This window comes from Chaetodon auriga, chromosome 13 (genome assembly GCF_051107435.1).
Source record: "Chaetodon auriga isolate fChaAug3 chromosome 13, fChaAug3.hap1, whole genome shotgun sequence".
Taxonomy (NCBI): Eukaryota; Metazoa; Chordata; class Actinopteri; order Chaetodontiformes; family Chaetodontidae; genus Chaetodon; species Chaetodon auriga.
In genome coordinates this window covers 20,038,576-20,103,592 of record NC_135086.1, presented here as the reverse complement: position 1 = coordinate 20,103,592, position 65,017 = coordinate 20,038,576, and the positions used below count along the sequence as shown (strand labels likewise).

Below are 65,017 nucleotides of genomic sequence, written 5' to 3'. Positions count from 1 at the left end.
TGCTGTTACAGGTTTACCACTTGTTTTAAAACAGAGCTACCAAAAAATGGAGGGATAGTTTGCAACACCAAAAAAATAATAAAGAGTATAGCTTAATTTTAACTGTGCAAAGGTTCCTGACTCTTATACTCTTACTCATCACTGCACTCCAAATAGCATGAGGCGACTTTGTGATGATAACGGGGAAAAAAAGGACTATACCCTCTATTGTACTAGAAAGACAATGATTATCTCCCACGATTACAAACACAACATTTCAGTCAGATAGACCATATCACTACTTTTCTTCCTCTCTCTTCTCTTGGAAAAACCAGAGTTTACAGAGCCAGTTGATAACCAGCTTTATGACACTGGTTATGCAGGAATATCAATGTTAGGTTCAGTGAGGCCAGGGAACGCAAAGAGAGCCACGCTTTGAGGTACAGGCCCCTGGAGTTGATGATGACGCTTGATTTTGTTCTTCTTCTCCTTTTTCTTTGTTGTTGTTGTTCTTCACTTTCAGTCTATTTTTGTTCATCTTCGTCATTTCTGTTCCATGACAATTCCTTCAACAGATACTTTTCTGTTGGTTGGATGAAGTTAAAAGAGAGACTACAACAAACAGAGAGTTCCTGTTGTTTGTGGTCATTTCACATGAACTGACCCTCCTCCTCCTCCTCCTCCTCTTCCTCCTCCTCCTCCGTTCATTATCATTTCCCTGCAAGGTCAAAGGTCAGGCAGTGGAGAGGGGACTGGGGTGATCGGTCTGAATGGAGAGCCTGGGGACAGTCTCCGTTAGTTAGGGATTAAGTTGCTGCCATGCGGGGAAAGGCGGAGGCATCGCAGAGTCACACAGACTCATCAACGAACATATTTCAGAGTGGAAGGAAAAACTCTCATGGAATAATGATAAGCTCCTGAACACACTGACATGCACCTGCACATGTTAGGTATTAGTATCATTGTTAGGGACATTTCACTGACATGCATCAAATATTAGCATCATACATTTACCAATGAAGGCTGCTTTATCTTGATATTATTGAGATCCACAGAAGTGACTGATTCATATATCTTAGTCAGCAGGATGGATTCACTTAACATCTCAAATGATCTCCAAAACTTATGACATCACTATGAGGGAACATTTGATCTGGAGTTTTGAGGATATTTACCATTTCAAAGAACGCTTCTATAGTAATCTATATTTACAAAGTTGCTAGGTTCTGATTGCATTCTAAAAATGTGTTGAGGATGTTGACTAGGACACAGACGTCATAAATAATGAATAAATAATGTCATTGATAATAGTCTTAGAACACCCTGACTGTAATATTGTGAAACTGCTTGACAATGCAATCAAGTACACCTTTTTCTTCTCATCAACAGGACTGCAGACTTGAGACTTGGACATGACTCCGAATTCACATTTCAGACTTGACTGTTCTGACACTTGACTTACTTGAGACTTAACAGGAGAAACATTCAAGCATCACATTTTATGCAGGTGACAAATTAAATCAGCAAGACTAAGAGTTTACAGCCACACTAGCAGCTCTGTGAGGCTGTACTCGCACACAGTGGTGCTGGCAAAAAAAATTGTTGAAATGCTGGCATTTTAATGGTCAGCATTTTGAAAGACTTCCCTCTTCATTTTCCAAATACTTATAAAGTCTTGAGATTTGACTTGGATCCTGAAAGGGCAGAACAGCTCTGTCATGTAGTACAGCAGTATTGGCTGTTGCCTGGTACAAACTGGTTGGCATGCACCACTTCAGCTTGGCCTGACTCTAACCAAGTGGCAGCTGACCAAACTGTGGGGTAAAGTGACAACCCACAGAGCAGTGAGAGTGACTGTTGTTCACATTAGCATGTTGTACCGAAACAGTGCAGAGTACACATAATTGCCTGCGCAGATAAGTGAAGAATGATTGTCTTTAATATTCAGGTCCTGTCGGGCTGAGGCCTCCTGAGCGCTACTCCACGCCGCAGAGTAACACTGTTGAGTAAGTTGCCCTCCATCCTGACCCCTCAGAGCAGCAGCAGCTTGCTTTGCAGTTGGTCCAGGGATCAGAAATGGAGAGCACAAATCATTATTTCTACTTCACAAATATGAACTTCTAATGTTCCGCCAAATGCCTCACAACCGCTCAGATGAAAGCTGCTGTTTGTGGTGGCATCTTTTCAAACAATTGTCTTTGGTTAGCTACCGTGACGTCTCATCTCCTCCATCCCAGTCCTTAAAATTCCAAATTCCTGTGCCCGGAGTCGGGGCGTTTTAAAGAATGTGGCAATGCCATTTAATGAAGCCAAGCCATGGCTCCACTAATTAGTCAAGTCCAGTAATGGCCGGAATTCCCCATTAGACAAAGCAGCCAAATACCTGATGGCTACCAATCATGTTCTCTCCCACAGTTTATTTTGCTGACTGTCATGTCCCCAATTAAGAGGTACAGTTGAGGGGAGATCACTGCATAGCACATTGATTTTAGGTGAAATACAGGGCATGCTATCATTAACAGCAGCTTTTTCTTATCTTCACATGCATTCAGTGAGTGAATATGCAGCCAGTGACAATGACCGTAATACGTGCATAGTGAGGATCAGAACGATAAACAACTAATCTGTACTTGTAACCAGGATTTTCCCCTAAAGTAAAAGGTGAATTAAACTAAAGTTCTTTCATGTAGTCTGCTCCCTCTCACTGCAAAATAACTACATCAAAATCTGTGAAGAGCAGATAATGATGGATATTGTGGACCTCCCAATAAAACTTTATGTGTAATTGCTTTAAAATATAAAGGCATTCAAATACCTAATTCTTGTCAGTGGTTTTGAATGATTTTTATCGGTCCTGCTTCTCTCATTCTGAAGTTGTTTGCCACTTGTATTACGGCAACACTAACATCTGACACAGTGGGAATAGGAGGATGATTTGATGATAATTGGAGTTTACAGAATCATATGCTCTGGTTTTGCTTCTGAAATGTACATTTTATTTTTTAAAATCTATTTCTTTTTCTTTTTTCTGCGTTATGGATGATTAGAACTGTACTGTTTTCAGCCAGACAAGTGGCGATGGCAATGTCAATCTCTGTCAGAGATATCCCGACAACTATCAGTTGGATTGCCAGAAAATGGTCCCCAGACAACATATCTTAATGATTTTGGTGATGCACTGACCTTTCCTTTAACACTATTATGAGGTTGACATTTGTGGTTTTCAGTGAAATGTCTTAACAGCTATTGGATAGACTGCCATGAGTTTTGGTTTGGCCCACCATGTTCCTCTCAGGCTCAGCTGAAATAACTACTTTTCATCCAGCACCATCATTAGCTCAACTTTTAATTGGTCCAATACTTTAGTTTATAATCAAATACTTGCAAAACTAATGACATTCACATGAGTGCTAATTAGTTAATGTTAGCACGCTAACATGCTATGATGAACATGGTTAACAATATACCAGTCTCAGAGCCGATCAACTTTCATCTGATAACAATTTAGCCTCTGGGGCCAAGGGCCAATGTTCCAGTGGAGCCACATATATTCGAATAACAGATATCCAAGCTGAGACTTCCTCTCCTGAGTGCCAGTCATTGTCCAATTGTACAGTCCAATTAGCAACTGGAGACACGAAGGCAACATTTTGGCAAAAAATATCTGCATATGAATGCAAATAAATTTTAAAAAGCTAAAAAAATAATATGCTAAGTGATCATCAGATGATAGCCAATGGGCTCCAAGGTTGCATTTCAGCCAACACATTTGTACTATTCAGAGTACAAATGGAGACCAGAATGCACCTAATACCAAAATCTTGTCCCTTGCCCACAGATTCTGCTGATAACTGTTTAAAGAGATTAATAATCTGCAAAATATCAGCATGTTAATATGATGTTGCTGTGCTAGCATTAGCATTTCGCTGAAAGCACTGCTGTGCCTGAAGACTGTAGACAAATCCCAATAAATGTATTGTTGAAAAAAAAAAGCTGTTTATCTTCAACTCACTCAAGGTTTGAACAGGTATAGTCATCCAACTATTACTGCAGTTTTCTTGGATTGCTTATGAACATTTAACTTAATTGAGGTTTTTATTTATTTTTTTACTTTGATTATATTCTGTTTTTTTATTTTATATCTTGTACTGTATTGTTATGTATTTATGCTGCAGCCCATGCCCATGCACAACATTAATAAAATGCTTCCTTATGGATCAGATGGTGTTATTCATCACATGCTGGAGCAGCAAAATGTCCATGATGAGTGAGTCCACATTCCACAGAGTGACACCAATTAGAAACACTGACGCAGCAGAGTGACGCTCAGAGCAGAAATGTCTTTTGATCATCGCAACAAAAGGCCAAATGACTTGTATAAAAGAACGGATGTCTTAGTGTGTGTGTGTCTGTGTGTGTGTGTGCGCAGCCATGTATTACTCATGTGGGGACATAAATCTGGTTACACAGTCACATTGTGGGGACTCGCCTTCCTTATGGGGACAAAATGCAGGTCCCCACAATATGAATCATTAAAGTTTAGGGTGAAGAGTAGGCAAGTAATGGTTATGGTTATGGTAAGTAAAATGAATGTAAGTCTATGTAATATTACCAAACCTATAACCTAACGTGTGTGTGTGTGTGTGTGTGTGTGTGTGTGTGTGTGTGTGTGTGTGTGTGTGCAAACTTTACTTTGTGTTGCACTTTGTTTTGCATTTAGCCAACATATTTCAACTTCAACTTCTATCTATTTTCAACTTCAAGAAGAGTAGATAGATAGATAGATAGATAGATAGATAGATAGATAGATAGATAGATAGATAGATAGATAGATAGATAGCCAGCCCATGTGTCTTTAAATCATGAGCCACTTCTCTAGCAGCTGAATCTCAAATAGAAATCAAGTTGAATTACATAGAGCTACTAATGTGGCAGCTAAAGCATGATTATGACATAGTAAATCATACTTGTGAATGTCTGAGAAATACACTTATTTGCTTTGTTTGTAAGAGTTAGATGAGAGCACTGATACCACTTTCATGGCTGTAGGAAGTGGATACCACGCTGAATGATGGCTCTCATTGCACTTGAATGAAAATTGCTTAAAAGTGCTTAAGCCAAAATCATTTTCTAGCTTCTGGGCTTGCTTCTTCTTTTGGTGGCACACTGCAGGTGTGCATTAGTGTTTCTCCAGCTGGCCCCATCCATGCATTCACACACAGCTGGACTTTACACTGGGATGACATCCCTCATATAAGCCTTGTGTAGACTCTGGAAAGATTTTACAAATACAATATGAACCAGTCCTGGGATAGAAAATCATTGTATAGTAGTTATTTACCTTGTTTGTTTGTGTTGTCAGTTGTTTTACAGATGTCTTTTTGATAGTGGTGGTCTGCGATCTCCTGGGCCATTTAAAGGCTCAGTTCACCCAGATCCCTACTAAAATTAGGCTACAATTTTCTGTGTAGCCTTCATTTATCCATAGTCTGTTTGTCTGTTGTGACAAAGTTTTGTTGGGTTCTAAGTGAATGTAATTTCATTTGCGGCGCTCATGGCATTTAAATCAGTCATCTTTACTGACAGTGAATAGCCTATTAATAGACCCCAAAAATGCATTTCCAGTGAACGTGCATGCATGCGTGCCGACCGTGCCGTGCCGTGCGCGTTTGTGTGGGTGTTTTTCACCCCTCTGGCCGGTTTGGGATTTGCTGGTCGGTGACATGCCTCCCTCCGCCTGGCTCCTTATAGCCCCGAGGCTGCAGGAATCCCGGACGAGTGGTACGGACATCGCCGACGGAGACCGCAAACACGGCGCGGAGCGTTCCCCTTTAAACACGGTCTTATGACTACAGACCGCCTCAGTGAGAGACGACCGGAGGACCGGACCAGAGACTGACAGCCGGGGACCGCAGAGGACAGAGTCAGTGACAAGAGACCGGTGACAGTGACTGGCAGCCGGGGACAGACAGGACACAGCTCCCCTGCAGAGGCTGAATGGTTTGGTGCCAGTGTGGGAGAACAGCTGGAGTTAAACGGATACTACCTCACCTGTCCGCAGGTAGGACCCGCCGCTGCACGTGCACGAGCTGATACATGAATGGAAAATATTCACAGTGAGCTTTTAAATCATCATCACATTCCATCTGAGGAGAGATCCAACAGTCCATCACCTCAACATATGGCAGTCTGCAGGCTACTTACATTTATATTTTCTATCATGTGCATTAAGAAGTATTCAGATCCGTTACTTAAGTAAAAGTATAAATACAGCCATGTAAAAGAGCTTAAAGTAATTTTCATCAGCATTATACACTTGAACTATTACAGGTAAAGGCGCCAATTATGCAGAAGAATGGATCATTATTATCATGAGTATGTTCTGTTACTATTGTTATTAGTATTTCATGCAGTAACACGTAAGTAACAGCAAGGTGGAGCTAGTTTTATCTTGTTTAGTTACTATAGCTGCTGGAAAATGTAGTGAAGTTGTCACCTTTATGCCATATTGATATATGTCTTTCAGATTTTGCCACTCCACATTGCTTCATATAAAATTATAAAAAGATCTATGAAACACCTTCAGCAACATGTCAACAAAACTTTGACAATTCCTTTCATTTGAGTTTGCTCATCCTGTGCAGTTTAAATAACATAGTTATTACCAAGTACCAAGTACATAAAGCCATAGTGTCTTGTCTTTGTATTTGCATAATGGCAGTTATGAACGATGCTCCGTATACCCATTGTGGGCAAATTGGTTGAAATCAATATTTCAAGTAAAAAGATTATTTTCCAGATTTCTATTTGTGTCACAATAGAGCAAATGTAAACCCACATCTGATATAATGAAACTGATGTTAATGTAAGGAGTTGTCTTCCATTCTTATGCATTAGCTCACACCAGATGAAATCAAGCAATCCAGGAATAAATCATGAACTTCCATGATTAATTTTTCACAGATCTTTGTAAAATGATATCACACCATGCTCCTATTATCACAATACTGGCATGGATTCCACTGAACATCAATAAAAAGTTGCTTGTTGGTTGACCTCTCTGACCTCAGTTTTTTTCTGTCTTTTGGTCTTCCAGGATTTCATTTTTTGGGCCACCTGTTGCACCCTGCGGACTCTTCCCCTCCTGCAGCACTGAGGACATGTGTCGCCTGCCAGTGGCTTCACTTGTCATTTGCTTCTGGTTGGTGGAGAGAAGCCACTGTAACGGCAGTCTTCAGGACAGCATGGGAGAGCTGCACACCAGCTTCGCTGTCAGCCTCTACCAGACGCTCACCAAGACAGAGAACAACTCCAACTTGATCGTGTCACCGGTGAGCGTCTCCTTGTCTCTGGGGCTGCTGCAGCTCGGTGCCAGGGGCAACACGCTGGCTCAGCTGGAGGGAACACTCGGATACAACGTGAACGGTAAGAGTCATCCCAGATATGGATATGGAGATGAAAAAGGCGAAGCTTGTATGCAGGTAGCTTTAGCTGCTCCTCATGCTGTGAGTGAGGTTGGAGAGGTTATTGGTGGCCGTCAGTGCTGTTGGTACCAGGTGGTGTGGAGCTGCTGCTATTGGCCCTGCAGAGCACAGTGGTGTCTGGAGCCATAATACCTGCCTCCACACCAACTCTAATCTCATTAACCACTCCCGCAGCTCGGCCTCAGGGTCGAGAGGTCAGTGTGTTTAATTACAAACAAAATGAGAGTTGGAGCTGCCTCTGGAGCTTTACCTCCATGGTGTGATCTCATATTTTAGTCAGGGATGGAAATTCATGATGTTGGGCTCTAATTTAGCAGGAAGAAATGATCCCATCAACAAAGTAAAAACATTAATTCTAAACTAGCCTGAGCTCAAAGATCACAATCATGTAGGGCTGCAACTATTATTTTCATAAATGATCAACTGTATTGTCTATAAATGATCAGTCGTCCAAAACTCAAAGATTTTCAATTTTCAATGATATAAAACTGTGAAAAGCAGAAAATACTCAGATTTCAAAAGCTGGAACAAGCAAATGTTTAGCATTTTTTCCCAATAAGCGACTTAAACGATTAATTGATTATCAAAATAGTTAGCGGATTTATTTTCTGATGATCAACTAATCAATTAATCAACTTATCAGTGCAGCTCTAAAGTCATATATTTGCAAGTTAGTAAAACAGACTAAGGGTCAATGTGTAGTTGGTAAGTTCAGCACTGCTATAGGAAAGACTCCATCGTTTGGTAGAAATCAGACAGTTTAGTGATTGCTTGTAGGAAGTACTCAGTTGTGTCTGAGTCCTTTTCTTAGGCTTATCATAAGATTGTGTACGTACACAAAGAGACACTCAAATGCAGAAGCAGAGATAAGCAGTTTACACAAAGACTGAAAGAGGCTGTGTGTCTGACTTTTATCTAAAAATGTTATCAGATGAGACGATCCCTGTGGTCGCCAGACTCAGAGAGAGTGTGTCAAGCAAAGCTGAAATGAAATCAAATGAGCAGTTGTTCATGCTCAGTCCTGCAGGGATATGGTGTAAATACAGTTAAGTTGCTGGAGAAACAAGCATGAGGCTGATGAATTGAATCCATTTTAGTAATGATCCTTCAGAGCAGAGCAGATGATAGATAGGCTGCTTCTAAAAAAAGCTCAACCAGGTGAACAGTTTGCAGTTTTTAAGTGGTTTGCAGCTCTGTGGCACCAAAACTGTTCTTTTGCATCCATTTTTATACAGCTTAGAAAATTCACACTGAAACCTTCCCTTCTCATAAACTTCCCACACCTCGTAATGCACCACCCTATCCAATCTGTCCTGTGTCTTCCTATCCTGCAGATGCCCAAGTACAAGACTTCCTGCTGCATTCACGGAGTGACATGAGCAACACCAGCCAGGGGATGTGGCTGCAACAGACCTGCACGTTATTTATACAGAGTGGCGTCCAGCTCCTGACCGAGTTCACACAACATGCAGCAGTCTGGGCCAACACCAGCGTGGTCCGAACCAACTTCAGCCAACTCAACCACACTCCCAGCCAGCTGGAGCGAGCAGGAAACAACCATGGTAAGCAAGCGAGAGTTAGAGCTCCAAAGATCAGTATTTTTATACTGAAAATGAATGAAATTAGCGACACACTCTCACTGCAGCACCTCTCTCTGCAGACTTTCTCGCTCTTCGTACTATGTTTGTCCGTTTTAGTTTGAAGGTCATGCTGTCACATGCTGTGTCCATGTACACAGATGTAATAGATTACCTTTTGTGACTATTCCATGCACTGCCCTCATACTGAACAGAGTATGAAAGAGTTTACTTGTAGTGAACCAATAGAGAATTATCATCAGCTTGGCAGCTCCATGAAGCTCTCTATCCTCATTTAGCTCCTTGTTTTGGTTTTATGGCACATTATGGCATTTTATGGCACACACAAAAGGAAACTTCATCTGAATGATAATGTGGCTCTGTTTCTACTGGATTTGTAAAAAAGCAATGGTTTTCTGTTAATCATAACAAATTTATAGACTGATAGTGTCAGGAGTAGTTTTTAGCTTGTTGTGGAGTTTGTCTGCCCCCTAGTGACCAAAAACAAAACAATTAATGCAACCTTTCTACCTCTAATTCTTAGAGCAGTGGATTCTAAAGGTTTTGGCTTGTTACTCTGTACATGAAGCATTATGTTCTTGCAATCCATTGATCAAGATGTCTCCATATTGTGACATGTTCAGTCAAATGGTGTTTTGCACTTCCAGGGGTAATATACACAGAAAAAAAGTAAGATTATTTCTGTTATCCTATGAACCGTGTTGTGATCCTGTATGAGGAGGCCCAACCCCAAGTTGGACACCAGTGCCTAAGATATTTGGGGACTGGGTTATGCTTAAAATGTCTGCTCACAAGTGCTCTGTGAATTTTACTGTCACTATTCCTCCATCCCTTAAACCCCATATTGGTTGTATTTCCAAAAGCCTTTCTTGTATTCATTGCATCAGGCCACATTAGTGACTAGTCTGGAGACTGCTGATTTCTAAGAGATGAGTTGAAGACCACATGCCCTTTACATTACCCTTCCCTCTTTACCCCCCAGATGAGACATGGCACCTCCAGGCAGGAAGCAGCAGTGGGGACCTGTCGGGGTCAGGCGAGGTCCAAGCAGAGGCCCTGTGGTGGGGCCACCGGCTGCAGATGGCCCTGGTTAACACAGTGGCCTTCAGGGGTGTCTGGCAGAAACAGTTTCTGTTCACCAACACCCAGAACCTGCCCTTCATCCTCTCTGATGGGAGTGCCATCAAGGTGCCCATGATGTACCAGGTTACAGAGGTCAGCTTTGGTAAGAGACACCATCCATCCATCCATGCATCCATCCATGCATCCATCCATGCATCCATCCATTCATCCATCCATTGAAAGAGAAATCTGAACTTGTTGTTCTTGGCAGGTCAGTTCAGGACAGCATCGGATCAGCGTTACACTGTGTTGGAGCTGCCATACCTGGGCCGCTCCCTGAGCCTGCAGGTGGTCCTGCCCAGCGAGAGGAAGACGCCGCTGTCCTCCCTTGAGTCCCAACTCACTGCTCGTCAGCTGGCCTCCTGGGACACCGGCCTGCGGCGAACCAAGATGGACATTTTCCTACCCAGGTAAATGAATGTACAGATGTTTTTATACTCAGACACTGAGCATCTATTTCAGTTTTTTTTTTCAGCATGGATGAAGATGATGTAAAATCAAATTTCCATCTGGTGTTCACAGGTTCAGAATGCAGAACAAGTTCAATCTGAGGTCGGTGCTTCCCGCCATGGGCATCAGTGACGCCTTTAATCCGACAGTGGCTGATTTCACCGGAATATCAGGTTGGTACATCAGTTCATTAGAAAATTAAACGAAAGTCTGGATTTTTATTGCAGTTCTTGTAATCTGATTCATCCAGTTTTCACAGAAAATACTCACACTGGTCCAACAACACAATGACAGCTGACAATTTGTGTCTTCCTGCAGCGGAGGAGAATCTTTATGTGTCAGATGCCTTCCATGAAGTGAGAATAGAAGTCACAGAAGATGGGACTAAAGCAGCTGCTGCTACAGGTAAGAAATGCCCTGCATGATGATGAAAGGAGCTTCACAGATGTTATTTTAAGACTCTACTTACCTGCAACTATGTCTTCTAACAGAATAAAGTTATGCGATGAGGTTGCTGAAAAATATGATTTCTTAATCTTGCAGCTATGGTGCTACTCAAACGATCCCGTGCTCCGGTTTTCAAGGCGGACCGGCCGTTCTTATTTCTGCTACGGCAGATCAACACAGGTAATTGTTTTACACTGGAGATACATCAATCCAGTCTGCAGGGGGTGCTGTTTACATGAAATGACATTGAAATTATTTGTGGATCCCAAGTCTGATATAGCTTTGCTTTGTGCCAATGGAGGGACATCATGAAGTATTGAAAGGCACACTGCTGGCCTTTTTATGAGATTTGGTGAAAGTAACAAAAATGATAGAATATCTGCAGCCTTATCTTTATGCTTGATAAAGATTTATGCAGATTTGATGTCCATTGTGATTGACTGTTGGAAGTTGTCTGGAAGGTAGAAAAAAATACAACAAAATCCCAAAATCAGCACTCAAAAATGGTCAGCGACTATATTAAGTATGCATGTTTTGCAGTTAAAGGCCCTATGTGTAGAATTTATACATTCCAGTGACCCCTAGTGGACACTATGAATTTCCACTCAAGAATTAAAAAGATGTTGGGAATGTTCTTCAGCATCTTTCGGGAATTTAAATTCACTTAAAATAAGATTAAAAAAAAAAAAAAAGCACTTGTACAATCTCTGAAATTGAATAATTGTAACTTTGTGGACTTCATTGTTTCCATTTCAGGATCAATCTTGTTCATGGGCCGAGTGATGAACCCAGCAGACCAAGCACACTAACACTCACACACACCAACACCTCTCACATACACACCCACACATGCTCCTACCCCGACCCCTATTCACTACTGGTATTTATTTGTGGACCAACAGGAGGGTCCACGGACACTTCAGGAAGAGGGACAATATTTTTGTACGTGTCTGTAAATAAAATTTTAATACATGTTTTTACACTCAGGGTGTTTTGCTCCTTTCTTCCATTATTCTGAATAAAAAAAGTCTCTTTTCTGTCTGACACACAGTTACTAAAATGACCAGCAATCATGGACAAAAACACGTAGAGTCACATCTTTACAGAACACTTTATTTACATGGCCCTTCACAGTGTAAAATAGAAACTTTATTCATGGAAATACTTACAAAAAGGCCGTTTTCCACTGAACATTCTCTTTAAATAGTACTCTAGGGTTATTTACATCTTTACAGTGTATTCAAAATACTCTTTTGGTAGCGGCCTCTTCACAAACAAAGACAAGTATGGCAGATTTTGGTCCCTGTCCAAGGAGGGAGGGAACAGAAGAGGGCTGCCCTCTGAATCAGAAATCAACTCTTGACTTCTAGACCTTAAGTCGGATTATTTGTGTATATTTGAGAAAATAGATATAGATAATAGAAAACAGGCCTGACAAAAAAAAAAAAAAAAAAAGAATACAGAAAATAAAATAAAAAAGAAGCTTGTTGGAAAATAAACTTCTACTACAAAGGTAGCTTTTCTTTTAAATTATATTAAATAAACATTCTCAAATTTACACAAGTGCATTCACGGTTAAGTGACAAGAAGTTGGTTTGAGATTCATGGCGAGGAGGAGTTTGGGGAGGCGGGATAAGTTATTTGGCAGCGACCAGCACGTTGGGACAAGCTGGCATCCGAGCCCTCAGTTCATCAGCAATCCAGGGGACAACGGTTTGTGTTGCATATCAGCTGTTTCAGGCTAAAATAAAGATAAAAATGGGTAAAAGTAGCTCCAATGTTATTGCTGAGTATGATGCATTAGTGTTAGTTCCTGAGCTTTTTGTCCCTGTATTTCAACATTTGTAACCAATGACGCTGCATCATTCAAAAGGATTTTACTTTGTGTCGGTGTCTCTGGAAAAACTGAATTGCTAAAGACACAGGCTTTTTAAGTGTGCCATCTCAAGGCATAATGAAATCTGTGGATCAGTTCCCCCTCGAGGGAAAACAAATATTATTCATTCTTAAGTTACTATATCATTAATATTAATTGTCAGTCTGGTAGGTGAACCTCAAGTCGACAAATTCAAGGTTTGACGTGACCCACATGTTGACAGATTCAATGCTTGAGCCAAGTCATACCCATTTAAGAGCACAACAGTGGAGTGCTTCAGTTAGTGGAGTGTAGAAAGTAAATTTCAACAGTCAAACACGACAGACTCTCATCCTCCCACACGACAAAACGCCAAGAAAAAGTCGAACACCTCACAAGAAGGGAAAAGTGAACGAATGAAAAGGCAATGAGGGAAGAAAAAGTGTTTCATGAGCATCTCCACTGGATCCTGTTTGACCCTGAGTTGGCTGAAAACGCGCACACACACACGCACACACACACACGCACACACAACCTGAACCCTCCCTACACTGTCGGTCCGTCACATCATGACAAATTAAACATAACTGAACACAACATCCAGGCGCAGGCTGCCATGTGTTCCTCTCAAGAAAAGTCCTGCACTACCTTGTTTACTCCATCCTCTTTGCTCGTTTGTCATTTAAAAAGAAGAGCATCCAATCAGGGGAGGAGAATAATCAAGGGGAATGCTCAAATGTTCTCCTTGTGGAGGAAAATACTTCACCTTTAGCAATAAAATGCCTCCTCACTTGCCCTTTCAGACAACTGAAAAACGCTCTCTGTGTGCAAACCAAGACGACCATCAACAATGTTGAGATAATGAAGAGTCCGCTGAAGAGGTGATCGTTTGAGGGCTGGATGCAGTCTTGTCTCGTCTCCACAGGGGCCCCAGTACAGGAGGGGTGGTTTAGCAGGATGTGGAGGGTTGTTGGGTTCATTGTCAGTGAGTTCGGTTTGGGAATGAGCCGGTCTCAGAGCGTGTCCACGTGGTTCATGTTATTGGATCTGTTGTGGATCTCTTCCAGGAAGTTTTCCAGCTGCTCGATGAGAACGCGCTTCTTGAACCTTTGCATTGAACAAACGACAAGAGCCAATGTTACGGTTTGTATTCTGTTACAATGAAGTCAAGTAAAAGCAACATTTCAGGTGTTTTCATAATCAGATTTTCTTCCTGTCAGGAACAGATGCCGATAGTTTGCTGGTGATCACAGCACAGCCAAGGACATAAAATTGCTCTAAGAGGGCTCGGCTCTGTACCTGGCCGCCTCTTTGATGATGTTTTGGAGAAAGATGAGTCGGGTGTCCAGTGTGCCCTGGATCTGCTTCAGGAGGAGGAAGATCTTCTCGTAGTCTGAAACAGAAAGAGCAATGAGGATTAATGACTTGATTACTGCTGTGCTTCTAGGACATCTGAAGTCCCCAGTGCAGTTCTCTATACTGCAGTAGAATGCTAACAACTAATAACCATTAACATCCCTTCACAGAAAATGTCTGATTATCAAGGCTATCCGTTCACGGCAATGATGATTGTTTCTAATGTGGATTTATCTCTTGATTATTTCTTTGAATTGATTTTTGTTTAACAAAGTAGTTTTTTATTTTTTTAGTAAGTCTGTTAACTTAAACCTAGTTGGTATTAGTTTTGTCTCAGAAAGAAATTACAGAATTTTTTGAGGTAATTATGTAGAAGCAGTGCCTTCATTATATCATTTTTTCCACCTCTTTACTCTATGTCGTACTGTACAATGCACCACTCACTACAGATTTCAGTCACAATTTGTCAGCTGCCTTAGTTTCCATCCTTAAATGATGTTTATTTGTTATGCATTATTTTTCATAATTCATGGTTTAAAGCATGGATACAGTATATACACATGTACCAGAACTCACATAAAACATTAGTTTTAGTTACTAGTTTTCTAGATAGTGGAGGCTGTTTCTTGTATTTTGCCCACCCCACCCATAGACTGTGTTTGACTACATACGTCTGCCAGGTTTTCTGATCTCCTTGGTGATGAGCGCCCTCAGCTCGTTGTTGACCTTCGTCGTCTCGGTGTGAATGTGCTTCTTCAGAGCTGCAGGAGACAGGTAGCGAGGCGGCTGGTCCTCCACCAGCACCATCTCCGCTCCTCCCTCGCACCCCGGTGGCAGCTCGCCTGCCTGGTGTTGCCCGTTTTCATCCTCGTCCCTGTGCCGAAGGTCCTGGGGGTCTGCAGATGTGTGGTTCTCCTGGTAGTCGGCAGGCCTCGAGGGATGATCCACCTCCGAGTCGGAGCAGCTGTCTGAGCCATAGTGGTTCTGATCCAGGTGGTTGATGATCAGGTCCGGTTCAGGGGCTCCGTCATTCATGTCCATGTCTGTAGAAAACAAAAAACAAAAAACAAAACATTTATCACATTATGTAGGATGGAAGGTGGGAATATGTGAAAGTTTCCCATGTTCGTGACTTCATGGAGTTACATCAACTACTAATACTAATAAAAGTGTTTGTACAGCAATTTTTAGAGACAAATGTCAAGACGTCTCTGTGTCTGCTGACCCAATTATGAATCCTTTCTTTATTCATTCTGTCTCTCATGAGTCCTCCCACTTTATCAAGGACCAATATTAAAGTGCTCTTAAAGGTGATCAGGAGTTTTTGCCCACTAGCAGCACTATGAAGCAATGTTTTTAGGAGAGGTTGCAGAGTTTGTTTGCTGTGTGTACATAAATGTGGAGGTGTGATGCAATCCACATTCCTGCCAGTGGTTTCACATTATTGCACTGAGAAATGGATCAATGTGCCAACAAAACGGAGAGGAAAGAGGAAGGAGCTTAAGGGACAGTGGAGAGTCAGATTTTCACACTGCAGGCTGGTGTACTGTGTGTCACTGCTGATACCAGTGAAGAGCCTAACACTGAGTGATTCAGAAGAACTGTGTCAGCACAAATGGCCTCAATTCCAAAGTCATGGAAAGTTACAAGCAGTCAAAAATGTGGTGATTGAATCATAAAAGTCATCATTTCAGCTAGTAAGATGTGTTATTATGCATGTCATACTCTCAATACAAATCGCACCTGCTGTTGGTCGAGGGCTGGCAGGGGGCGTGACTGGAGGGGTGTAGGCCCTGCCCAGACGCAGCAGAGGCGACATGCAGCGACGTCTCTTGGGTCCACCGCCCGGCATGTTGTTGCTGTCTCCTGGTCTCTTCCCCTTGTTCTGAGGGCCGGTCACAAACTCATCTGCCTCGTCAATCATCATGCCCTGAGAGAGGAGGGAGGGAGATGGTCATTTACATGTTTCTCAATCACTTGCTTCTGCCTGTCGTGCGTGAAAGGGGATGAGGGGGAGGGTTAATATGAGTCGGTGGGACTGACCTTCTTGTCTAGTTTGAAGGGGTTGCCGAATGTGTGAAGACGTTTTGGCTGCTCAGGGTCTGCGTCTCGAAGAGGTTGAGGAGCAGCTTTGAGGAAGTCTTGGTAGTTGCCCATCTGGGCTATTGGCACGCTGTGGAGCTGGTCTGGACAGGTGACAGGGAAATTCACCAACATGGAGAGTAGTGTTACACAGAATACCACAATCATCAGAATTTGCCAAAGTTTGGTATAGTTGTAAGTCAAATTTGTGCCTGATGTAAGTGAAACAGGATGAAATGTGTAATTTGTCTGAACCTCCACTTGGTGGTAGTATTAGAGAAGTTTTCAAGTCAGGCACTTGTATGGTTTGTGGTCAGGGGACATGCACCTGTGAATTCATCCCTGTTGATACAGTGTGAGCCTCAGCTGAGCAGGAGAAGCAATGCCTCTGCCTCAACATGTCTGCTACTGACATGCACAGTGTGTCATCTTCAGAAATAACACCTCCACGCCCTGTACTGGTAAACCAAACGGGCTGCCAGAGTCTGCTGTGGGAATACTTTGCCTACGGAGCTCTTGTTGATGGTGAACCCACGACATAATAAAACCTGTAATCAAAACAGCTATAAAACAGTGTCATGCAAGGGAGGAAACACTTCAATCCTCACTAAGCATCTCACTGACAGACACCAAGACCTCTCCAGGGGGTCCCAAAACAATCACGTTAGCAAATAAGCTAGCTGGCTAGCCTGCTGCTAGGTTGGTGATGTGCTACTGAATATTACGAAACACATAGAGAATCAGTAGCATAAAGTGTCAATGTAAAGCCTGCCCTGTGTGGTAACTAGCATGACAAGCACACTGGAAAATGTGAGTTCCGAAACAACAAACATATTCACCTACAATTATTTGGGGGTCTCATTTTGCTCTCTTTTAAAATGGATAATTAGCTTAATAGCATAGGGCTACTAGCTATGTCAGTTCTACAATACAGTGGGGCTCTATTCGTGTCAGACATAATGGCCAAAAAAGAACACCCCCACCATAAATTGAGCAAACACAACACTGCCCATAGTGAACATAATGGCCCTGCCTTAAAACTGTGATTATGTTGATGGAGTAGTGTTTAAATGGAAATGGCCTGATTGTAGAGTCATGGTTTGTCCTTTTGGAACAATCCATAGGCACTGTGCAGGGCAGGTCTTTAATACATAACATTTGACCCTCTGTGGGTCTCATGGTCAAAATACCATTACCAAACACACCATTCACCTAAGCCAAAGATAGGATGATGATTTCTGATCTAGTAGGTACTGAGTCCTGTGATACTAAACTTTGTATTGGTATCAAAGTCTATCATGCTATCATGACAGCACTCATGGGGGGAGAATTTTACACACATTAAATACACTTTGTGCTCCAAAAGAGTAACTTAATGGCAGCTGAAAATCTTCCTTATTACTGATCTTTAGTCAGCAGTTGAAGTGTTCACCATGGCATCAGTTATGGGTGCGGTCAAAGGAATAACAGACAGGATTTATGACCAAACCCAACAGTGGGCGTGGGGGAGAGAGTTGCACAGTGACTTACCTGAGTCCTGCCCTCTGAGGTTACAGACGCTGGTGTTAAGCAGGTTCCTCCTCATTCGGCTGAGCTGGTCTAACAGGTGGCTGCGAGGGATGTCGTAGGGATTCCTAAAGCTCTGTGGCTTCAGGCCCTGGTGAGGACACAACACAGAGGGGAGTGTAAGGTGAGGGAGTGTTGTTAAATATGGCCTTCCTTCATGTCAGGAAAGATGGTTGTTTTCTGGTGAAATACTGCCTTATTTTGGCCATAACAGAGTGGATATACAGGGGTTACAGTCTGAGAGAGATGGCCATTTTTCAAATGCCAAAACCCTCAAGCACCCAGAAAAACTACATAAAGCATCTCAATAAAGGCCTCGGGAGGATTGTTGGATGGAAAACCAGGAAGGCAGTGAAAGCCTGAGCAGAAAGTGAAGGAGTAAACGTGAGATTTGAACAAGGAACTGCGCTTAAGTGGAACATAAGGAAATGAAGCTCAGTACAGACACTGCAATCACGATTGAATAACTACTGTTTATGACAGCCGTGTATCCTCAGAAAACTTGGTTGTGGAACTGTTAATAGCAATCAAAACTGACCTTGTTGAGCAGAGCCAGGTGAAAGCCCTGGAACTCTTTGGGGTTGAGCTCCATGGGCAGAGTCGGAGCCTCTCCTGTGAGACTCTGCAGCTGCTGGATGAAGTCCCTGCGCTGGGCCAGAGATATACCTCCCCCTCGCCAACGCACCTTGATGCCGGACTCTGGTGGCGGCTTCTTACCAATCGAGGCAATCATGCGGTCATACTCGATTTTTGACTGGAAAAGTGAGCAAAGTAGAAATTTGACTGGGCGCATTTTGAATGAAGTTCTGTACAATCTCTTACTTGACTTAAAAGACAATACAAATAACATGCACACTAGGGGTAGGGTATCATTTTTTGATGCCAGGGATCAACAGCCCAGCTTCTAACCTGTTGGCTGAGCTTCTTCAGGTAGGAGACCACACTGTAACTCAGGCCATACTCCAAGTTATCAGCCAGCAGGTTTGGTGCTCCCATGATTCTCAGAGCCTTTCTCAGGGACTGTGGAAAGGACACAGCAATAAGACCGGTGCAGCATCACTTGTGATCTTTGCATGTCAATCAAATGGAGAAAAAAAAAGGCTGAAAAATCCACTGACCCCGATATAATATGGAGGCATGGTCTTTAGGTAGTTCTCGAAGGACTGCCGCCATTTGATGGTAGGCTTGAACTTGTGCACTTTGATCAAGTCGTCTGCATTAAGAAAGAAAAAAAAGAAGCATGGATTGAAAAAGGCCGTCCATCTGCAACATGTACGTTATAAAACAAACATACCAAAGACTCCTGTGATAAATTCCCAAGTTATACAACAGTGCTATTTCACACTTTTCAGTGATTAAGTCCATCTTCTCAAGCCTGTCCAAAACAATAATGAATTCATTATCTTAACACACAGCGATTCTCTTCCTACAATAACACAGATGACCATGTGTATTTACAGGAGGAATGTGGAGGAAATGCAGAACACAAAGAGCATAACATGATGCAGAACCACAGTACAAAAGACTGCCTCCTCTTCAAAATAAATAAATACATAAATGTATAAACCAGGAGTAATGATGTCACAGGAGCACATACAAAAAAAAAGACCACATGTGACATGGACCATCAGTCTTACCCAGAAGTGGCAAAAGCACAGGGTAGTTGTAGGGCATCACAAACAGGTTGACACAGTTCAGGGCTGTGCTGGCCTTTAAGTAGCCAAATGGCTGGCCCAGATCACTGTACTTGGCACTGTTACACACAAACACCTAAAAGACAGAGAGACAATCAGTGAACGTGTGGTGACATTATTAGAACTCTCCAACCAACCGAGGACATGTGACATGCAGAAATTTTGGTTAAGTTTGTTTTTGTTAACTGGGTCAATGACCTACAGGTTCAGTGGAATATCACCATGATCAGGATCTGTACCTGAGCCATGTCAGTGCATTAACATCACTATCAGTGGTTGGCGCATACATCTAAGAGAAGGATGAACCCATTCTTTAAAAAGAAGACTGCACTCTCAACACTCCCTCTGTGATTTTTAAGCTAATGTTTTCTCCTCAGCTAACCTCTGTCACACATTCAATCTGGCAAAGTAGGACAGGGCCTATGATAGCCGAGCTTCTCCTATTGTAATATTAAGTAAGCATTTCCATTTATGGAAAATGACCTGATGTATTTACCCTCAGCTAGCCCTTCAGCTCCTGTTGTGCTAACATTAGCATGTTAGCATAGCTTGAGTTAGCATGTTAAAATCCATTTTTTAGAACATCTATGTTGCTGACTTTTAGCCTGGAACATTTCATATGTTTGCACACTACATTAGCGTAGCTTGCTAACACTTTAATAAAAGGATTTCACACAGATTGTCTCCATGAACACACAGCAAATGTGGTGGAACATCTGATGTTGCACTGACTTCATCACTATTCATATGTGACAGAATTCAGTGGATTCAAGCTCTGGTGTTGAGGTCCTTCCCTCTCACAGTGTTTGTTATTTTGTGTTCTGTTTGTGACGGTGTCGTACCTGCCAGCAGGTGTGGGGGGATTTCCTCTCCAATATGTACTGTGTGAGGGGCGAGGGCTCCAGCTCATACTTGTCGAAGGGCACCTTGTCTATCACCATGGGCTCCGCGTCCAGACAGGAGAAACGAACATGGGGGTGGGCTGAGCGCGGGGGCTGGGTGGGGGAGTGGGGGGTGGAGGATATAATGCATGTTCATAATCACATAAACATTCTGATATTCAACACCCAATTGTATAGCTGGTAGTACTGGAAGTTACAGTCTAATAGTAATATCCTGTATTTGTGTTGACACTGATTTCACTGACATTCTGAAAAAACATTTACATAAAAATAAGAGCGCAAGTTTTGATAGAACATAAGATGTTTTGTTTACGTGTTAGAAATTACATTATGGATTTCTGTTTTGTCACAATTTTTTAAGATAAAAGTCTAAGAAAACAAGTTTTGTACAACTTTTCATCCTTTGGTTTTACTGTTTAATCTCTGTTTACGATATGAAGATTTAAGTAAATTCAAAATGCCAACACACATGAAACATACTACATATGCTGTATCCATCAGTTATACACTCATGTCAGTTGTGAATATTCTACACACCTGATGAAATGGAACATTAATCACTTGTGCTGCAGCCTTCCTATGCTGTACTTTTATTGTTATATTGTCCAATATGTGGTCCCGTCTAATTCTGTTTTATTGCCTTCACTAGTTCCTGTTTGCTCTGTTATTATTGAATGAACTGTCTGACATTTTATGTTGCGTGTCCATGTAACCAAACAAAGTTTTTATGCCCTTCTATTTTCCATTGCTGCATCTGTTGTAAGTGGACTCTCTTGGATGCAAATATTTCCAAATAATTAGATATAAAGGTCATTTTTTTGAAGCTTTGTATAACTTTCTGATTGTTCTGCTGACAGTTTGTGTCATGAGTAACGCTGTTAAATAATGTCCAAGATATGTATGCAACAAACTTAACAAACACCTCAAAGGGTATCACAGCATGTCATTCAAATGTTTTCAATGAAATACTTCTATCGATTCTTCCCAGTGTTTCTTACCAGTGTTGGAGAGTTCTGGTCCGGCCAGAAGGCTTCAGGGATGGGCCAGTGCCCGATGGGGACACCGGTTTTAGGGTTAGGCCGAACGTAAATCAGCTTGTGACAACAATGCCAAGGCTGTATACCGGACTTTAACGCCTCAGCTGGAGCATCTGGACAGACACATGCAGCACAGAGAAAGCTGACTTCACGGGGAAACAACCATCAGCAGGGTGTGTACGGTACGGAAACACAACAAAATTATTTTGATAAACTCTAACAGTGTGTGGGCAGTTAAAACGCAAGGGTGGGGGTTTACACAGTGAAATCCAGCAGCTGCTTGTGAACATCAGTAAAGAATAGAGAGTGGGAGACAGCAAACAGAATCTCTGCTGATCAGCCAGATGCAGTGCAGCAGTTGTTGAAATGGCCTTTCAGAAGAAGAGTCAGGAATAAATTGCAAACAAATGTGTCTCTTACCCTCTAAAGGAGGAGGGTCGGGCCCGGTCTTCTCAAAGTTTATCACCACTCCGCTCTGGATTTTCTGCACCAGAGACTCCAGACATTGATTCAACATACGCTGAGAGAACACGCTGTAGGAACGTCCTGCAACACACATACACACGTGTAAATATATATAAATTAAACACTGCTTGAGGGCTGGAGTTCAGATGCTTTTAACTGAATATGAATGAAAACTGAATCCACTTTTTAAAGTAGAATCCTTTCAAATCTAGTTTGGTTAAGCTTTCAAAGGTTTTAAGCTGCATGCATTCATTTTTTGGGGCCACTAGGGGGCAGTGGAACCAGCCGAAAGAACAACACTGGTCAAACTGTCTAAGTTGAAGTTGTTCTAACAAATGTGCAAAGGTGTTAACACTGCCATCAGAACACATCCATCTGGACCCGCATTTCTGGTCACCTGGTGTATTTAAGTCCAGTATTCACCCTCTTTTCAGCTCCACCACCACCTGAGAAAAACATCTGCTCTGCTGAAGGCCCCACTATGTTCACCAGCTAGTCACTAGCTTTGTGTGCCGTTTGGTCCTGGGTAGGTTGTGTGCAGAGGGTTTATCAGAGCTTGATGGCTGAAAACAGCTGTCTGCTGCAGCTGGAATGGGGTTAAGACTGAATCACACAGTAAATGAGCCATAAAAATAAAGTGTTGAACTACAAGGGGCTGGAAGACTCCATGGAGCTGAGGGGAAGTACAGAGAAGTGTGATAATAGTCTGTGGCTTTGTCAACACGAATGACCACTTTCACATTACATGTAGTCGGAGCCATTAATCTTCATATCTGTGCTTTTATTCACTGAATGTGTGGACTTTGCATAAAAAGTGTAGACTGTGGTAACTGGTCATAACTGGTGCAGTGAGGGCTACATGCTGTGTAAAATATCTATATTTAGTTATGACAGCAAAGACAAAAAGATTCTATTTTTGTGAAAAAGTAATACGCTTGTGGAAATCTGTATTTTAAGCATAAATTCTGAGAATCACTTTGACATTTATCTGTGTATTTGTCTGGTGTATCTGAACCTCAACCCAAAATGAATCGAATCAAGACTTTCTGATCAGTGCCTGACTCAAAGTGTAATAAATACATTTAAGCAACTTAAAATCAGATCCAAAAGGGTGGCAACTTTCAGAAGTCCCAAACATAACCATGAATTTATCCTGAAAATACTCCTGGTATAAGCACATGATACTAACTGATCTAGAGTACTCTGAATTTAAAACACTGCAGTGTTTGACAATAGGTACAGTGCAATTTCAAGTGCTCTCTGCTTGACACTGGACTCATCTTTATGGTGCTGTATCAGTCTTTGCACTTACTAGAAGTTACAATCATTCAAACAGGCACATTTGCATGAAATTCAACTGTGAAGTTTATTTGTCACAGCATCCGTCAGGGCAGCAATGGTCACATGAATCAGACACACGGTTTCACAAAGCTACAACTGATTAGCCTAATTCAGCCTTCTGGCCATTTACCACCTCCAACTTCACCTCTAATGACCTTGTTATGCACCCATTCACTCGCTCATTTCAATAGGCCGTGGCTTTGTGTCAGGTCTGCCATCAGCAGTAATGGACAGGCAGGCAGCATGTACTGTAGACTGTCAGTGACAATGGAGCTGTGTCATGTTCTGCATTCAGCACCACTGACTGCTACACAGAGCTTTGGTGTGGTGTGCTCTGCTCTGTCTGTCTGTGTGTGTGTGTGTGTTAATCTTAACCTGCCATCAGCATCATTCTAGTGTGTTCTTCCCGCCAGCTGCTTCCACAACCGGGCAGCATGAGAACCGGAGACAGGAGGGATAAAAGTCTGCTTCCATAAGTGGATGTTCTTTAACACTGGTAGGTAGACAGTCAGGGTTTGGCTTATTCTAAAGCCGGATCAAAATCATTGGCCTGAAAGTATCTTGACGGGCCTGTGAGTGGGGAGAAAATCAGTACCAATCCTAAAACCAGGTGGGAAAATCTGGGCTTTCTAACCTTAATCAATAATTACTCCTGAAGTGCACTTGAGCAAAGCACTTAACCCCTCCACAACAGCTCCAGCAGACTCGCTGAGCGCTTAAAACAAGAACACACCGTGTTTGTACTGGGTTGTTCAGCTCCCACTGGCAAACCTGTAAACACAGGTACCTCTGAACGTTGAGCAAGCCGGTGCTGAGACAGAGCTCTGGGCTGTCCCTCGCTGGAGTGAAAAACGGCTGTCAAGGCAAGCTTTCTCTCTATCATAAAAACACCCCCATTATTCTCCTCTTTCTTTGTATTGATAGAGATGATTCATCAGCTGAGCTACGGAAAGCATTTAACAAATAGCTATTTTGATCTAGTGTTATAAATACTTTGAGCTTGTCCCAGCATGTTCCACCAGGCTCTGCTGCACAAATTAGGCTTGTGCCCCTCCCGAGAGGAATATGTCTATGATGTTTCTCCAAAATAAGGTTATAATGACATCCATTTACTAACAAGTGGCTGTACAAAATAAAAGAACTTATGGTAACAATAACTAGTAGCATGGATATTCTGGTGCCCAGATGATGAAAGTATTTGAATACTTGTTTAACGGTGATGTCTTCAGGTTAGCCAGCTGTCTGTAAGAAGGTAAGAATGACAGCAGCCTGACTGACTTTTATTTCTCTTGCAGGTTATAACTACATAGACTTGATTAATAATCTATAAAAGCTGCAGACACAAAGGCCTCTAATCTAGTAATGTATATTATGTGAATTGGGTTCTTAATTTCTGGACTATTTTGTAGTGTTTTTTGAAAATGTATGGCCTTCATACTGGATCTGGTTCCTATACAGGCAGGGGCAGTTTAACTGCTGCAATTATAAAATTATCAAAATGTCCTTCTGTGTTTGGAGCCAATAAGTAATTAAATCAAAGGAAGCTGAGAACAAATCCATAATGCTTTTAGCTTTTTACTAACTTGACTATTCAAAAAACACTGAAGTGATTTACCAGTTTGACTTGTAAGAGACAGTTTAAATAAGGAATGGTCAAGCACCAAAAACACTCCTACAATTCCCATAATGCAACATCATAGCATGCTTCATTAAACCTTCCTCATTATTGTCTTTTTAACTCCATTCCCCCAGTTTATAACGCAGGTTTTCTGTCAAATATGTGAAGTCTAAACTCTCTCTCAAGATACCTTGGATATTTTCACACTTGAATTTACCTGAATTGTATTCACAGGCTGAGAAGGACTCCCCATGACGAGTAAATGGATGTTTATGTGTAAAATCGGTGGGGTGCCCCTTTAAGCGACGCACTCTACAAACATACATTATACAGTAACCAAATGCCAGCTTGTACTCAGACCACCTACCTCCAGTGACCTCACACATGGGGGTGATTGGAGAATCGTCAGGCGGGACGCCACCGAGGGGTTCAGGCTCCACTGAAGCGTTGCCGGGGATGCGCAGCACCAGAGCGAACAGACGTTGGTCCCAGCGGAAGGGCTCCTTGGTCAGCTCACTACCTGGCAGCGGGGTGGTCAGAGGCAGATGGAGCTGGACGGTGGAGGGGAACAGAGTGAACCACGGATCATAAGTAGAGGCGACGGCTGAGTGTTGCTTTGGGTTGATATGATGATATTTATATACGAGAGATGACAGACCCGAGTTGGTAGAGATTTAGTTTTACTGTTTGTACCTTGGTAGCTCTCCCTGTAATATCACTGACTGTTTAAGACTAAGTTCAGTTACTAGGATGTTTTATGGGAATGCTGATACGATTTATGATTCATGGCATTATACAAAAACAGATATTCCCTATGGGTTATCTTATCTAAAGACCATTCAAATGAAATTAAATTGACAATGCACTACTTCTAGGACATACTGCTATTACAATGTAAAATTTTACAGCATGACAGAAGATTTAATCTATATTGCCCACTCCTCGTCTGGGTTGTGTCATGTATACAAAAGCAGGTCAAAGGTGGGTAATTAAACAATAATTAACTCCACAAAACATTTAATTGCTTGTAAATGTAATCGTAATTTCAGCAGACCGTCACTGTTAACTGAAGTGCTTTGAAAAGATTTTACAGTGTTGATGCCTTGTCCTTTCACAGAAACAGGCTTCTCCCCATTAGGCCGCTTCACAAATACAGATTCTGATTCTCATAAATTTTCTTTTGAGACATTTCTTAGGCAGCGCAGACTTTTAAATAACTGTCAGAAGAGCTGCAATTAAAGTCAAACCTCCCCACCAAACATCACTTAGTAATTTGTGCCCAGTTTGAACAAGCACAAGCCTGGAATTATCACAGAAGCCATAAATTAGACTGGCTGCAGAATCAAGGATTTCATTGTATGTGTTTGACCTCCATGAGTTTTGCTTCTCAGGCTACAAAACTGACTATACGGCTTAACAGTCCTCTCCATCTCACAGGGAGTAGCAGCACCAATACTCAACATGGATGACAGATGACAGCTTATAATGGGCCATTAAACACACACACACTAACGCAGGCAGAATCATCAAAAATAAAAATGACTGTTTGAGTCATTAAAGTAAAAAGTAAAAGTGTGTGTGTCCTGAAATGTAGATATTTGCTGGTTTACTGGGCTTTTATGATAGTAAGGCAGAGTTTGAAGAAGTAATAGATGCTTGTGCTAAAGGGAACATGTCTGTATGGTTGTGCGATCAGACAGGCTGCTGAGTTGTCGTCCAACCAAGCAGGAAGCCCTTCTGATTGGACATTTTGGCTGACCTCGTCTTGGACTCCGCCGCTGCTGGTCAACTTGTTGCCATCACTGATGGCAATGATGATGGCAGGCTCAAGAAAAAAGGGATTCCTTCCCTGCAATAAGAGAGAGAGAGAGAGAGAGAGAGAGAGAGAGAGAGAGAGACATATTCGTGATTAAATTTAATAAATTTAATACTAAACCACTAGAGCAGACAGAAGCAATGTGTCAAAGCAAAAAGAGCTAAGAGCATTTACAGAAGCTAACAGCAAAATTCATACTGAAATTTAGCAGCTATATATTTATAGCACTTGAAAGTCTGTGGCATAAATGAGCACATATAACGTATCATTATATAGATAACTTACAGGGGATCTATTTTAAGTGAGTGGGCATGTGAAAGAGAGAACCTTAACTCAAAGGAATAATAAAAAAATAAAGAGTAAGAGGACAGTCTTTAGCTCAGAGTGACTGTATCTAGACATCTGAGACCACTATCAGTCTGTATCTGCAGTGTACGTTCACTCCATCCTCCAGTGGCAGAGTACATTACCTGAGGATCTTTGTGAAACCTCTTTTCTGCTAGATCCCACAATATTTCATGACACCAGCACTCAACACTGATAGAATGAAACTGGAGCAGCCCTGCATTCATCACTATGCATCAGCCCTGTGGGATCTTCACCGAGGCTACAAAATGACTTGGTGAGTTAACGGTGTAAAACCTCAACGCAGCCCAAGTCCTGTCAGCAAACAGTCTGCACAGTGGACCTCACTGCAGACTCGTACAGAGACTTCATAAAGGCCATCCTGTTCTGACAGAGGCGCAATTATTAATGGACGTGGACCCACTCAGTTTGGACTCTACCTGTAGGCTGTGGCTTCTGCTGAATGATGGATCTGTCCACTTTCACAAACAGCCCTAAGTAAACAGAGCAGGATACCACCAAGATCCACTGTACTGTAGGTATCCATGACAACCTGGCAATTTTTTTTTTTGCCCTCACCCAAAATCCCTTTATGATATGAAACTCTTCTTTAGCATGCTAATGAGTTGGCGATGAGGCTAACTTGCCAGACGAGTGATGATTTCATCCGTGTCACATCAGCCCCCTTAGCTTTTACTGTTGCTATGCAAGGCTTACAAAAAAAAAAAAAAGAAAAAGAAAAAAGAAATACAGCTATTCAGATTAGGTTTTTGGACATCACATCAGTCCATACTGACAGGCAGCTCTGCTCCTGTAATCATGTCCACTCCAGTCTGACAGGTCGGTGTGCTATCACATGTGGAGCTGAAACAACAGGTCAACCAATCAATCAACGGAAAAATAATCAACCAACTATTTTGATACTCAATTACGTCAAGTGTCGAAAAAAATGCACAAACACTGTGGAGTTGTGTGGAGTCTGCTGTTCTTTGTCACATGTGATAACAAAATGAACGCCTTCAGACTTACTGACATACAAAATGAGCGAGGTTACGACCAAATGATGAAATACAAAATGAATCAAGACCTAAATCAGTGATAAAAATAATGAGCAATTGCAGCCCCAAACATCTGTACCGCCTTCACAGGCAGGTCGTCCATGTGGTCAGACACAGCCAAATCCATCTGAAACGGCAGGATCTCTGGTGTGCTGACACAATGCCAGACTGCGATCCATTAGAGCCCTGTTCATCACCACCGCTGACACGTTAACTTACGACCACACATCACTGGACATATCATTTCCTTGCTGTCATCCTTTCCTTCATTGCTGTCTTCATGAAACTGTGATCAGTGTCAGGATTACCCGCTGGCTGGCTCCCTCACTACCTCCATACTCTTCTCCATCTCCCAGGGGAGAGTCATCTCAGACGCATGGCAACCTGGAGGGTTCTTTGTTACTGTAGAGAGAAGCACTCCAGGGCAATATTAACTCCTCCACAGCCTTACTCCCCTTCGTCTCCTCCCTCTCTACCTCTCTGCTCCACTGAACGTCTTACACATCACAAACACAAGGGTGAAAAATCAAAGCCGACTTCTCTTTATGAATCAAATTGGGGGAAAAAGCGTATAAGATCGAGTTATCATACGAGACGCTTCAAACACAAAGCCAGCTGAGCTCAAGCTGCATTACTTTGGTTTGGCTTTGATTTACAGATGCTGAAGCAAATGGAGACAGAAACCAAAGTGTGTGCAGTCATCAGAGCGCTGATGAAACCTCAAAGAGCTGCACCTGAAAAGCTTTCAGGTGACTCTGTCCAAGTTCAGAGGAAATTTGGTTTAGCGCTAACATGCACAGCCCATATCCTGCTTTAATCAAATGGCCATGGGGACTGATAAGACAGGTTCTTGGGTTTCCCACTATCAATATTAGTGTAAATATAACTCTTGAAAAGTGGTTAACCTTCACTTAAAGGAAAAGAAGAGTAACAAAATAAAATATGACCACGGAGAACAGCTCAGAGGAGGTGACGCACCGCTGTAGAACTAAAACAATTAATCAATCAGTGAATAGACTGAACATGGTTCAAGAGAAAATCCCTTTCATTGATCACTTATGTAATTTATCAAGCAAAGGTGCATTTCCAACTTCTCAAATGTGAGGATCTGCTGCTTTTTTTCAGTTTGACGTGACTCTGGATTTTGGAGTGTTCGTTGCACAAAAGCATTAATATGAAAACATAGGAAACTGATTTACATGTTCCATTATTATAATATTATACAGACTAAATGACAATTTTGCAGATAATGACAGTAACCAATAATAGTTGTTAGTTGCAGCCCTTTAACAATGGTCATACCACTGTTTCTGAAAGGACATAATGGACAGAATAAACTAATTACAACACTGGTTATGATGTCAAAATCAGACTGGGTATAGAGGGGAGTCTGCCTTTTATCCTGAGACTGATCTTCCTTCTGAAAAGGCACAGACGACAGAACTGGTCATTAAATTTGAAAATCCAGTCAACCAGTCATTAGAGGTCATCGGTAACTGGCGCAGGACACAGTAACCTTGACCTCAGCATGTGCTGTTGGTGTTCACAGGAATGTGTCTGTCCATATTGCTTCTGCCAGCGTGGATGGCATTTGATAGTCAAACTCCCAGTGTCTAACATGCATTATGTATGCTGTGTGTATGCATTACCCTGCATGGTAGGCATCTTCCATCTTCCAGGAAACACTAGTTAATCATTCACTATAGTTCCCACCCTCCCGACTTACCTCCACACTGAGCAACGGACGTCCAGATTCTGTGTTAACCACAAGTATAAAGACTCAGCCAGCAGTCAAAGTGGGTATGGACAAGACTTTAAAATTTATAATAATAATATCTGTTACCCGGGCCGAAAACTGCATCTCATTGCCAGACACTGGACAGAAGACAGGAAAATCTTACAGGGTGATGCGATACATTGGCCGCGAGCTGTTTTCTGTTTGTTTTTTTTCTTTCTAATGAGAATAAATCAGGATAGAGCCACTCTGGTTTCAAAAAGTACCTCCCTGCACTGGAAATTTGACCACAGACATGAACTGGTGAGGTCATTAGGCGGCACTTTTTGGAGCTGGGCCAGTAATATCGAATTAGTAACAAACTTTGCGGGCTCACTGACTATCCGTTTGGCATATTCAGTCCCAGTTAATTTTATGTGAATGCAGGCTTCCAGCTGTGAATTAGGCTGGCTCTGCTGTTCAGCTGGAGGACAGACTTGTTTCAAATTCACAAATTAAAACGGAGTTGTGCAACGCAATGCGAATAACATCTATGAGTCTGACATCATAAAACCTTTTCTTGAATATCCTCACATGCATGATTTTTGCTAACAGAATATTTAAATAACCTCCTTGTGAGATTATTCCCTTTTGCTGTTGACTTGAATTTAAAAAAAAAAAAAAAAAACAGTTGCAGAACTTTACAAATCTACATAAATCTCTGCAACACAACAGACATTTCAGTAAAATATAAAAAAAAGTCTTCTCATAAAAAGCTTGAGAATCTGCTTACCAAGGCACAGACGGCTGCAGAATTTCAACTCAAAGTACCATAGAGAGTTTAAAGGTCCTCTGGCGAGCAGTAAACTACACCCAGTTATCATTTCTTTTAGGTCTACCTACAAAATGATGCAGTCTAAAACAAGAGCGCAGCACTAAATCATACCTTAAAGAAGGCTGTGATGTCCAGTTTTTATTGAAGGCTGTTTCAGAGAGGTCAGATTCACCTTTGCGATCATTTCAGAAGCTGTACTCCTACTGAGAGGTGTTCCATATATTTTGTCCAACCCATTTATGCCAATGAAGGCTGACTCAATACTCAAAACAGCTCTCGGATAACAAAATTCTGCAGTAGCGGCAGCTTCAACATAAAGGAGAAATAACACTTCTGTAAAACAGTTTCAACCAAACTGAACATTATAACCCTCCCAAAGGCAGCAGATCTATTGTATACGAGTACATTAGTTTTAGGTAGGTGTACCTAATAAAATACCAACTTGGGTGAATATCTGCACAGACTTCATTAACTATTTATCCCTCTAAGGCTGTAAGAGATTCTCAAATTTTAAAGACATCACCTACTTCTAGGGGTTTAATGTTTCAACGTTAATTTACAGCTCTAATCTCTATACATTGTAAAATATTAGCATGAAGTGATCAGTGATTTAGAGTGGCAGTGGCAGTATGTCACACAAAGTCACTAGATCAATGGTGAAATCAATAGAAGGCACTGAGGTGAAAACATTAAGTTGTTCTTGTCTTTTTTTCCCCTCTTTGTTGCTGTTATGTCTGCATCATGAGCACATGACTGAAAGTGTGTGGGGTCACAGTATGCAGGTGGTTGATGCTTGTAAGACTGGGGATAGGGGAAGGGAAGTATGGGGTGGGTGAAGGGGGTCTGTGGGGGCACACAGCACCTTGTCATAACACTTAATAACCCTGATTTCTTCTCTGCCTCATCAGTGCTACATACCTGTCCATAGTTGTCTATCCCAGTCACTAATCTATTGAGATTGAGTAAATCAAAAGCGGTCCTCAAGGACTGGCCAATAGTTGTGAGTCCGGTTGCTTGGAGGTTCCTCAGCTCTGTCATGAATGTGGCGTGGCTCTCTTTCCATCCAGCCTGTCAGACAAAAACAAACAATACAGATGGTTAACAACATGTCTAAACATGGAGAACTCTGCAGCTGTTGTGACCATCAGGCAACTTTTACAGAAGTCAATAGTTAACTTGCTTGTTTTATGGGGAGTCTTAACTGATAAACATATATAGGTCGCTTCCTCTCTATCAAGCCAACAATTTGACAGCACTGCAGCCAAGACCCTGATCTGCTTCCACCGGGCTGCTGCGACCAGCCTGGATCGTCAGCGACAAAGTGGCAAAGTCGCAATGTGCGCCGTGACTAAAAGTGGCAATTTGGTCTAAACAAGTAAAGTAAGCTAGTCTGTCACCCCTTCTCCTCCTCCTCCTCCTCCTCCTCCCCCCCAGATATCACCTCGCTGTATAAATAACACCCAGAGTTCCTTGCTGCTCACACTGAAACAAAATGTCGGCCATGTTTTAAAAGGGGTATGAAAGCTTCTCCTGAAGATTTTCTCTACACAATTGATGTAGTGCTCACAACGTGGTGGAGCGATGGAGGGACAGTCAATCTGCGCAATGTAAAGCTGGACATGACCCGAAAACAAACTCTACCTTTATCCCGTACGGAACGTCTTCAAAATTTACCAACATATACCGGTCCCCTCGGCTCGCCGGATCTCTGCCTCTGAGCTGTGGAAATAGTAGAGAATTATTTACGGTTATCGAGAGATCATGTTTGACAGGCGAGCTTGCAACAGTACAATGATGATCTGAACCGCAATCCCGCTCTGGATCTCCCAATATTAATGTGTCCCGTGGTTACAGTACCTTCATAAAAGTCTCAACAGCGCCTTTTGCTATGTCCAGATAGGTAGTGCCCAGATGGGTGCGCTGGTTCATTGAAGCGGACGTGTCTATCAGAAAAAGTAAAACGGGCATTGTGATGGTAATGACACGTTCTGCATGGACTTGGTGTCAGTACAACCGGCCAAAACGCAAAAAAAATCTTTTGTTCTCCTGCCGCCTGTATCACCTCTCAGCTAGCTAGCTAGCTGGCTAACTGTCTGTCTCACACATTCTTTCAAAAAAGTGTAAGAATAGTGAGTGTAGAAGCCCTTTCCGGGCAAACTAAACTAAAAACCTCAAACCCTAGGGGCAGGTTATTGATTCACGAGGGATTTTGATAATTTTTACTATATTTTGCAAATATTCCTAAGTTTCATAGTAACAAAGTTCCCCCTCATAGTGTGTCCCTGCTTCTCCCTACACTGAATGCGCTGTGCCTTCTCCACTGGTTTTAACCTAAGCTCCGTGCTTGACCCCGCCTTCCAAGCGGTCCTTTAGGGTCACGTGTACGTATACTCACTCTTCATTGGGTGTCTGAAGCCCCTCATTACCATATCCAAATTAGGCCAAAGCTGAGCGTCTCATGCGCATGCTTGCTTGCCCGAGAGGCAGGAATGCGAGGAAAATATTCTGTACATGCGTTATCTGTTAAAGAATGCTATAGATGAGGCGACGCGCTGTTTCTCGGAGCATTATTCTATTTGTTTTAGCAAATATAATGTAGGGATGGGCCTGTGTCTGACCCCAGAGCTGATTACATAATCAACATTTACTTCATCCTATGCACGGGCGTGGGCTACTGTGAAAGACAACCCCTGAAGACTATAGAGACAAAACTGAAGGCAAAGATGGACAATATCAAACAAAAAGCAGTGGAATATTAACCCATGAGTGCACCCAGGGTACACAGAAACTATTCGCTGACACTACGGCGCTTGGTTTTCATGTGATGACCAAATAAAGACAGCCCTTTCTGCGAAACGATCTGAAGGAAGACAGGTTCAATAGTAGCTGCAAGGGATTGACATGCGCGCGCACGCACTCACACACCCTGCAGCTCTAAGATGGCTAGACTTTGTCTTTCTTTTCCCATTTGTGCAATTAGCTACATACTTCGTTAATTGTGGTAAAGTAAGCTGCATTATTCTGAAAGGAGATATAATAAGTGACGTTTATTAAAGTAGTAGGCACACTTCTGATGTTCCTTCCTATGTTTTGGCTTTACACAAACATGTCGTTATGTGAAAGAATATGTCTCAACAACTACACACTTTCAGAATTGTTTCAACTGATCCCCAATATGCTACACATTGTCCTGTCTGAACCGAGGATCACTCTTAATGCCATATGACACTCAGTCAAATATGCACGATTGTGCAATACAATTTACATAATGTTGCTCCTTGGAAAATATCATCACTTCCGCAAAAATAAGAGGAAACCATCCGGTTGTAGCAAAGAGGAGGAAGGTCTATTGCCTCTTGTTTGACATAGTTCTTTGGAGCAACACACACAACATTTCATATTCCGGTGTGTCATTGACACGTTTTTCAGAATAAAATTATTTATGTGGCTGGTGTAATGGGATCCAGGGGGCAAGATTCTACACGAGTTGCATTGACATGTGCTTTGGCAGTGGTGTGCACTGAGTTAGTGGTGGAAAGTAAAGCAAAGCCTATCCCCCATTTACTCAAGTATTTTACCCAAAGTACAAATTTCAGATACTTAAATATTTTCTTTTTGGCAAACTGAGTCCAATAGAGAAAAAAACACTCTACTCTGATTATTTAACTGTGTTACTAGTTACTTTGCACATTGAGATTTGAAATACATCACATACTATCATCTTATAATATGTGATGCACTGATACAGGCCAAAATACCGAATAGCATATGAAGTTGTCATAGCTCTAACTTGACCAGCTACAACATTAAAATGCTGCTTATATGTTAATGCTTTACCAAAATGATCTAGTAATACAAACACTGACACAATCCTTTAAAACATGTCATTATGTATAATAAGCGCTTTATACTTTGATACAGCAAGTATTTTCTGCTGATAATACTCTCATCAAACCTGTATTACTACATTCTACTATTGTTGCTCCGAAAATGTTGACCTTTAAAAAATTCCTCAATCAACTCAAAATAGTTTTTCACATAACTTACTTTTACTTATCTTACTTGTTTTAGGCCATTATTCTGAAGTCCAGACAAATTGTGAGCGGAAATAATTGTCCTTATGTTTCACGACTTTTTGTAAACAGCACATACAAGGCAGGCAACTTGTACTTGAGGTGTTATCGAACGATGCGTCTCATTGTTGTGTTTGCCGATGTTAACACACAACACTTAACACCCAAACATGTTAGAAGTATTTGTATCACGATAATACTTTGCTTGGATCAAAAATGTTGTCAAAGCATAGGATCGCCAGAAGTGTTTTCGTATGAAAGTCATAACCGGAAGTGTAATGTTTTGTTCTCAAAGGAGCCTTGATTATTGCCTTGGCCTTTCAGTGACGTGTGTGAAGTTACCAACAATAACCTCGAAAAGATTATAGAGCGTTTGTCGTCAGCATAAAAGCTACTAAACTCAGTTTCCGCCCAATGTATGTCGTATTCATGATACTGAAAACAGTAAGTTGGGTACTTTCACAGCTGATACTCTATGACTTATACATTGAGTCTGGCGAGCTGTAACTCCATCATCAACAGTAAAGATGTAGAGAATAGTAGAATAGAGGGGATAGATCTTCAAGGTGGGAGTTCTTTTCAATCCATTTTCAAGTGATAAAGTTCTCATTGTGCTGTTTGAATAAACTCTAGTGTATTAGTGTGTACTATTTTGAACAAGTGAACATCTAAAATCGTAATGACATTACTAATGTCGATTTCTGACTTTCTAAATGTCAACAAGTTGTTAATTGTCACAATAATCTGACTCTAATAAGTCATCAAGTAAGGTCAGTAGATGTAAAAGTCCTTAAAAATTAGTGACTGTCTTTTTAATAAACGACCAATGCAGCTATTAACTATTAAAAGGGCAATCCACTTTTTACCTCTTTTTTTTGGTCAATTTTATTTATTTTACACACCAAATTCTGTTACACTGGTCATGGTTATTTCTACTCTGTATGCCAACAAAAAAAAGAAAAGAAAAAAGAAGCTGTATTATGTGATTCTGGAGGGAGCTCTAACAAGAGTTATCTCATCTTGGGTTTAGAGACAAAACATTTTTTTATTAATTTTATTTTTTTATTTAGTTTTATTTTGAAAATATAATTACAAAACTTCAACAGGAAGTCTTATTTTGTTCAGAGGAAATACTTCGTGTCTTGATGTCGGCGGGTGTGTGTCTGTGTGTGTTATCAGCTGACTGACAGCATTTCTGGCTGCCGTCACAACACCGCGTGCCACCTGCTGACAGCCAGCTAGCATCTCTTGGCCGAGGCTCAGCTGTCGGACGGGTTGGGTTATGTTTCCCGGAGCCAGAAGCGTACACGGAGGTTTGTGCACCACCAATCTATGGCGGCCGAAATTCAGCCCCAACCGCAGGCTCGGAAGCCATGTCTGCTGAGCAAAATCGAGGCTTTCCAAGATGTAGTGAGCACGGCGGTCATCATCCCAAAGGAGGACGGCGTTATCAGCGTATCTGAGGACAGGTAAGCAACCAATTAGCCTCCAAATCTTTATTTTACAACAGCCACCTGCGTTCTTGTCACCCCAACAATGTCCCCGCTGCGGTGGGTCATTGATTGAGCTCATGCCCGTCTGGTTCAAGTTAATCATTTCTAAGACGTTTGTGTTTTTGTATGTAGTCCAACGGTTTGTAGTTACGCTAGGAAACAATAAAAAAATCCTCTAACATTTAATTTGAGCCTGTCTATACGCCACACACCCATAATAATACATATTATATTTTCTTTATATATTCATTTGTATATATTTACATGTACGTGTCATTTGACCACGCAAGTTAACGCCAATACTGGCTATTTTTAATAGTGGCTAATTTTAGCTAGCTAGCTACCAAACGTAAACCCATTCACTCACTCTTGTGGCGTTGAGAGTTAGCTAGTAAAGCATGCCTTTGCCTTTCAGGACAAAGTTTAACAGCCTCGGGTTGTGAACCCCTAACGGATCTCTGTTTAGAAGAAGAGGCTTCAAAGGTTCATGTGTGCAGGATTTAGAGGCATCTAGTGGTGAGGTTGCAGATTGCACCTCTTGATGCCCCCTTCACCCCTCGCCTCACCCCTCTCCTACGGTGGCTGCTGAAAAACGTAAAAAAACATGAAAGATGCTTATTAGTGCTGGTGTTTTGTTTGTCCATTCTGGGAAATATAAACATGGTGGTCTATGGACGACCACCGCGCTCTTTGTAGATATAAAGAGCTCATTTCAAGATAACAACAACTCAGCAATTCTTATTTTATAACGAAAACATGCTCCCATTATTATATTCCATTTCTGCCATACTCTGCTAATAGACCCACCAAAATCTTACACACTCCCCTCACTTTCCCAGTTTTACAGTTGCCTGAGAGCTGTGTGTGTTTGTGTGTATCCATGTGTGCGTGCTTATGGTCTTATTTTTCTTGTTTGTGCATCCAGTCTATTTACATCTGTGAGTGCCTGCGGATGGGTGTGAGCCTCTGCATGTTCAAAGGTTGTGTGTCCTGTAATGCCTGTTTCACTTCAATTACTTCATTGCATCAAGGTTTTCCTTAATTTCTGAGATACATGAAGCATAGTCTTGATCCAGGACTGCTTCCAGGAGTGCACTCATAAAATTGGTTACAGGAAAAAATGTTGAAAATGTGAACAGTGGGAGCTGCTGGCTACTCATCACAGCAGATGAATTTATACATTTGCAACACAAGCTCATCTTTTCTTCAATGTGATGAGCTGGCTCAATTCAATAAGGCAGCAACCCAGAACGGTTGGAGAGTTAACTTTTACTATTATTATTCCAGTAGTTATTATTTAATTATCACTCATAGCACTAAAAAATGTTATTGAGGAGGTGGCTCATGACCGATGCCCCATTGTCTCAGGTAATTTTATTTCCTCCCTGCTGCTATTGCATGGGGACAGTGATGAACGTGACAGAAAACAGTGTAACAATAGAGTGGTGAGTCTGTTATGAACCCAGAGAAAGTGGTGTGTTGACTGTCTTCCCTTTTTTGTCATGATTCAAAGTAAGCTTTTCAAAGAGAAAGTGTCGCCTGCTTAGAACCAACAGCCCAGAGTGACTGGAGAATGTAGCACATCAAGAATTTAGTGTTACACCTCAGATGCCATGAGGGCACTTGGTAATGCAGAGGCTAAAATGTCATGGTTTCACCCCCACAGGACTATTCGAGTATGGCTGAAGAGAGACAGCGGTCAGTACTGGCCCAGTGTCTACCACACGATGTCATGTAAGTGTTGCTCTTGCTTGCTTCTTTGCCTTTAAGTGTGTATGTTTTGTGTGTGTATACTGTTTGTTTGATTCATGGCCTTCATGTTAAGGCCGTATCTTAAAACAAAGGCAGTGACTGTGCATAAGCTTACTGATTGGCTTGCTCAGTGTAATCAAATAAGTCATGAATATGTAGGAGGGTGTCATTGTAATCAGCACAGTTGTACAGATGATATCGACTTCTGGGAACAGGCCTGTTGTTCATTCCTGTTTTTGTTCGCTCTTCCTCTGTTTGCTCTCTCCTCATCATGACGAACATAATGAATTACACAGACTTCGCTTCTCAGAACGGCATGAAAGTGTGGAATTTAATTGCTCCTGAAATTAGATTCAGCGTCTGAGCTCCTGTAGGATCATTCACTCTCCTTGTTTCAGTGCTGCAGTGCTGCGCGTCTTTGACACTGTTTGTCCTTGTTTCCCTCCAGTTGTGCAACTGAAGGAAATCCCGTGCTACCATCAGCAAGATCTGTAGCTTACAATAGCAGTACCAGAAGCTGCATATGCTTAACATTTGAGTTTACTGATAGAAAAATGTAAATTACAATGCAAAAGATGACACAGTAATACTACTTTCAGGATTTCCACATACAGCAAATACCATTTGTATTCAGCTTTTATCAGATTTGAGTCACAGTTTTGACTGAAATTACTTGGTTACTTGACTTCGATAACATGCAGTATAGGTATAGAGTTTTGATCAAGTTTTTCATGAAATAAAGGTTTTTTTAGGCATCTGTTGTGAGTTTCTCCATTTTAGGTTTTCATGTTTGTTGTGCTCTCTGGTAACTCTCTGAAGTTGCAGGGACTTTGGTCCTATGTTTATTATTTTTCATCTTCTAAACCTCAGCCAACACATCCAGGAAATTGCGACAGCATGCTGTTATCCAAAGTGGTTTAACGGTTGACAGAAACCCCTCCCTCAATATAAACAATATACACATTCTGATATATTTGACCTGAAGCTACTGTTATTTAAGGATTTCTGCTGCTATTCAAGTATATTTTAATGTTGAACAACACATTAGCCAAGTTCAGTTCCATTTTAATAAGTATTGTTCAAATACACAGGATGGGAACTTAGAAAACAATGAAAATGTTACATAAAACTGCACCACAGCTGACTGTCAACACACAACAAAATCTTATCTGATTGAGTAAAGCTGTTTGAGATGCTTTGTGTACTGAGCAATAGCACTCAGGGAGTGGACAGATTAACCAAATCACCTGTGTATGACTGTTACAAAGCTGTGAATGTTTAAGTGTTTTTGAGATTGAGGGGGTGGGGGGGCTGGAGTCAATCCCAGCTGACACTGGGCCAGAGGTGGGGTAGATCCTGGACAGGTTGAGAGACAACCATTCATGGGCAATTTCAAGTCGGCATTTAACCCAGCCTGTTAACCATGGCACCGCTGTGCCGCTGGCTGTTTTAGAGAGATGTTAATTCAGCTCTGCGGTCGTTGTTTTGGATCACATCGACAATAATGCCTTCCACTACACTACCAACACCACAGACTAGTTGATTGATGATTTAATAATGTTCCTGGTCTAGAACACATCAGACAGGAGACGCTTGTCAAAATCAGCAATGCACATTGAATTCAGAACTCAGGAAGCACATGCAGTGTTAGACCCAGACTGAGTGTAGAAACAGTGTCTCCATTACAAAGTTTGATATTTCAGCAGATGCATTTTTTTTAAAACTCTGAAATACTACTATAGGTATCTGGCTGAAAACTCCATATTGGTCTGCCTCTAATCAGTGTCATTATATTTTTTTAAAAGTATTTTTTGGAGCATAGTTGCCAAACAGTGCCCTAGAAAACATTAACTCAGGTTCCACTCACTACTGTAGCCTTTCTAGAGTTCTCACCTTGACCTTGAAATTATGTTTTTTGTCAAATGTCTATTTCCAAGGTCAAGAATGACCTTTGAACAGTCGAGCATTGGGATACATTATTTGTTGTTTGTAGTTTCACTGCCAGAATTCTCATATCACTATTGACTTTCAAACATGCGTGGATGATAATGCTAAGACGTGTACTACAGCAGAGCAGAAATCAGTGATGATGAAATTAGCATAACATTACGCTTAGACTGCAAAGTTAACAATAGTATGCACATATACAGGCAGAACGTTCACTGTTATGCTTGGCTGTGTTTATGTCTCCAGCGCCGTGCTCCTGTATGTCCTTTAACCCAGAGACCAGGAGGCTGTCCTTGGGGATGGACACTGGAAGTATCTGCGTAAGTCCAACCACCAGCCTGCTTCCCCTCCACACACAACCCTCTCGCCGTTGTCCCTTTTCCTCAGTGACTCTTTGCTTTACTTGCCGTTTCAGTAATAATCACCTGAAGGATACGTGTCGCCCCTGCAGGTTGTGTTTTTGTCAGAATGTTGACAGGAGATCTTGTGATATTTGTCATCTGCCTTCTAGCACATAAAGTGGAAGGCAGCTGTAATTGTATATATTTTGGTCAAAGTGTTGGCTGCTCTTCAGTGCAACAGGAATGTGTCTGCTGAGTTTGTTTATTCAATCGGAATGAGAGGTTTGTCAGCTCACTGTGAGCTGTCACTTGGTGAGAGGAAAACAAAATGTCATCCTTCCTCTTGTGCAGAGATGGTGTGGAACCTTAATCATTGTCAGATTGAACAGAATTGTGGTTCACGTAGTCTCTAGTCAGATACGTCCTGATTTGAATCATCACTTTCATTTTCGTTGGGGTTGAGTTTCAATAGCAATGCAACTACTTACCTACTTAGATGTTTCGGATGCTCCGCAGACATTCCTCCTGCACCACAGTCTTGCTTCCCAGAGGTTGCACCCTTTTGAATTCAGTGACCCAGTTGTCTTTTCCATAGGTCCACCCACATTACTTGAAATGCTCTAAAAACAACAAAATAACCAGTGTGTTGTAATGAACATTGTAGCCTCTAGTGGCTGCTCGTGAGACTCCTGGGCTTGTTTATTTTAAGTGGTTTTATTCTGAGAGGAGTTGTCCTGTGCTGTAACAGACTGGCCTGTACTGAACAACACTGCACAGTCCAGTCTGTTCTAAGATGCAGCACTGTTTTTTTTTTTTTTTACCCTCCAGTTTTTGTTGTTTGAGAATTTCTCAGTGGGAGTCATTTGTTGGCCCAGTAACATAACTGAACATTTTCTATCATTTTCCACTTCAGAACAACATTAAAATGTCAAGTTCCCACAAGTGTTTTTGTCATGGGCGGTGGCATCTGAGCAGTTCCGCTTCTTCTTTTCACTACCATTTGCACAGGCCTGCAGTTTTTTTTTTGCAAATTTGCATTTACATGTTTCTGAGGTGAATGTGGAAAACATTTGTCTTCCTGCAGAAGGAAGGCCTATGTTTGAACTATAATCCCATTTTTAAGTAATGTTCATGTGTTACTGTGTACATACTGATGTTTAAACACTGGAACATACTTGTTGCCATTTATAGATTTATTTAGTCACTGACTTCAGTCAGTGTGAACATTGATCTTCGCATCCTGTCTTTCAGGAGTTCATCCTGTCAGAAGACTACAATAAGATGACCCCAGCACGCACCTACCAGGGTGAGAGAGGAAGTGAGCTTGTGTGTGTGTGTGTGGGTGTGTGTGTGTGTGTGTGGGTGTGTGCGTGTGTGAGTCAGTTAGTGTCACATATGCATGGAAAGATACCATCATTGGTTTGTCTTCAAACTGTGTCTTACGGGCTTTTTATTTTCTTAAACATTTCAAGTGTTATTATTGTGGCAGGTGAAAGTACCAGAATAAAGTCTGTATGAAAGGGATGTTACTCTTAGTGGCAGTAACACAAAAGACACTAATAAACTCAGATTATCTCATAGAATAGAGCCCCCTTTCGCTCCCATTAAAGGAAAAATAAAAGCTGGAATTGCCCTTGCCCGTATAATAAGTATTTTCATTTTCTTTGTATTTGAACTTAAAAGGTCTTTAAAAGACAAAAGTGGAGCTGACTGATACCAACAGACACCTTGTAATGTAGTACTGACATCTGTTGAGGCAAACCTTCATGTGTGACATCAAGTGGCTCTCTGAGAGGTGTAACTGACCTGTTCATTGACCCTTAATAGGTTCACAGGTTTAAAAGCATGTTTTTAAGAGCTGTCGCCCTGCTCAGATTCTGCAGTTCTCTAAAGTCTCTGGACCATATTATTTATTACCGTTTTATTACCCAGGCAGTTTCCGAGCAATTCGCTGCTAATAGAGTCTGCTCAGCTCTGTATACTTAATGCTTTGAAAACTCTGCAGCCTGAGGAGTCTTTGTTCTCTGGCAGTGTTCATAATTCATTTCTTTCTTTTAAGTATAACTCACTCAGAAAATAACAAGACCTGAGCACCACTGATCGATCTCCACATGCCTCCTCTGCAACCTCAGCTGCATTAGATGTTTTTATCACATGAACACGCATACAAGCCTGGGAAACTGGATTCTTAGATAAATATGGAGTAATATTATATCTGACTTATGTGAGTGTTTTTCTGATCTGTGTTGTGTGGCTGTGTGTACTCTGAAACTGTAGATTTCAAATATGTAAAGCAACTGTCTCTGCATATCTGCATGTCTCAGATCTTTCCCTAAAGAAGGTGGAGGTGCCGGACCTTTATTCTCTGCTGTAGCATCTGTCTTCTTCTATTAAATGTGCATTTCCGTGCAATTTCAGCACACTAAATGTGTTGATTATACACTGTTTTGAAATCCTAAGATTTCTGTGTAGACCCCTGCACTCTGATTGAAGTGAGTGTGAAACTGGATCTCATGTGTCGTATTTCTCTGCATTTTTGTGTGCCTGCAGCTCATCAGGGCAGAGTGACAGTGGTGCTGTTTGTGTTGGAGATGGAGTGGCTTCTGAGCACCAGCCAGGACAAAAACTTCACCTGGCACTGCTCAGAGAGTGGCCAGCAGCTGGGGACGCATCGTACCGCCGCCTGGGTTTCAGGATTACAGTATCCTTTAATGCCCCCCCATCCCCTCCTGTGCTGTTTGTTGTCGACTACTTGGCCCTTAGAGTGCGCTCAGTGAACTTGACAGCCATGCTTCCTGCTAAATAGAGTGCAGTGGACGTAACCAAGTTTGAAGTGGCGAGCCATCTTTGGTGCTTTAGACTGTGAAAAACATCTGCCTTTTATTATGACAACACAGTCTATTTTAAGGCCACAGAAACATAAGACAGGGCAATTGAGATTAGCTTCCAGTTAGTTTGTACTAATGGGGATGGCTAACAATAGGCATCAGTCATGCTGTTGTCAAGGAAACGGTCTGAGTAGGTTTCTGTAATGGCCAGATGAAAGGCTGTGAGTGCTCAGCAGCGACACTGATCCATACCAATGAGCCTGCCATGCGGCCGTTATAGACTGCTCTGTCTCCTGTGAGCCTCTACATGCTAACCTGTGCAGTTCTCAAACTGTGGGGGGGGGGGGGGGTCTTCTCAGAGGAGCATTGAGCCATTGCAGGCAGGGGATAAATGACATAACTACAGATGTTTTTTTGTGTCTAGGAATAATAGCATCTTAGGGAAAGTTTTAACATTTACCATTTTTTATTTATATATTTTATTATTCAGCAATTCATTGTACTGTGAAAGGAAACTTGATGTTATTTTAATGAACCATTCAAAAATATAGACTTTTTTAACTCAACTCTCAGGTATTGTTAATGTTTGATTGGTTTGGATCTGATCTGTAGATGTCTTTGTCTTTTCATTTGTAAATCACCTAATCTGTGCTCACTGGTGATGACAGAAAATATAGAATCTCAGGTTCCCAGAGAGAGAAAGAAAATTGAAAACTCCAATTCCTGTAATTAGATTTGTATTGCTTTTTTTTAAACAGTGGTATTTAGATTGGATGGGATAATTGGCTTATTCCTTCTGCAGTCGTTGTTTTTCTCTTCTACAGAACAGTGTTGTAATGATTTTGGTCTGTAGTGACTTAACCAGGTCAGAGGAGGACTTTGACTAAATGACCAGTGAAAGAGCCAAGAGTCATCCACTGACACACTGGAACTCCTTTGCTGACACTACAAAGGGCTTTGACTCAAATCTTCCATTTCATAGTTTACACACCCATAAAACCATTGGTTCACTGTGCTGCACTGTGCAATTGTAGATCAGGATCAGAATGAATGCATCAATAGTTTTTCAGCAGTTTCTTCTTCTTTGGCCTTAATCTTGACCCAGGTTTGATGTGGAGACCAGGCACGCCTTTGTAGGGGACCAGTCTGGTCAGGTGACCATCCTGAAGCTGGAGCAGGACAGCTGCAGCCTGGTCACCACCTTCAAGGGACACACTGGTACAACACACACACACACACACACACACACACACACACACACACACACACGCCCATACACACTCTGTACACAGTAGTGCTGAAATGATTGATCCATTTGCTGATTCTCTCGATCATTGTAAGTAAAGTATCTTTAACTTGAATATCTTGGTTTTGAACTGCTGTTTGGACAAAACAAAACATTTCAAGGTGTCACGCTGAGCTCAGGGAAGTTATAATGGGCATTTTTCATTATTTTCTGGCATTTTATGGCCTAAACAATTATTCTATTAATCAATAGAATGAACAGATTGATCCATATTCAAAGCGATCGTTGCAGATGTCGCACACACATTGCTGAAGCTCTGAATTCTTGCAGCCTCAGCTTGTTCTACACCACATGAGCTATGACTTTGTTGAAAAAGAAAAAAACAAGCATTGATTTTTTTGCACAATATTTGTTCAGATGTGGTCTGTGCAAATATAAATTACCTAACTGGCTTTGCTGCTGCATCTCAAAGCCCAGGTCATTTTTGCTTTTCTGCTTCCTTACACTCACATCTCTTGCAGAAATTGGTTTGTGAGAATGAACCAGTGTCTTTTCCTGGTGTGCCTCATGGGCTGCTTGTTTCTTGTGCTGATATGAGAGAGAAGCTATTACAGAATGCAAATCACAGAAACTTGAATTTTCTAGTACTTGTAGTAATTATTCATAAAATTGCCTGTTCAAAACTATGTTGCACTGGTCTTTACAAATAAGAAAACAATAGAACTTAAATGTGATCATTAACACCCAGTAATCAAACAGTTATAGCTTTGGTCAGGAGGGAAAAGGAATAAAAAAAGGAGGAACCTTTGATCTTTATGCTCAATTAATTTATTTTATATTGTGAGGAATGTCACATAAACCCCCAAGATTCAAACAGCAGCAGCATTAAATTCATGTAATAGTTAATGCTAGATTGTAGGCAGGTGGCAGATTTATTGAGCTAGTTCAGGAGTAACTTTCAGAGCTTTAAGTCCCTGATGATCTTCAATGTTCAAGAACATCTTTTGCAGCTGTCGCTGTGGAATCTGATTCAACAAAGGAGGCAGGGAAAATGTCATTTACAAGTGTCTTAAACGGGATTTAAAGTCTTTAGATACAAGCTTGATGGTTGGTGTTGAAGGATTAAGTGACATCTGAATTAGTGTCAAGATGACTTCAGGGCCAGGATCTTGAATTTAGCGAAAGGTTTCCTTGTCACATTCAGGTATTCACTGACTGTTAAAATATCAGAAAAGCAGTAAAAAGATATTTCCAAGGAGTCATGATTTGTTAACACTGTCAGTTTAACATATCAGCCTTTAGGCTCAACACATAGAATCAGTTACAGAAGAAATATCGTTTTTACATAAATGAAACAAGCTGTATGAAAACCAGTGCAAGACCGCCCCGGGGACACCAACCCAGTTCCTAAATTAAACACTTTGGATAGCGTGATCAGAAGATCATAAATAATTCTGACTCGACTCATCGCCAGAGCTGTGATGATAGTTTGTGCGCTGACCTTGGCGTCATGTATGTCCTTGTGGATTGACCTTTGTGAGGTAGTGTAGTTTGTGTGTGTTTGTCTCACAAGTTTGTTTGTGTGTGTGTTTGTGTGTGTGTGTGTGTGTGTGTGTGTGTGTCGTGCTTTGCTTCAGGTAATGTGACGGCATTGTGTTGGGACCCGGTCCAGAGGGTGCTGTTCTCCGGCAGCTCAGACCACTCCATCATCATGTGGGACATCGGAGGACGCAAAGGCACCGCCATCGAACTGCAAGGACACAAGTAAGAGTCACAAACATCTCCTCTGGAATGTGTCTCTTCTTCAGCTGGATGGACAACAGCGACAAGTTGCATTGTATGCTTGTCTCTTTTGTTCTGATGGACTTATTGTCTTTTTCTGTGGTATTAATATATTTTAGTGTTTTATTGAATGGTAAATGTGTTGTATTTATTTATTTTTTTTGTTGCAAACCAAATTACCTTTGATGGAATATTAAAGTACCTATCTAGCAAACTGGTTTCACCTCTTTCAGAGCTGCACCTTGTTATGCAAATGTGATGGCAGTTTTGCATGTTGCCATAGCTCATGCACATGCATTCAACTTTAATTTGCAGCGTGAGAGCTCTCTCTTTTCTAAATTCAGATTTATTTTTATTCTATTTTTTATCTCATACAGTAGTTTGTATGCATGTGTATGTTTTTAAAAGAGTGTTTTTCTTACCTTCCTCAGGTGAGTTCAGTGTACATTCTGTGTTTTGTTATATGTAATTTGCTGCTGCAACACTGCAATTTCCCTTGGAGGATCCATAAAGTATTCTGTTTATCTATAGTAACTTTCTGTGAAGGTTGCACTAGGTCGGACGTGCAGACATTTCTGCCACACTTCCAACATGGCACAAGTCTGAATTGAATGGCATCAGATTAATAGAAGGAGAAATCAGTCTATAAATCATTAAACACTGAGAAATAGCCAATTTAAAGTGGTTGAAGAGATTCTTTTCATGCCGGAGCAGTCTATAAAAACTCCTTTACTTTGATTTTAAAAACTTGGAATTGCACAGCAGTCATAGGACCACTAGTCTAACCTTTCATATCATTCATACAAACTGTCCATAGTGTGAATATCCATCCAAAAATGTTACATAGACTCCAGCAAACAAGAATCACAAACTTACATGTTTTTATTTTTAACTTTACTTGAGTGCCATCTGATTGCAGGTCAATAGGCAGCAGTTGTCTATATTATCTCTGTTAAATGGTGACATATGTAGGAAGAAAGAGAAAATTCATTAAGCAATCTGGCTTGATTAGATGGACATCCCGAATGCTCATCATGGTCATTGATTAAGTGACACCAATAATAAGTCATTCAACTGGAAGATAAGTTTAAAAAAACCTTAACACTGATCCACAGCAGTGCCACCATTCTGTCTCACATATGAGAAGCCAAATATGGTCCTGTTCTGTTTGAATAGAGCCATTAAAGAACATTTATGTAACAGAGACCCATGTTTGATTACCAAAAAGCCATTGCTTTTACAAATAAGCCCTTTTCAGAGATAAATGTGGAACAGTGGTCCTCCATTATGTACCATAACTGTTGTGGCTATTTTCAGACATGACAGGATCTTTCATGGGAAGAGCCACAATGCATGCACAGCATTTGGAGCCTGGTGAGAGAGCGTGGTGACACTGCTGGAGAACAGCAGTAAGGTGGAAAATAATGATAGAAGGAGGAGGAGAGTGTTTTCTGTTCTCTCACCAGCTGCATCAGTGATGGACTTTAAAACCAAAGTGAGAGTGAGGGATTCTTGCCCCTTACTCACCAGTAAATCCCTTAACAAGCCAGAAAATGCACAAACATACAGCACCAAGATGTTAAATTAGGACTTGTGCTTGCTTAGTTTTTTGTCTAATACTTATGTGCGTGTGCGCTCCCGGCAGTGACAAGATCCAGGGCTTGTGCTACGCCTCACACACACGTCAGCTCATCTCCTGCAGCTCAGATGGAGGCATCGTCATCTGGAACATGGACGTAACGCGACAAGAGGTGAGAGTGAGTGAGAGAAGACAGCAGACTGATGGAGTGGGCCATCAACCCAATGCACAAAAGCACATTCATATTCAATCCATGAACTGTGACACATTGTGAAGAAAAGGTGGAAAAATAAGGAAATGTGTCACGTGTGGTGTGTGTCGTCATGCCCATTTACACATGTGCACAAACTGACAAAGATCAATTTAGTTGGATAAACTGCTGATGTTGGCTCTCCCTCCTACTCTAGAATAAATTATCTTTTAGAGAACCATGAAAGGTCACTACATTTGCACAATGTTCTTTGATTTTCTCTTACAAACACACACACACACACACACACACACTCTACCTGCTCTCCTCTCCCTCTGTGCTCTGCCAGTCTCCACACAGTTAGTTAGACCTTGATTGCTTCTTTATTTACCCAGAGTCCATTTTATTCTGCCTCAGCAACATCCTGTTATTTGGCCCAAATTCTCAGATATGTTTACTTTTTCCTGTGATTCTTTATTTCTTCCACTATCTAAACGTATCAAAAACGAAAATCTGTAAAGTCACAAAAATGTTATGCCCCGGTATGACGACAATTATAATGGTGGCACTTTAGCAACCAGCTAAAGGAAAACACACTCACTGGTGGCATCTTGGCATCAACTTGATGTCTGATTTTCTGATTTGCTTTATCTGTGAGGGTGAGATGAGAAGATTGAAACCGCTCTTATGTCTGTATGGTAAATACAGAGCCAGGAGGCTGTTAGCCTACCTTAGCATAGAGACTGGCAGGAGGAAAGAAACAGCTGCCTGCCCACCCTGGCTCAGTCCAAAGTTTAACAGCTGCCCACACCACTGATGCTCACTAGCATGTTGTGTCTTATTGGTCTTTTTTTACACATGAACAGAAAAGTAAAAGCAGGGGGAAGTTATGTGCTGCAACTATTTCTTGGCAAAAACCAGTCAGGAGCTTTGTGTGTGAGCAGCATCCTGAAGTCTTCCTGCCACAGTGAGGTGGCCAGGTCTGACACTGTTGTGTCTGTACAAAGACAAATCTGGAAGCTGCCCTCCATGTGTATCAGGGACCCTGTGCTATAGTAAGAGATACAGCAGTACTGCACAGGATGAAAGCTGTTGTTTATCAAGAAGCAGTGCCGGCACGTAGCTCATGACTCTCTTGATAACTAGAATGTGACATTTCACTTCTCTTTGTGTAGGAATTAAACAAATGAGATACGCTGTGTAAAGATAGCTAAGCTAGGCTAGTCACTTCCTGATTCCTGCAAATGTAACACACAGACATGCAGTCAATATTGACATTTTCATCTCTCTCTCAGAAAGCAAGCAAAAACGCATATTTCCCAAAAAATATTCCTTTAATCACTCCAGCAAAGAAAGCTATACAGCTAATGAAAACATTGACTACTGCGGTGTGTTTTTTTCCAGCAGAATTGTTTCACACTGTCGAGGGCATTTAAATCGAGCTTTGAGTCTAATTGTCTTTATATTGGGAGTCATAACTGGAAAAAGGAAAATCTAAAAATTCTAACAATGTGTGTTTGCACAGACGCCAGAATGGTTGGACAGTGACTCCTGTCAGAAGTGTGAGCAGCCTTTCTTCTGGAACTTCAAACAGATGTGGGACAGTAAGAAGATCGGCCTCCGACAGGTGCTGCACAATCCCATTCCTAATGTTCTTTTCCTCATTTGACTTCTATTTAAAAAGTCCCATAATTATAAATCACCAGACACCAAACCGAACATCACAATTTAGACGTTAGGTACTAGACTGGTAGATTCAGTGATCCGCAGCTCCACCACACCCAACAGCTTTCCAGGAAAGGAAACATACATAATTCTTCACAGAGACACTAATGGCCAGCAAACATCCTCTGGATGTTTTATTGTCTTGTTCTCAGTAACAGCTTTATGTTGTGGTTACTCATTTCAAGAATGTGTGTGTGTGAGTGTGAGTGCGTGCATGTGTGCGTGCGTGTGTGTGTGTGTATGTGTGTGAGAGAGAGAGAGAGAGAGAAATCCAGTTTATGGATACTGTAACAGGCATTTCTTGACTGCGCAGCAATCTTCAGGGACATTGTGTAGCAATGTTGGTGTTTCTGGACATGAAGTCCATGCTTTTGTTTCTTTTGCTCATAAAAAGAGAAATCTTGAAGACGAATGGAAAAATCAACTACAGCTGGGGGGGGGCACCAATAAAGTCCATGTGCAGTAGGAGGCTGAGATCATCTTTTTAATGCTAAGTCAGCCGAAAATATGCACACAAACAGAAACAAATATGATTCTAAAAACACAAATAAACAACAGACTCATAAGATCCTTTAATAGTGTTAAAAAACTAGTCCGGTGTCACTGTGGTGCCATTGAACACTTGACAGGCTTCAAGATGACTTACAGGTTCAACACAATGACTTGTGACTCCATATGGACTTTCGCCTTTGGCCTAAGAAAGACTTGACATCCCCCTCGTAGCCCATATATGAAAGAAGTGTGCAGCAGATCAGTTCTGTGCTTTGACTTGATCCGACAGCAGCCAATCACATTGCACGGCAGGGAGGAGAAGGTGTGTGTGTGGATCAGACCAGCAGACAGACCCCACATGATGACTTCTTTAGGATGACACAAAGTTCACAAATTAACTTGAGACTAGTTGGTCTTAACTCTTGCTTGGCTTGACTCAGGGATTAATAGCAAAGATGGGAGACTTACTTGTAACTTGCGCAACAATGACTTTGGCCCACCTTTGGCTTTTTCTAACTCCGCTGCTCCTGTTAAGAAATGAGACTGTTGCTGATCAGAGCCGACATGTTGAAGCCCTCCTGTGTTCCTCAGCACCACTGCAGGAAGTGTGGTCAGGCAGTGTGCGGCAAGTGCTCGTCCAAACGCTCCACCATCCCCCTCATGGGCTTCGAGTTCGAGGTGCGTGTGTGTGACAGCTGCCACGAGTCCATCACCGACGAGGAGTGAGTAACAATCAGCCTCTGTTGTCGTCCCATACTGACCCTTTGTGCTCTCAGCTTTCCAGAGTGCTCACACAGTAAAGTAACCGGTGTTGCCTTTGTGTCTTCTAGTCGAGCGCCCACAGCCACCTTCCACGACAGCAAGCACAGCATTGTTTACATGCACTATGAGCCCACCACTGGAAACCTGCTCACCTCTGGCACTGACAAAGTTATCAAGGTCTGGATGGGAGCAAACTGTATCTGTTGTATTCATGAGTCTCGTATAAGACATTCAGGCACACAGTAACATAACATGGTCGCTGAGTTTATAACTTAGCCAAGAAGGTCAGGTTTGTTTTCTTGTCTGTTATGTAGCATGATTAAGGCCTTATGAAGCTGCTTGGGGGCCCCTATTGATGCCCCTATTTGCATTGAGCGTGTATCCTGTTTCAGTACCTGTCGGACCTGCTGGAATACTACCTGTTTGTCGTGTAGTTTGTGGTATTTTGCTTAAACACATTCTTTTCAGGATATACACCAGTGTCTCACCACTGAAAATTGAGTGTACTGAAACTAGATTTTGACACAGGACCTTAAGAGGCTGGAAATAATGAGTGAAAATGCAAATGTCATAGTTTTAGCTTGTATTTTGTAATCAAAATCTTTCCCTGGGGTAACTGGGACCTTCAGGGCCCCTGAGAGCCTGCGTAATTCAGTAATCCAGCCTTGAGTCTAATCTAAAAACTTGCTTAGTTTTTGGTTCAAATCCAGGAATCTTTAAAAGATTTCTTAACACTGAAACTTTTTGAACATGTTCTCTCTTTTCTTGTGGATAGCTGCTCTTGTTGAATGTCTATCATGTCTTGATCCAGTCAACCTTACATTACCCATTTTAGCACATTTGTTTTGATTCTCTCACACACAGACTGTGTGGTTGAGTCTCACAGCTCAGGCAGCTTTTATGAACCCACTGCAGCAAACAGCAGACACACACAAAGAGAATTTTCATTTCATGTCACCTAAATTTGAACGTCGTCTGGTTAAAAAAAAAGAGGGCAGAACGCGGATGAAAAATCATTTAAAACCGTGACAGGTTGAGGCAGGGACGTCTGGGATCATGGGTTTAAATTGTCCAGTAGAGTATTGATTTTTAGCCTGTGTTGGAGATCATTCCATGAACTTGGGGCACGAAAATAAAAGGCTGACTTTCCAAATTCAGACTTTGCTCGGAGAGCTTTAGCAGCTAAAGAGACAGACACTTTTCTCATCAGTTGCTGTAAAATAAACCAAGCAGAGTGAATACTGGACGTAATACATCACATAAACAGAAACATAATTTAAATGCAGTGATCATGTTGCTCTGTGTCTGGTTTATCTGTAGTTTTTTGCTTGTCAAAATTGTATCTAAAAACCCAAATGTCATGACCTCCTGTTTGCTAAACTTATAAATGAGGAATATTGTCACTTTGCCTACGTATTATACATCAGTCATGAGGTTCATCAGGTTCTTCCATGACCACAGCTACAGACAGAAAAAAGTACTAGTTGTGTTGCACATTTTCTATATTAATGACTGTGATTGTAATCTAATGTATCCACTCATGTGACGCTGGCTGCTAACCTAGAAGACCGTCATCGCTGTGGTTTTCACTGACTGCTAATCTGAATCTTGCTGCAGAGGCTTTGCAATGTATACTGTACATTCCTGGAAAAAACACTTAGTAGCTCTCAGTTTTTGTAAATTCAAACGACTACATTTAAAACTAAATTCAGCATGTCAGTGTTAGATCTGAACGTATACTTGCATCTCAAAAACCATATTCGAAATCTGTCTCCAGGCGGTTTCATTTCTCATCTCTGCCTGAAATCACGAAACAGCAGAAATGTTTAGCAGCCAGCCGACGCACGTCATCTGCCTTTGACGACAGGCTGACTGATTATGTCTCATGTCGACCTGCAGCTATGGGACATGACTCCTGTGGTGTCCTGACGTCTGTGGACGACCAGCAGTCAGCAGGAAGCTCTGTGCACCAAACTGTGATGGTTTCACGGCAGCGGTCGCGCTTGGAAGAGAAAGAAAGAAGCTTATCCAACAATATCGATGTCATCTGGATAATATTTAACAGTTATTCAACAACAAGCAGCGGCTGTTGCGTGTTCACAGTGAGGACACTGCAGGCCAGTGAAGCCTGGGAGCAGAGCAGGCCTTGGTTGTCACAAGGTTTCAGTTGTTGGTGTTTGCTTCTGTGAAGGGTGCTGTCAGGTGGGGGGATCTCTCTGTGTATATGTGTGAGTGTGTGGGAGGGGTTGAGGCGTTTGACTTATTTACTTAATTTCCATGCATTCCTGATGATCTCATACTGTAAACTCGCAAAACAGTGAGTGGAACATGTTTGTACATGACAGGCGGTAGCATCAAACCCAAACCTTATATGTGAAGCATGTCGTGGAGGCGGACCATGACACTCGGAAACTCAAACAGAATTGTTCATGTTAAACAGGCTTTAGCAGATTTCTCCACAAGACAAAGCCATTTGATCAGTTCTATACCAGCCAACCTGCACCACCCACAGGAAACGAAAGTAGCAGCAGGTTTGACTCTCAGATGTAGACATGTTGATGTTGTCCTCTGTGCACAATGAGAGTGATAGCCGACACTTGGACTCACCACCAAGATTCATGTAGGCTGCTTCTTTTGTATCGTCTGACATTTGAAACTTGACCGTCTGTTCGTAAAATAGCAACATCAGTGGGTTACAGTGATTACAGTCCACTCTGGGAACACAAAACATCTGATGTTAGTCTGACAAAACAATCTCATCAATAGGTCCACTTTCACATAGTATTACTAGTAGTTGTACTAATAGTAATAGTTTTACTTTTTGGGGACTTGACTGTTAAACAAGTGATTAAACTGTTGCCAGTTTTTTAGTTATGCTTACAATTCAACGGTTCCACAAACATCATCCTCCAAAATGATCATATAGATGAATCAACTTCTTTCTAAAACAGTTTCAGTAAAAGCTGAACCTTTGTGAAGGGAGGATTCACTGTAGAGCTGTTGTACTACACTGTTTTAATAGAGTGGCCACTGAGTATAAGTGTTAATTATCTGTAGAAAGTCTGTAGTCGCCTGGTGGTAACAGTCTCTCCGTACCAACAGCAGATGCGTTGTTATTTCAATAACACCCAAGTTTTAAAGGTCACATTTTCAGCACCAAATGTGGTTAGCCTACATTCCTAATAATCTGAAGTTTGCATTTATGTTTACCACATTGTTTATTTTACTTTTATTTGACAACATTTTTCATCCCATCTAATTTTTTATTTTTGAAACTTTTAACCTATTCACACGGTCAATAATAAACCATAAATGCAATACATTTCCTTTAGACAAATTGTAATTAGGACCCCCTCTGTCTGCAAAGTAACTAGGACACCAGACAGCAGTCATGGAGGACAGAGGAGACATGTGACACATAGGGGAGTGTTATAGTTTGGACATGTTTAAAATGTAAAATATGAAACCTGCAAACAGGCAAACACAACAGCAGCTACGTAAAAAACCCTGCAGTTTTAATTCATTGCCTGCAGGTGACACTAGTGTCAACACTGTGGCTGCTGCAGGCCTTGCCTGTGGACATGGGAGCATATCTACAGTATATCTGAAGCCCTTCGGTGCTATTACTTTTCTCGCTAATGGGTGGCACAGGCTGGACTGAAACTGCAGGGCTTACCCTGGCTTCAGGTGCTTCACATCACTCAGTGTGTGTTTTCATTGTTTTCATGAGACGAAGAAATCATCTACTTTCTGAGTATGTCAGACTCATATCAGTAACATTTAATTGGGCATAAGAGTACTTCAACCATGTGACACTGACGAAACCAAACAATAAGCCTTTCGCTTGAGTCTCTGTTTAGACTTCTGTACGTCATATCAGCCACTAAAGGAGAGGACTGAAGGGAAGTATTTTCAATCTACACCTATTCATATAAATTTGTATCAGAGGCTGTAGAAGCTCATAAATGTTTCTAATGTACTGACAGTGGGCCAGGTGTGTGTACATGGAGGCCTCCTTGCTGCATGGTATCTGGATATCCTTGTAGGTTTTTCTCTTATGTGGATGTTTGGCTGCTCGAGTGTTACAGATAAACTGGATATCAAGCAAACCTCTGAACCTCATGAAGTTGGTCCATGACGCACTGCTCTGCAGCAAAATGTTGTTGAGACTCACAGAACTTCATTTTAAATTCTAGTAGAAAGTCTAAAGTTGTCAAAGACACAATATGTCAGGCTATTTAGGCTAATTTGGGGAAATCTGTATTAATGGATCCCATAAACATATGGAGTCTTTGATTTGATTATTACACTCTTTCATTATCTTCATTTGGGATATATTTGTGACGCTGCCTAACTCTGTGGGGAAAAGCTTTTTCTCTCCGTTTAAAGAAAACTTAAAATGTGAGGTTATTACAGAGGATGTTGATTTTGTCGTGATACTGAACTTACACACAGTGTTTGCTTCAATCCAGACGAAACCTGGCAGGTTTTGCCATCTAAATTAACCAGACTGCTTGTTGATCCCTCTATGTTCTCTGCCGTCGACTGTTTTATGAGATTATTTATTACTATGAGCGATGTCTTAATGTCTCTGGCGCGTAAACGCACATATCATCAAGCTAAAGAGCGGCAGCGCGTACAGCACATACATGTATCAGGACTGAAAGGAAACTAATGAACACGGTTGCTTTGATTTTGTTCTCATCGTTACTGTTCTTTAAAGTCAATACTGTACACCGGCTTTTATGTCAATGCACTGGAATTGAAAATATGTCATAAATCGCTGCTGTGAAGAAAAACTATGAATTTGTTTGTGCTCATCATGTTTGTGCTTTGATGTAATCATATGGTAACTAAGCTGAATTCTTCTAATGTTCAAACCCCTCTAAATACTCTCCAAAGATGTTTGATATTTAAATGAGAAATAAGATTATGTTAAGACTTGACAGATTACAGGCTTCTCAGACACCCATAAAGGTACATTTACAGCACCTGTCTACTCATGAATGTGAGCCTGTGGGTTGTATAACACTTTAAAGGACAACACCAGTGTTTTTCCTAAGGATTCAGGCCTTAATTGTGCAAAACCACTGGTGTTGTCCTTTAAACATAAAGACTACACAGGAGATAGAAGTCTAGCGGATGAACAGTACCTAAGATTTAGTTGCAGTCAGAATGAATGACAGGTTCTATCCATCTGAGGCCAGTGAGCAATTTTCTATTGAAGGAAGGATAACAGACTGTGTGCTTCAGTGTGTCCATTAATGTAACCATGTAGGTATAAATGACATATTAAAAGAGCAAGTTCACCCATGTGACCAATTGTGAGTCTGTTTGTTGTCTTCTTTGTCAGGTCAGTGATTCATGTAGTGTTACACAAACAGCTTCTTATTCTCCCTTTTCCTTGTAGACATCTGCCTCTACACTTGTCGGCTTCCCTCGTGCTCCTCTGCAAGGCTGTTTTTTTGTTTTTTATAGCATTTGAGGCAACTCCTATTTCAAGTATTTGCCTTTTATACAGTGTAAAGGCAGAGTGTCACAATCAGAATTGACTCTTTTCTTCTTGATGCTCTAAACACTACACTGTCCAGACAGACTTTAAAACAATGTGTGTCAAAGCTGGTGCCGAGGAAAACAGAGCGTTTTAATTGAAATGATAGTTTGTGTTGTGATTGTTGGGTGCAGCCTCCATCAGCACAGAGTGGGTAACTGAATTTATTCAATATTGTTTGGAATTGGCATCCAGACAGCCTTTAGTGCCCAAACAAATTACACTGTTTCGTTTCATATTCTGTGGCACAGCAGCAGCAACAACTAAGCATTTGAACAAATATATGAATTACTTCATTTTACTAGTGGCTTTCTCACTGAACTGTCAAACATGTTGACAAATGACCACTTCGTGTTATTAGACCACAAAGTGATGTCAAATTATTTTGTGTGTCCAAAATCTTAAAGGTATTCATCACCAGCTTGGTATTTTTATTTGTGAAATCACTTCATCAGTTAACTGGTTGTAAATATTTTCATCCATTCATTTTTTTTTTTTTTTTGCCACTTTCGTAATCAGCATTTGCCAGAGTGACCAACTGTTGGATTTTCAGTATCAGACTAAATTGTCCTCAGGATGAAAATATATGAAAACACGACAGTGAAACCTTCATTTCCATTTTAAGCGCAAATGATTTCGCTGTTTACTGAATAATATTAAGACTCAATTTGTTATCTCTGTCAGGGCTTTAGAGACCAAAAAAAATTATTGGTACTTATTAATATAGTCCTAAACGTTATTGTGAAGGAAAATAACAAGGGAAATGTCTCAATATGGCTTCAGACACGCAGCAGTGGTTGGGTTCTAGATGGACCTGAACCTGGCCTGTGCCTACATATTTTAAGACCTGGCATGACGGAACCCAGTGGCTCCTTCCAAATTTAAGACCCAAACCTGACCTGAGGCCTTATTTAATCTATTACAGCTCGTGAGCTCACCAGGTTAATGCAGCATCTTGGCTACACTCTGTCTCCTTCCATATTCCAATGGGCATTGCATATCTACTCCCCAGACATGACACACATGCACGGACAAGAAAGACACAGCTACAGTATAAATACATTTAATTAATATAAAAGTTGCATTGTGGGTTAACGTCACATTAAAGCATCAGTGATACATTCCTCCCCGAAGACTTGATGAGTTCATCATTCAAAATTTCATATTAACGGTGTTTATCATTTGGATTTTCCTTACGCTGAGTTTTGATAAACCTTGTGGATAAAAGCATCAACAGCTATACAAGATTGTTCTTTCCTAAAAACAACCTCACTACACTTTGAGAGTTTTTTGATAAAGTCTGTTCTTTCAAGTATCTGTGAAAAAATGTAAAAAATCACTATTATGTAAACATTAAGCATTAATGAGGAGTGTTTGGTTTTAAGTCCATGTACAGAGACATTAAGGTTTGAACTTGAGGGCAAACTCCTCCAGCATAGTCACCAGCTTCTCCTCGTCCTGTGGTGTGGACCTGGAGGAGGCCAGTGGCAGGTGGGTCGCCACTGCTTTACGATCTGGAAGAGATTTTATGGAAATGTATGAGACAGCAGGAGGGGCAGCACTGAACCACAAAAACGTGTTAGACTAACATTCAGGGAGCTGATTACAGAAAGCAGGATCGATTTAAATATGGAAGTGTGACAGAAACATGAGCAACAAGGCACCAGCCTCCATTACTGAATCTGGTGTTTAATATGCTCATTGAATCTGAATCCTCTGAAATCTGACAGTTTTAAGTATGAAATTACAAACAAAACTACTGTAACTGAATACAAATATTATTGGTTTTACTAAATAAAAGTGCTTTGACTTCAGTAATATTTTCAATGCAGGACTTTTACTTGTGATGGAGTATTTTCATACAGTGGTATTGCTACTTTTACTCAAGTAAAAGATCTGAATACTTCCTATACCACTGATATTGTGCACCTATGATATTTAAACCTGCAGTGCAGAACTTTTGTCTTCCTCTTCTGGCAGGCTGCCTAACCCTTCGCTGTGTTTGAAATCACATACTCACACACTGCCTTCGACATACTCAATCAGTATGTACCACATGCTGCCTACTAAAATGATGCCTTCGAATGGGGTCGTGTTAACCATGTTTATGAAAAGAGTCCATTTTAAGACACCCTCTTGTGGTATTCACAAAGTCGGAAGCGGAAATTTTATGAAAGCTCTGAGTTCATGTGCCGTGGGGCGTTGGCATTTTCAGAAATGGCAGAAAGCAGTTTTCAGTGTTCAGTGGATGGGAAGTCACTCTATTATAATTTCAGTCTAATTTTCTAAAAATGTCTGAGGAATAAGTCAAATTTCTTGGATTCGATCCCTTCCTCCTGTGGTCTACATGTCGAAGCATCCTTTGGCAAGACACTAAACCCCAAATAGCTCCCAATGCTGTGCCGGTGATGTGTGAATGGTTACTGCTCATGCTGTAGCGTAGTAAGACTTAATGTGATTTGTTTCTGACCCTGGAAGAAGAGTCCGCTCGGCTGCTTTATGGCAGCTGCAGACACGGCGAGCCACACCACGGTGTCGGCCCCCATGGCCTCTGTCCTCAGTTTGGACTGCATCTTGGCGTGGAATGATGGCATGGACGTCTGGACAGCTACAGAGAGACAAACAAATAAAACTATGAAAATCACAGAAGCTGTGTCTCCCATCACCTGTAAGTGTTACTCAGGGCTTAGATTTGCATATTTTAGTGTCAAGTGAATACAGGATACTGCTTTATTTCAGGAGAGTGTTGTATTTAATTAAATGCCACACAAGTCAAAACTATGGCATATCTAGTGGACTAATTGGCCTTGGAACTGGAAATATAGTTTAAATACAAGGACAAAACATGCAATCCGAAGATGTCATATAGGTTTGTTTTTTTTGTTTTTGTTTTTTTTTACTATTTTCTGACTATTTCAAAGACTAAACAATGAAATGAACATTTCCTTTTCTGCTGTTTACCTGGTGTGTCTGCCCAGCCAGGGTGCATGGAGGAGAAGTGGATCTCTTTGTGCTGGGAGGCCCATCTCTCTGTCAGAGTCACCTGCTGTCTCTGTCACAATGACACAACACAACAACATTTCAACAAACACGGAGACGTGGCATGGTCATTCCTCTCTGGTGCTGTAAATCAGTCTCCTTTACTTTGTTCTGAGCATAGGCCATGGTGCCATCAAACGTCCCCTTCTCAAACTGGAGGTCGTCCACGTTCAGCTTCTGCGTGAGCATGCCGCCTGATGACACGGTGACCTGCGAGGAGACAGTAGCAGATGTGTGTTTCTTACTTTAATAAAGCCTAAGATTTACATGGGGTTCATACAGTTCATACATGCAGTTTTGCTGACACCAAAAAAACATCCTGAACTTTCCAAAACTGGATTGGTACGTCACTATTTTTGACATTATTGACAGCCAACACACCACTCTTGGGTCTTCAACCTTCTTCAGTGCAGGTATCAACGCCTTGGTGAGGATGTAGGTACCTAAAAAAATATGGAGGACAGTAGTTCAGCAACATTTAAACTACATGATCTGCTATAGACAATTGCTGATGACTGAGTATCAAAACCTCAAGCACCAAATGCCAGGTCCAAGTATTTGCTTATTATTTAAACCTTTAGTTTCCTGATTTAAACCATCATTTACTTAAATTTATACTGCTTAATTTAGGCAAAGTGCTTGTACACTGCTTTTGTTAAGACAACTTTTACTGAGATTTTTACTGTGTCTTTATTTGGTCAACAGATAGAAAGATTTTTGTAGGAAAAGGTGTTTGTATTCGAATACGTACTGGTGCCGAGTGAAATGTGTCTGTAGCACAGAGTAATGACAACTATTAAGTGCTGAAAGTTGGCACCAAATGTCCAGTCAGATTCATAGTTCACCCAGCTATGATCATTTCCAAACCTAAACAAGTGGTTTTGACACCTAAACCAAACCAAACTGTGACTGAAAACTGAAGAAAAAGTCAGACAGTAAGAACTTTGGTTTCCTTTATCAAAACATTTCTCAAAGTAAGGTATCCGCTAAAGTGTTGTTTCAGAATTGGTGGCTAACCTCTGGAACTAGTATATAAAAATACCTTACCGAGTGCATTTGTGGCAAAGTTCTTCTCGAAACCCTCCTCAGTTAACTCTCTCTGGTTCACCATACAGCCTGCATTGTTAATCTGGTGAGCAGATAAATGATGAACAAGCGATTGAGTTACTATACAAACCAATGTGTGTATCACAGACGAGCCAACACACGTCGTTATACCACCTACCAGCACATGCACAGTGTTGTTTTGTGAGAAGTTCTGGGCAAACTCCCACACCTGTCTCATGCTGGACATGTCAACGATGTGGACGTGAACATTCTGCGAATAAACAAGAAACATCGGTACTGTGAAAAGCTCTTTTCATGAAGACTGAAATTGAACTTTCTGTGGAAAATAGAAGAAAAGGAATTTTCACTTAGAAGGCGCGATCACTGCTTGTTGCTTGTAATGCTGATGATATGAGAATTTAAAATCATTGTACCGTTACATATGTCGTCAGAGCAATTCATATATAATTTAATAAAATTTGACCTGTTGCTATTGTCACACGGCAAATCAGATCAAGAGAGAAGGACGCCTTTGGTTCTCTTGTTGAGTGAGATAGCCAATTATGGCCATCCTATTAATGATGAATCTATTAATTATTTGGTTCACTTAACATCAAAAAATAGTGAAAACAACAAATTTGAGAAGTTTTCAACAGAGAGTTTGGAACTTTTTGTTTTTTTAATGACTTTTTTTCTCTCCTTCTTTAGCTAACAACAATGATAGACTTCATACTAGGAGGGAATCAACAATCTTGCAGGGTGGTACTCAGAGAACAACCTACTGCTCACCATCAATGAAACTAAGGAGCTGATTGTTAATTTTGGAAAAAATGAGGCAAAGGCACACACCCCTGTGTAAACAAGTGGAGCTCAGGTGGAGCAGGTGAGCAGTTTTAGGTTCCCGGGAATCAGCATCACAGAGAACCTGAGCTCCACCCTGGTGAAGAAAGCTCACAAATGACTGCATTCCTTAAGGAAATGCAAGATGGCAAAATTCCAGTGCCGAGCTCTTGTTAACATCAACAGAGAGGCAGCAGAAAGCACCTCAACTGGAAGCATGGGATGCAGCCCATCCTCTGCACTCCACTATAAATAACAGTTTATTTTTCTGACTTATGATTGATTCACCTATTAACAGAAATTTGGTTCTGTGAGAAGCATAAACAGACTACAGCTAGGACTTCCTTATACAACCCTGTGTTTTGAAAGGATGAATAAAAGAACCTTCTGTCTTGTAATACATATAAAGAAATCAATAAAATCTACTGCCTGCTTTTGTTTGGACTTGGTGGTGGACTTGGAGTGTACAATCAAGGTTAAAATAGGTCAAAGAAACACTTTTAAGAAATAGTGCAGCAACACGCAGTTCCATCTTCCACCTGACACAAGTGCCACAAGGCTGCGGGAGCATGAAGTAACACATAAACAAAAGAGGGATTCCTACCTCAGCCTGAACTGAATTAGGCAACTCAGTCCACCACCGAGGGACTACATTTATCTCTTTGACCACAGAATGATAAACCATGCCCCTGCAGAAGAGGCTATATTCTTTAAACAAAGACATAACAAAGACAAATGTTGGACAAGTATCCCTTGAAGCTGAAAAATAAAATGGGATTCTCCCAACCTACATGCATCAGTGTGGCACATTTGTTTGCTGGGTTGTTCTGTTGCAATCAATTAAAACTTGGTCAATTACAGAAACATTAATCAACACCATCCAATGTTTGTCTGCTCTATTTACAACTGTAATCCCTTAGTGTATTCAGTCACAGTATTAGTATCACAGACAGACATGTCGCAGATTTCTAACCTGATTTTTACTCTGTTCCACAATTTCATCTTTGGCTGCTTCTGCTCGCTCCTTGCTTCGACAGACCATGTGAATGGTTCCTCCTGCAGACTCAAAAATAAACCGGATCAGTGGACAAGCCAGCAGTAACTTCCGTCACCTTAAGGATTTGACCTATAAAACCTGGCTGTGCTGATGAGGCGTCCACCAATGAATCAAAATTTAGTGGTAAACTACAGTTAGTCTTTTAAAGCCGAATGACAAAAGACGGTCGAAATGCATGGTAGGGGGTTCTTCTTCTGTCGTATCTGAACTGTTTCTCATAAGCAGTGAGGAAAAAGACAAAAAAAATGATTTTTGTTAACTGTCTGCAGTCAAACACTCACCCCTTTTGGCTATCTCCCGCGCTGTGGCTTTCCCTATCCCGCTGTTGGCACCAGTTATGACGAAGGACCTCCCACTCAGATTTACATCCAGGTCTGCTGGAGCAAAATGCTTCGCTGCAGCTTCATAGCCGCTCCTGTTCAGATGAAAGAGCAGCACAGTGAATACACACCCTTTCAGCCATTAGCCCTTACCAATACTGTTATGTTCTTATTGTGCAAATAAAGTCAGATAATGGGAACCTGGAAACTGTTAACAACTTAGTGACTAAGATGGAATCGTCTTAAATTATTTTCTCTATCAGAAATACATATTTCACTTTGCACAGAAATTATAGCACATTATAGATGCCTCTCGAATCAATGATACCCAGTTATTGCAGGCAACATTAGTGATAGCATCATGTTATGAGAGAGCCTGTGATTCACAATTATTAGAATCATGAATTACTTTTTTCAGCACAGCTGTTTCTTTCTAAAAACTGATGCATTAGGGAAGATCTGGTTCCATTAAAATGGCTAAAAGAAAAAGTGGCCATAGAGCGTGCTGGGACGATTAATCAACTATTTATGGACGGAAACAAAATTGATACCCCCCCCCCCCCCCCCTTTTCCTAATCGAGTAATTAAGTCACTGATCAAGCAAAAGTGTCAAACACTGACTGCCTCCAGCTTCTCAAAAGTGACATTTTAATAATAATAATAATAATAATAATAATAATAATAATAATAATAATAAGAAGAAGAAGAAGAAGAAGAAGAAGAAGAATAATGATAATAATAATAATAACAGACAGTATATTGAACATCTTCGTGTCAGTCAGATAATGAAACTAGCAGTAGAAAGACATCACTTGAGCTCTGGGAAAGAATAATGGGCTTTTGTGCTACTTTTCGATATTTTACTGAGCTACAGCGTTGTGTAACCAGCACTAGTTAACCAGTAAGTCTTAAAGGTTAATACTAACCTATAGGAAGATTACGCAAACGCAATGCAAACCATAAATAGTTAACAGACGTAAAAGTACAAGATCTCGGTAGAATTTACACTCTCCACTTACTTTGTATACTCCTGGAGACCTTTTACAAACCAAACGGCATTCCTATAAATCGACATTTCCAACACAAATGTTCCTCCTCAGTTACTCTGCAAACCGTGTCGCGCTGAAGGCGGTGGACTACACACAGATCAGTGTTTACGTTTCATAAGAACTGGTGGTGGTTATGTAGCAAGAGGGGTGGGGAGTCACGTGTATGACCACCGGAAGTAAATTTGATATAACTCTATAGCGCCCCTGGTGGATGTATGTTTATTATGTCAACATGGATAAATACTTATTCAGCAAGCGAGCCATTGAATTCAAAGGGAGAAATCGCAATGTCGATATCTGACAACCAATACAATGACCGGGAAAACACTGAATGAATAAAGACTCAGATGAGAACGGCGATTACCAGTTGTCAGGATGGCCGAGTGGTCTAAGGCGCCAGACTCAAGGTTAATCCTTCCTAAGAAAGGGACTTCTGGTCTCCCAATGGAGGCGTGGGTTCGAATCCCACTTCTGACACATACTTTTAGCAGTTTTTGGAAATCATGTTTTCAATCGATTGTAGCTACAGGGACTCGGACAATACGACTAACTTCTCATAATAGACAATAAAATAAACACAAAGGCACAATTTCTCTGTCCGCAATATGTCATCTCCCTGCTTAATTACGTTTGCTTCCATAATATGTGTTACAGTTTCTCATTAAGACTGAATTTGTTCTTTGTAATGTTCCGAGACATTTGAACAAATACATTTCATAAATGTTAGAACAAATAAAAATATTCAAACAAACAAACAGCATTAACATTTCTCAACTGTAATAGAGCTCTGACGCTGCTACATGTTAGCACAATTTTTCCAATAGTATTATTCACTAATTATCCACAAAACTCAATGGTGCAATTCCAAAAAAGTGCCTTACTACAAGGCATCATAACAACAGACTACATATTAGACAGACATTACGTACATAGAATTAAGAAATTATCATCCTACATTTTTTATTCCAGTTGTTATCTACCTCGTCCATGTCCTCTTAGTGTTTAGTTTTGTGATTCATGTGTGACTTTGAAGCCGCTATATCTATCTATCTGTGGAAACCCACTCCACTAAAGAAGGAACAGCGCCCTCTCCTGATGAAAGAGATGAATGAAAAGGCTTACAGCACCTGGTATTCCCAG

The 65,017-nt window shown here is 41.2% G+C and overlaps 4 protein-coding genes and 2 non-coding genes across 6 annotated transcripts in view; 3 read left to right on the top strand and 3 right to left on the bottom strand.

Moving 5' to 3' along the window:
* Nucleotides 1-5,689: 5,689 nt before the first annotated feature.
* Nucleotides 5,690-12,062, top strand: serpine3 (serpin peptidase inhibitor, clade E (nexin, plasminogen activator inhibitor type 1), member 3). The gene is made up of 9 exons (XM_076747276.1): nt 5,690-6,040; nt 7,076-7,404; nt 8,798-9,025; nt 10,044-10,286; nt 10,395-10,593; nt 10,706-10,806; nt 10,952-11,038; nt 11,177-11,260; nt 11,837-12,062. The coding sequence occupies exons 2-9, from the start codon at nt 7,140-7,142 to the stop codon at nt 11,887-11,889; spliced, it is 1,260 nt and encodes a 419-aa protein (XP_076603391.1). The 5' UTR covers nt 5,690-6,040; nt 7,076-7,139; the 3' UTR covers nt 11,890-12,062.
* Nucleotides 12,063-12,173: 111 nt separating this feature from the next.
* Nucleotides 12,174-33,063, bottom strand: ints6 (integrator complex subunit 6). The gene is made up of 18 exons (XM_076747381.1): nt 32,622-33,063; nt 32,406-32,483; nt 31,683-31,832; nt 26,756-26,845; nt 25,364-25,547; nt 21,993-22,118; nt 21,534-21,685; nt 20,476-20,628; nt 19,577-19,709; nt 19,058-19,152; nt 18,849-18,959; nt 18,478-18,693; nt 17,904-18,030; nt 16,335-16,477; nt 16,035-16,221; nt 14,963-15,334; nt 14,235-14,328; nt 12,174-14,042 (listed from the first exon to the last, which is right to left on the bottom strand). Exons 1-18 carry the CDS (start codon nt 32,730-32,732, stop codon nt 13,949-13,951), a joined length of 2,616 nt encoding a protein of 871 aa, XP_076603496.1. The 5' UTR covers nt 32,733-33,063; the 3' UTR covers nt 12,174-13,948.
* Nucleotides 33,064-35,974: 2,911 nt separating this feature from the next.
* wdfy2 (WD repeat and FYVE domain containing 2) lies at nt 35,975-56,297 on the top strand. Its single transcript, XM_076746936.1, has 12 exons — nt 35,975-36,306; nt 37,997-38,064; nt 40,276-40,349; nt 41,622-41,676; nt 42,921-43,071; nt 44,304-44,416; nt 46,082-46,208; nt 47,872-47,977; nt 49,521-49,622; nt 50,804-50,934; nt 51,043-51,151; nt 52,874-56,297. Exons 1-12 carry the CDS (start codon nt 36,170-36,172, stop codon nt 52,901-52,903), a joined length of 1,203 nt encoding a protein of 400 aa, XP_076603051.1. The 5' UTR covers nt 35,975-36,169; the 3' UTR covers nt 52,904-56,297.
* Nucleotides 56,298-57,572: 1,275 nt separating this feature from the next.
* Nucleotides 57,573-64,034, bottom strand: dhrs12 (dehydrogenase/reductase (SDR family) member 12). The gene is made up of 10 exons (XM_076747794.1): nt 63,848-64,034; nt 62,790-62,923; nt 62,425-62,507; nt 60,790-60,882; nt 60,612-60,693; nt 59,946-60,007; nt 59,670-59,774; nt 59,487-59,577; nt 58,996-59,133; nt 57,573-58,039 (listed from the first exon to the last, which is right to left on the bottom strand). The coding sequence occupies exons 1-10, from the start codon at nt 63,901-63,903 to the stop codon at nt 57,927-57,929; spliced, it is 957 nt and encodes a 318-aa protein (XP_076603909.1). The 5' UTR covers nt 63,904-64,034; the 3' UTR covers nt 57,573-57,926.
* A 212-nt stretch (nt 64,035-64,246) lies between these two features.
* On the top strand, nt 64,247-64,354 carry trnal-caa (transfer RNA leucine (anticodon CAA)). The gene is made up of 2 exons: nt 64,247-64,284; nt 64,309-64,354. It is a non-coding gene; the product is annotated as a tRNA-Leu (tRNA).
* A 638-nt stretch (nt 64,355-64,992) lies between these two features.
* LOC143331075 (5S ribosomal RNA) overlaps nt 64,993-65,017 on the bottom strand; it is a 119-nt gene continuing 94 nt past the window's right edge. Inside the window, exon 1 of the ribosomal RNA XR_013078044.1 lies at nt 64,993-65,017. This exon is cut by the window's right edge and continues 94 nt beyond it. This is a non-coding gene — a ribosomal RNA (5S ribosomal RNA).

Excerpts from the sequence above, each read along its gene's own strand:
- serpine3 (XM_076747276.1), top strand. The coding sequence starts at position 7,140 with ATGTGTCGCCTGCCAGTGGCTTCACTTGTCATTTGCTTCTGGTTGGTG. Across the intron at positions 10,594-10,705 it reads ATGGACATTTTCCTACCCAG|GTTCAGAATGCAGAACAAGT; the intron begins GTAAATGAATGT and ends TGGTGTTCACAG. Across the intron at positions 11,261-11,836 it reads GCTACGGCAGATCAACACAG|GATCAATCTTGTTCATGGGC; the intron begins GTAATTGTTTTA and ends TTTCCATTTCAG.
- ints6 (XM_076747381.1), bottom strand. The coding sequence starts at position 32,732 with ATGCCCGTTTTACTTTTTCTGATAGACACGTCCGCTTCAATGAACCAG. Across the intron at positions 20,629-21,533 it reads ACCAGAACTCTCCAACACTG|CCCCCGCGCTCAGCCCACCC; the intron begins GTAAGAAACACT and ends TCCCCCACCCAG. Across the intron at positions 18,694-18,848 it reads TGAAGAAGCTCAGCCAACAG|TCAAAAATCGAGTATGACCG; the intron begins GTTAGAAGCTGG and ends TCACTTTTCCAG.
- wdfy2 (XM_076746936.1), top strand. The coding sequence starts at position 36,170 with ATGGCGGCCGAAATTCAGCCCCAACCGCAGGCTCGGAAGCCATGTCTG. Across the intron at positions 50,935-51,042 it reads GAGTCCATCACCGACGAGGA|TCGAGCGCCCACAGCCACCT; the intron begins GTGAGTAACAAT and ends TGTGTCTTCTAG. Across the intron at positions 51,152-52,873 it reads GCACTGACAAAGTTATCAAG|CTATGGGACATGACTCCTGT; the intron begins GTCTGGATGGGA and ends GTCGACCTGCAG.
- dhrs12 (XM_076747794.1), bottom strand. The coding sequence starts at position 63,903 with ATGTCGATTTATAGGAATGCCGTTTGGTTTGTAAAAGGTCTCCAGGAG. Across the intron at positions 60,883-62,424 it reads TGGAACAGAGTAAAAATCAG|AATGTTCACGTCCACATCGT; the intron begins GTTAGAAATCTG and ends GTTTATTCGCAG. Across the intron at positions 60,008-60,611 it reads CTTTGCCACAAATGCACTCG|GTACCTACATCCTCACCAAG; the intron begins GTAAGGTATTTT and ends ATATTTTTTTAG.